The 61,628-nt window shown below is 44.0% G+C and overlaps 1 protein-coding gene and 1 pseudogene across 1 annotated transcript; one reads left to right on the top strand and one right to left on the bottom strand.

Annotated features, from left to right (window-relative positions):
• Positions 1-9,276: 9,276 nt before the first annotated feature.
• Positions 9,277-38,334, bottom strand: SLC1A4 (solute carrier family 1 member 4). The gene is made up of 8 exons (XM_036263464.1): positions 37,551-38,334; positions 24,925-24,967; positions 22,081-22,143; positions 20,523-20,689; positions 14,766-14,999; positions 12,959-13,153; positions 12,524-12,658; positions 9,277-10,168 (listed from the first exon to the last, which is right to left on the bottom strand). The coding sequence occupies exons 1-8, from the start codon at positions 38,066-38,068 to the stop codon at positions 9,931-9,933; spliced, it is 1,593 nt and encodes a 530-aa protein (XP_036119357.1). The 5' UTR covers positions 38,069-38,334; the 3' UTR covers positions 9,277-9,930.
• On the top strand, positions 30,994-31,343 carry LOC118631085 (annotated as a pseudogene).
• Positions 38,335-61,628: the final 23,294 nt, after the last annotated feature.

The following is a 61,628-nucleotide window of genomic DNA, read 5'->3' as shown; positions in this document are numbered from 1 at the left end:
TGAACAGTGGGGGAAGGGTGGTTGGCTATCACAATCGGTTTCACTCTGCCAGTGTCATCTAGACTCTGGAGCACAAGTTCATTCATCTTTTTTTTTTTTTTTTTTAATATGTTTTTGTTGATATTTTTAGAGAGAAAGGAAGAAAGAAAGAGATAGAAACATCGATGTGAGAGAGAAACATTGATCGGCTGCCTCCTGCACACGCCCTACTGGGGATTGAGCCTGCAACCCAGGCATGTGCCCTGACCCAGAATCAAACTGGGACCTCTCAGTGCATGAGATGATGCTCAATCTACTAAGCCACACTGGCCAGGCACAAGTCCAGTCATCTTGATACTGGACACTAAATAGGTCCGAGCCCATCTGTCACTACTTGGGCCAAACTAAGCAGAAACAGGGTTGAATCATATATGAGCTTTTATTCCAATAATGCCGGCAGTATGGGGAGAACAGCAGGTCATCCGGGAAATTCTGCCCTGACATCTACTGACCAGATGATTATATAGAGATAAGAAAGAAGGGCTACGTGCAAGGGGGTGGGGTGGCAGAAGAAGGGCTGCAGGGCCCATGGTTGACGTGTCTCCTAGGATTTTGAAGTCTGATAACAAAGTAGTTAATTTTCTATGATGTCATAAATGGCGTAGCCTGTTCCTGGGACTGGAGAATGCTTAGCATTTCTGAGGCAAACTCCCAGAGAGGGGTCAGGATCCAGCAACCAAATCAAAGCATGTCCTGTCCTCGGTCTGCTCTCAAAATCTATTTTCTTTTCTGAGGAATGGACCCATCTGGGCTCCAATGTGTCTTATCTTTTTACAGCCCTGTTTTTCTTCTTGCAACACATCCTCCAGTTCCCCAGGGTCTGTAAGAATTTATTTTTTATTAAAAAAATTTTTTTCTTTATTGGTTTTAGAGAGGAAGGGAGAGGGAGAGAGATAGAAACATCAATGAGAGAGAACATCAATTGGCTGCCTCCTGCATGTCCCACACTGGGGATTGAGCCCACAACCTGGGCCTGTGCCCTGACCAGAAATCAAACCAGTGACCTCTTGGTGCGTGGGTCGATGCTCAACTGCTGAGCCACACCAGCCGGGCTCTTATCTATATTTAATAAGGTGAATAATCATTAAACAACTGTGATTCTATTCCTATTACATTCCCTTCCCCTTCTCAAGCTCAGCTTGGGCCACTGGCCGGGGGGGAGCAATCTGCTGAGTTGCTGACTCCTGGACTGGGGTTTCACTCCCTGGTCCCCAGCAGTTGCCAATAGCAAAGCCCCCAACATGTCTGTGGTGACCAGCATGACCCCTGGGCCGGGACAAGATGTGCCCGCTAACCAGGGAGGCTGGTGCTGGAGTGGAGGGCAGAACAGGGGCCAGGGCTGCACATGGCTTTCGAGGGGCCCTGGTACTTTTATCTTCATGGGCCTTCTTTCACTAAAACATATTAAAGATTATATTTTATAACTGTTGCTCTATAGGCAAATAAATGCAGGCTGGATTATGTCCTTCTGATTTTAAAATATTTTTGTGGGCTCTTAAAAGTACTGGGGGCCTTAGGCCCTCTATGTGCTGTGCCCAGCGGGTAACTCGGCTCTGACACAGGTGGAGGGGCCACCCTGGCTTGGTCTCTGTGCCTCACAATGCTGTTCGTTTGGAGCTGTGCCTGAGGACATAAAAAACAAGCAGTGGGCTGGACTCGACCTGTGGACCATGGTTAGCTGACCACTGTTTTATTATTTTTTTGTTTTTTTTTATTCTCACCCAAGGACATTTTTCCATCTTTTGTTCAGATACAGTGGGAGGGAGAGAGAGAGAGAGAAACTTCGACGTGAAAGGGACACATCGAGTGGCTGCCACCCTTACAACCCAACCAGGGCCGGGGACAAACTGCAACCGAGGTACGTGCCCTTAGCGGGAACCGAACCCGGGTCTCTCTGGACCGCAGGATGACGCTCTAACCGCTGAGCCAAACCGGCCAGGGCCTGACCACTGCTTTAGATGATCAAAATAAAATTAGTTGAGAGACTTTTCAGGGGGGCCATAGGATACCTAAGAAAAGACATGGTCACCTAAAGTGACTGGTAACCACTACAGAGAGTTAGATCCCTGCCAGGTCCTGCCTCCCAGGCCCATTTTCTCCCCCAATGAAGTATTACTCACCTATGGAAAAGTACATAAAACATGTGTACAACTTGCCCTGGCCAGTTTGGCTCAGCGGTTAGAGCATCGGCCTGTGGTCCAGAGAGACCCGGGTTCGGTTCCCGCTAGGGGAGTGTACCTCGGTTGCAGTTTGTCCCTGGCCCTGGTTGGTCATGTGGGTGGCAGCCACTCGATGTGTCCCTTTCATGTCGATGTTTCTCTCTCTCTCTCTCCCCCTCTATCTGAACAAAAAACGAAAAAAATGTCCCCAGGTGAGGATAAAACAAACAAACAAACAAAAAAAACATGTGTACAACTTAATGGATTATCACAAAGCAAACACCATCCAGCTCAAGAAATAGAACTTGCCAGCACTTCTAGAGGTCCCGTTTGTCCCCCTCCCAACCACTGCCTCCTCTTTCCACCTGAAGAAGGCTACTAAACTGACATCTAACCGAGACCAGTTTAGTAGGTATAAATGCATAATAGTCCATACAGCATTGTACTCTGGTGTCTGGCCTCTTTCAGGAAATTATCTATCTATCTATCTATCTATCTATCTATCTATCTATCTATCTATACGTGTGTGTGTGCATGTATGTATATATATATATGTATGTGTGTGTGTATGTGTATGAGATGTCCAGAATAGGCAAATCCATAGAGACAGAGAGTAGATTAGTGGTTACCAGCAGTCCTGGGATTCTTTTTTGGGGTGATGAAACTCTTCAGAATTAGGCTATAGTTGCATAACTCTGAATATATGAAAAATCACTGAATTATACATTTTAAAAGAGTGAATTTTATGGTGTGTGGATTATATCTCAATAAAGTTATTATCTAAAAAAATAAGTGAAGGGATGCTGAATGTTTACTGACCTCAGGACACCCCTGAAACTATCTTCTCAAAGGAGGAACTTGCTGTGTTTTAGGCATGATTGTCTTTCTCCCTAAAGGCAGAGCCTGGGGACAGCTGTGCCCTAGGACCTGAGGCAAGTTCATCTGTTCCAAACCACCCTGACAATCCCAAAGCTATCACCTCTGTCTTGGGTCTTGCCCCAAATAATCCTAAATGTGCTAAAATACAGCCAACACTGATATATTGTTCCCACGACAAAACAAAACAAAAATCAGATTTGAGATCCTGCTTTGATAAATTTTAGGATACTCAGTTCCAATTCTCTGAAAAGACGCAAAACAAGTGAAGACGCAAGACTGTTTTTTGTGTATGTTGTTTTTTTTTAAGAGGGGGAAGTTTTCTTTCAAATGAGTAAGATTTTTTTCCTCTCACCGTGTACTCCCATTCAGTGAGAGCCCCAAGTAAAGGGGCCTGCAGGTGGAGGGCCCTGAGATTGGGAGGCCGACCAGAACCCCCATTCCCCAGGCTGCCTTTGCCTCCCCTGAGTGTGATAAACAGGGCTTGAACTTGGGCCAGGAGAACCGCTTCCTCTCCAGAAGGCAGGGTTTTGCTGAAAGCTGCCTGCTTCCTGAGTTGTAACTTGGGAGGCTGGGACTGAGACAGGAAGGCTTGAATGGAGGGCTTCTTTTGTGAATAGGGACATTCAAGTGCATCCTGACAATTGTTTATAAGGCCTGCTTCCTTTTAAGCAGTTGTCTAAATATTTTTAGAACAAATGTTCAAAATGGGCCCACTCTGATACTTCATAGGCACTGATCAGCAGAGGAGCCCAGGAGTGGAAATGCATCTTCTCTCTGTCTCTTCAAGGGGAAAAGGATCAAACATGAGCATGCCACTTGTTGGGCCCGAACACAGAGGGACACAGGCTGGTTGGGAAACGATCCTGCCGTTGTGTCTGATTTGCTGATAGGGTGTGTTCCTCGTGCCAGGTGCCTTTCTGAGCACTTTACACATATTAACTCCTCTACTCTTCACAATAGCCTATGCCATTGGTCCGATCGTTATCCTCAATTTATTTATTTATCTAAAAAATTTTTTAAATTTTTATTTATTTTATTTTATTTTAAACCTCACCCGAGGACATTTTTTCTATTTTTTTGTTCAGATAGAGTGGGAGGGAGAGAGAGAGAGAGAGAGAAACATCGACATGAAAGGGACACATCGAGTGGCTGCCCGACCCAACTAGGGCCGGGGACAAACTGCAACCGAGGTACGTGCCCTTAGTGGGAACCGAACCCGGGTCTCTCTGGACCGCAGGCCAATGCTCTAACCGCTGAGCCAAACTGACCAGGGCTATTTATTTATTTCAATCCTCACCCTAGGACATTTTTGTATTTATCTTCAGATAGAGTGGGAAGGAAGGAGAGAGAGGGAGAGAGAGAGAAACATCAATGTGAGAGAGGCACATCGACTGATTGCCTCCTGCTTGACCCTGACCAGGGCCGGGGATGACCCGCAACTGAGGTATGTGCCCTTGACCAGAACTGAAACGGCGACTCTTTGGTCCATGGTCTGATGCTCAAAATCGCTGAGCCAAACTGGCCAGGGCCCCATATTTTTTTCTTTATTGATTTTGGCTGCCTCCTGCACACCCCCCACTGGGGATCGAGCCCACAACCAGGCATTTGCCCTGACTGGGAATTGAACTGGGACCTCTCATTCCATGGGACAACACTCAGTCCACTGAGCCATACTGGCTGGGCAGGAAATTGCTCCTCTTGACATGTCTGTGTGAAAACTGAACCACTGAGCACTAACCTCAGCCTCCAAACACTCTCTGTGACAGAGAACCAGGGCAGCCACACTCTAGGGGGAACCTACAGTTCATCAGTAACTGGGCCTATCAGCCCCTTGACTTGGGCAAACTCCCACCTCATCCCTTTGGGCCTTGCTCAGAAGTTAAAACTGGTTTCTGTGTAACATGAAGACCTGGAAGTGTCCAGGTCAGAACACCGACTTGTTTCTTCAGAAGCTCAGGAAGTGGAAACTCCGCCTCCAGTGTGAGCTTATAGGAGAATCGAATTATAAGAGGCTTCTAAGATCCCTAATTGTGCTGGAATGCTGTTCACTGAAAAGGAGATTATAGGACATATGGGCTGGTGTGGTGGTGAGGATGGTAGGGGCATGGGCAGCTGCCCGCTGCACGGGCTCTCTGAGTAATTCTGTGGAGCTTGCTCAGTTAAGGCCTGCTGACCTCGAAGTCAAAACTGCTCACTTTTTGCAAGACTTCTGCTGGAGTTGAATGGGAGGTGCCCCGAAGCAGCTGGACAGCACCAGCTGGAGCCAAAGCAGTGACGGTCCTACAGCAGCTTCGCCCACCTGGGCAGGCCCACCCTGCCTGAGGGGTCCTGCTGGCTCCAAGCTAGAAAAAAACCAATTCAGTCACCCACAGGTTATTTTCCAGTAAGAGCTCCATCAGTATATGTCACTTCAAAACACAAGAAAGAAAGAAAGAAACATGGAGTTTCTAATAGAAATACTGTATTCATTTTTAAAGATTGCTATGTTTAAGGCAAATGTCACGCGTACAAAACAGTCAGACATGAACAGTACTTACAATGTGTTATACAAGAGAACAGTGGCGGAGACACCTTCGGACAATGAGAAAGTGGGATTTCCCCCAACGGGTCACTCCTGGTCTGATTCCTCTTGTGGCCTGAGAAACAGGGAGGAAAACAGCACCTTCTCCCTCCACGCGGAAGGGGAGTGATCACCATCAGGAAGAACACTTCTTTAGGCCACGACACTCTCTGTGATACCAGACACCAAACAGGCCTGAGGCTGCTTGTCACTACTTGAACCAAATTAACAGAGACAGGGCTGAGTAATACATGAGCATTTACTCCAATAATGCCGACAATACGGGGGAGCAGCAGGTCATCCTGGAGATTCTGCTCTAACATCCCGTTAGTCGGCTGCATACAGAGACAAGGAAGAAGGGCTATGTGCAAGGGGGAAGGGAGGGGGCAGGATAAGGGCTGTAGGGTATGTGGTTTGTGTGTCTCCTTCCAGGATCTTGAAGTCCAATAACAAAGTAGTTAATTTCCTATGAGATAAATAGCCCTGCCCATTCCCGGGACTGGAGAATGCTCGGCATTCCTGAGGCAAACTTCTAGAGGGGGTCAAGGTCCAGGCACAACAACTGAGTCAGTGTGTCCTAGCCTTGGTCTGATCTCAAAATGTATTTTCTTGCCTGGCCACTGTGGCTCAGTGGTTGAGCGTCGACCCATGCACCAAGAGGTCGCCAGTTCGATTCCTGGTCAGGGCACATGCCCAGGTTGTGGGCCCGATCCCCAGTGTGGGGCATGCAGGAGGTGGCCAATCAATGTTCTCCCTCTTCGATGTTTCTCTCGCTCTCTCTCTCTTTCTCCCTTTCCCTCTCTAAAATCAATAAAGAAAAAAATTTTTTTTTAAATTTTCTTTTGAGGAATGGACCCATCCGGGCTCCAAGGTGTCTTATCTTTTTACAGCCCTGTTTGTCTTCTTGCTGCACCCCCTCCAGTCCCCAGGGTCTGTAAGAAAACCTCGTATCTACAGCTAGTAAGGTGAATAATCATTAAACAACAGTGGTCCTATTTCTATTATGTGCCCTTCCCCTATCATCTGTACTACATTTCCTGGCCCAGCACAGACCATGTGCGGTCACTGGGTCTTACTGTCCAGCTCTAATTTCTATGCTTTGTGAAATCCATCATTACGAGCAGGAAAATCAGGATGCCAAAGCCACACAACTGGCAGTTAGTTCACCTCTCTCCAAACTCAAACTTGCTTGGATTGGGGCTAAAACTATACACGCACACGCGTGCACACACACACACGTATGTGTGCACATGTAGCCGTGTATATGTGGAAGAGGAAAAGATGACATATACTAAAGCCTGAGAAGCAGTGAATGTTCATTTGCGGTTTGGAATCCATGTGACTGTCTCCGCGGAAAGCGGAAGTGCACCAGCCAGCTCAGCCAGCTCTAGACAGTGCGTCAAGGTTTCTAGACACCTCTCGACTCAGCTCCTGGTCACACCGGGCTTCACAGGAGAGGGGAGTGGCTTAGCTGGTTTAAAGATTTGGAGGGCACCCGGCCAGTGTGGCTCAGTGGTTGAGCATCGACCCACGCACCAAGAGGTCGCTGGTTCGATTTCTGGTCAGGGCACACGCCCAGGTTGCGGACCAAATCCCCAGTGGATGTTCTCTCTCACTGATGTTTGTATGTCTCTCTCCCTCTCAAATGAATAAAGAAAAATATTTAAAAAATAACATAAATAAAGATTTGGTGGAGCTGGGTTAGCTCTGTGCCCCACGGCTCTTCCATACCCCACCCCTTCTGCTCAGGCACAGGCCTCTGATTTTATTTTTATTTTTTTTGGTTAATCTTCACCCAAGGATATTCTTCCAATGATTTTCAGGGACAGTGGAAGGAAGGGAGGAAGGGGGTGGTGAGAGAGACACTTCGACTAGTTGCCTCCCACACGACCCCAACCGGGGCAGTAGAGGATCGAACCTGCAACCCAGGTATGTGCCCTTGACCAGGAATCAAACCTGCAGCCCTTCAGTCTGTGGGCTGATGCTCTAATGGCTGAGCCAAACCAGGGCCAGGCCTTTGATTTTAAAATGGGAGAGCCTGACTGTCTCTGTGCCATCCACCCATACTGATCAACGGGACACACATCACAATGGTGTGTTCCCCTTCCACGGGGCCCGAGTGGCAGCAAAACCACAGCAGCAGGGAAAACAGAGAATGCACGAGGGTGAAAGACTGGGAGTTCTCATGGCCTGTTGAGGGGTGGCAGAAACTGCTCGGGTCTGGGAGTCACAGGGAAGTCGGGTACCCGGAAACGCAATGAAAGGCAAGGTGGTTAATTCATGAGCACCTGAAGGACATCAGCAAGAGGCTGCCTTCGATGCTGTCGAGGAGCCACAAAGAGAACGAGCAATAAAAGTGCCTACTGCACACGGGGAACAAAGCCCCGCTCACAACAGCTGCCTTCGCCAGGAGACCGAGGCTCTGTGGAGAGAGGTATCACTTGGGTGAGGAAATAAGAGCGCAGGGGCGTTCGTCAGCCTGGATAGCCAAGGGAAATGGCTGTCTTCAGAGTCCCTCAGTTTGCCCACCAAATCCCTCTGAGGTAGGTAAGAGGCAGGTGACATGGGCCCTGATATACAAATGGGGTAAAGTGAGGCCCAGCACCCGCAGCAAGTCACACGACAGACCCACACCAACAGTCACAGCGCCACGGCAGGCTGGTGCCTTTTAGGTCTTCCCTGTCGCTGACCACACGGGTCTCTATAAAGCCCCTCACCTCAATTCAAACTGAGCCAGCAGGTATCGGAGGAGCATGGACATCTGGCTTATAATTTTAAACTTTGATGTATTGGCAGGAAAGGAAATCAAGTCCATGGAAATCAGCCAAAGCCAAGGAAGGGTCTGGGGACCTGGGAACAGGGGCAGCTCACCCCAGTAAGTGAGTGGGTTTGCATTTTTTAACTTTTATTTATTTTTTATATATTTTTTTTTTGCTAGAATACAGTATTTTAGGGAGGTTCTAGTTGAATTAAAATAGTAGATTGGCTCTGAGCAGTGGTTAGAGCATCAGCCCACGGACAAGAGTCACGGGTTCGATCCCCAGCCCTGGTCAGGGTCATGCGGGAGGCAACCAATTGATGTCTCTCTCTCACACATTGATGTTTCTCTTTCTCTCTCTCCCTCCCACTCCATCTTAAAACCAATGGAAAAATATCCACTGAGGATTAAAAAAAAAGAAAGCAGACTGATGAACCAGAGGGTCCTGAATGTGATAACCACATCACACCTTCCCAGAAGAGGTCCCTCTCTGTCCTGTTGCCAAATCAGAGTGGATGGGGATAAAGCTACAGTGTTGTCAGGGGCCCAGGTCGCGGAAGCTGAAAACTTCCCCAGGGCTGGGATGAGCATGGGGAAAATTGGTGTGTGTGTGTGTGTGTGTGTGTGTGTGTGGTGTCCTGGTTAGGTTGCTTCTCTTCCTCCTGCAGGCTGCATTCCCCCTCCTTTCTTTTTCCTTTTTTTTTTAGAGAAGAAGGAGAGAGAGATAAAAACATCGATATGAGAGAGAAACATCGATAGGGGGTTTCCTACATGTCCCCCACTGGGGATCAAGCCCCAAACCTGGGCATGTGCCCTGACCGGGAATCGAACCAGGACCTCACAGCCCATGGGACAATGCTCAATCCACTGAGCCACACCAACCAGGCTCCCCCTCCTTTCTCTGACCTCAGGATTTAGTTTTCTTAGTGCTGCTGACCAGAGGAGCCAGCAGTGCTAACACCGTCTGGAGTATTTCTAACCTGACAATATGCAGTGCCACCAGCCCCCCAGCAACCCTCGAACCAGAAGCCAGCTGCACCTCGCTGTAGTGCAAACTCCAACACCCCGAGTCCCAGCTCAGCAAATTCCTACCAAGGCTAAGAATTTGGAAATTTTTCCAATTACTACGGCTCACAAGGCAATGTGACAGATGACTGCAAAACCCCTAGGTTTGCCCGGAAAGCACCTGATGCACTGAGACTGGGTGCAATGAAGGGGGCACATCTGCATTTTCCCAAGCTGTGACCACCAGGCTCCCAAAAACCTGTTATGCACGCTTCAGAGTGGGTTTCAAACAGAACCTGGTGTACCTAGACAGGGATCAAGCTGAAGGGCAGAATGTCCTAGTCCTCAGGAGCCAGTTCTGGCTGGGAAGCCCAATGCCTGTGCCGAGAAGTGATCTTCAAACTGGTGATTGGGCCAACGCACTGCCCAGGAGGCCAGAGTTGTGAGGGCAGTGGGCGTGCCCGGTGTCCGGTGGCTGGACTGACGGGGTGGGCACTGCTGCTGGCGGGCGAAGCCGAAGCCTAGCCTCCTCACAGAACCGACTCCTTGGATTCCAGTTCCGGGGCGCTGGCAGCAGGGCCGCCGGCAGCGTTCTGGTGCATCACCAGAGGTGACGTCTCCTCCTCTGACTTGCAGTTGGGGATGGCGTCCACTTTCACCTCGCTCAGTTCTTGCTCCTCTTTCTTTATTGCCTTCTGATTCAGGTGGTGGAGAATGCCGGCACCCAGGGCGTCCCCTTCCACATTCACCACGGTGGTGGTACGGTCCCTGGTGGGAAAAGAAAGGTAGGGCTACCGCCAGTGCCACCTGGAGCTACCTGGGGGGCAGCCCCGTCACAGGAGGCTGAGGCCACGGAGCAGCTGGGGCCCTGAGGGGCCCTGCTGTTTCCTGGAGAGCACGCTATTAAGGGAATAAAGCCTCACTTTAAATTGACTTTGTTTCAATATTTTTTTTTCTTATGAAAGTAGTAGATAAGCACTACAGAAAACTTGGGGGAGGGGGGAGAAGTATAAAGAAGAAAACAAGTCACCCACCCACACTTCACAGCTCAGAGTGAACCAGTGCTACCGTTTTGACTGCTTCCTTCCAGTCGCCTTCTGTCATGTACTTTAGGTAAGCCAGGCACCAGCATCCAAACGGCGATGTGGCTGGGACAGGTGCCAGTGGAGCTAAGGTTTCCTGTCCAGCTTTTCTTTTTCTCATTTCAGGGCCTCATCTTACTGACGGTCCATCTCCAGCTGCAGCCCGCGGCTGCTGGCAACACCCCTCACAGAAAACAGCGCTGTCCTTTCCAGAAGCTTTTCTTCCCACTGATCAGCCCAAAACCCATCCTCCCTCCCTGGAGCTCAGTATTGCAACCAGTTTTCAAGAGATGGAAAGAAATGTGAACTTGCCTGAGGGCACTGCCGCGGGATCAGAGGCCACAGGGAGGTGGAGGCTCCTGCGACTTCAGGTCTCCACTGGGCAGCTCCTCTGGTGCCCTATTTCCCTGTTCCTGGCTGAGCGCTTCCTAGATGCCTGCCTTCCCCATGCAGATGAGCCAGGAGATGGACCTCTGACCCCTGACCTTTGGCTCTGGTCCCGTCTAACTCACCAGCTCAGGGACTGAGTTCCCTCTGATGAGTCTTCCGGACAGTGCTGCGCAGTCCACCCTCATTGCTCTGAGGACCCATAGGGGTCCTGAGAAGCCCCTTCAAGTTTCCAGGGCTTAGGAGAAAAGGGCTGGAAGCCACCATTCCCAACCACAGTGGGCAGAGCCGAGCCCAGCGTCAGGCCCCAGCGTTTAGGTTTTTACATGCCGAGCTCTGACTAGCCTGGTCAGCAGCAGCCAATGCTCACTGAATGTTTTCCCATGTGCCTGGAACTCTTCTTCACGCTGAGCATCTGTGAACGCAGTCTCCACCACAACTCTGGCGTAGGGTCTATTATTATTCCAAGTCACAGGTGAGCAGGCAAAGAACAGAAGTGTCCTGTCACACGACTACTAAATGGCAAAGCTGGGATCTGAACCCAGGTCCCTGGGCTCTAGGGCTCTTTTTTTGTTTGTTTGTTAATCCTCACCCAAGGATATTTTTCCATTGGTTTTTAGAGAGAGTGAAAGGGAGGGAGGGGGAGAGAGAAATATCTGTGTGAGAAAGACACATCAATTGGTTGCCTCCTGCATGACTCTGACCGGGGCCAGGGATCAAACCTGCAACCCGGGTACATGCCCTTGACTGGGAATCAAACCCAAGACCCTTCAGTTCATGGGATGTTGCTCTAACTATTGAGCAACACCAGCCAGGGCTAGGGCTCATTTTTTTTTTCTTTATTGATTTTAGAGAGAGACGAAGGGAGAGGGAGAGAGAGAGAGAAACATCTATGAGAGAGAACATCAATTGGCTGCCTCCTGGGCATGTGTCCTGACCGGGAATCTAACTGGCGACCTCTTGGTGCATGGGGTGACACTCAACCACTGAGCCACACTGGCCAGGCAAGGGCTCATTTTTTTATCCTTATGCTCTACTGTCCAATACTAGTACCTCAGCTAACCTTCCCTATAAAATAGGTACTGTTCATACCTGAAAAAAGTATCATACAACGCAAGGAATCAACACTCAAAAACTATCTTGTGTTTTCACAGCAGCCCTGCCGACGGCAGTCTGAATCACACCTCCTTCCTAACACGCCGTCCCCTGAGCCTAAGCCAAGGCATTCCCATTAGCTGGGTTCATCTCTCTCCTCACAAAAGTCTCTCTTCAGGCACGTCAGGCCAAGCGCCATCATCTCAGAGCCTCACTGCGCCAGTGGCTATGACTCGTCTGCAGCAAACAACTTCCACATATTTCTGTGCCCTCTGGGCCTGCCCTGGAGGCCCGGCCCGGGTCTTGGCCCCTGCTTTCCCGGATGATCTAAGCAAGTTCTTGGTAACGTTTTATGGTCATTTGCGGGCCTCTGACTCTCACGTTGTGTTATTTTTCCTAGCTATAAATTTTGTCTTGGCTGCTCAGCTGTGGGCTCCTTCACAGGCAGGGAGCACGTCTGAAGTTCCTCTACGGGCCTCAGGTCCAGCCGAGTGCCAAGCTCCCAGGGAGCTCAGTGCAGACTTTCTTGTATTCGATGTCCTTAGGACTTGCTACTTACACAATCCAGTCCACAGCCAGGATCAGAGAGAGGTCACGAGTGGGCAGCCCAATGGCCTCCAGGATGATGGCGATGGTGAGGACCCCTCCGGCCGGCACGCCTGCCGCTCCGACACTGGATGCTGTGGCCGTCACTCTAGGGGATGGCAAAGCAGGGTCATCCACTAACACAGAGTGTGGAAGCGACAGATAAATGCAGAACATGGCAGCCATAGCTTGGAAACCGAAAACCACATAACCCTAGATTCTGCCAGGTAAGCCTGTGACAGACAATTCATTCTCTGTGAGTCACGGATTCACACTGTCCTCATTTCATGAGCGAGACACCTGAGTCCTGGTGAGATTGGTATTTATGAGTCTTTTCCAAAGGAAATCACAAGAAATACCTCAAGTTTTGACCCAGGCCTAACGAGTTAGGAAAGAAGAACAGACTCACAGGATCGTGAAGATCTGGCCTGCCTTCAGCTCTATGTTGTTGAGCTGGGCAATGAACACGGTGGCCACACACTGGAAGATGGCCGCCCCGTCCATGTTCACGGTGGCCCCGATGGGGAGGATGAACCTGCTGATCCTCTTGTCTACACCGTTGTTTTCTTCAGTACACTTCATCATGGAGGGAAGGGTTGCTGAGCTGCAGATGGAAAAACAACCAACCATGAGACCAGTCCTTCCAAGGGTAACATGTTACTTGGCTCAGACCCTGGAACAGAAACATTAGCACCATCCTAGTTTCTGACTTTTTCCCTGGAAATAAAAGGAAAACCAGAATTGTTTCAAAGTCTTAGGGTTTTTTCAACTCCCAAAGTATTCAACATTTGACTCCCTACAGTTATCTGTTATGTCATTTACCTACCGACGCCTGTTCCAAACCTCTCAAGAACCATACATTGCCTTATGGTACAAAATGTTCTCAAGAGAACCAAGAACTACTGACTCCATATACGCATCTCTTCTCTTGAATGTTTTCTCCCCCAAAAAGTGCAAGGCAAACTATGATTTTTTTTTTTTCTTTTAGGCCAAGAAGCAGAAATGGCTCTGAGAATTTGGGAACAGTTACTGGGTTAACCAGACGGCCGGATAAACCAGACCTGTTCTCTCCAGTGGCCTCTGCAGGTTGCGCAGAGCAAGGCTGGCGCAGCCGAGAAGCAGGTTTGCTCTAAGCTGGAGAAACTGAGCTCCCTCAGCCTTTCACCGCCGCTACCTGATCACCGAACAGCCCTTCGGATGGGAGGGAAATGCAGTGGAAAGGCGAAGCTAGACGTGCTGAAACAATGTGCTGCCATCCTTCGCAAGTTTTCCTACATGTATTTGGAAAGCCCATTTTGGGGGGGAAAGATGTCCAATAATGACAAGGTACATCTTTTGTGTTAAATTAGATAATCCTGGAGACCTGAACACGCATCCCTCACCATGATGCCTTGGTCTTATCTTCTTTTTAAAAAAAAAATTTTTTCTTTATTACCTTTTAGAGAGAGAGGAAGAGAGGAGGAGAGAGAGAAACATTGATGAGGAAGAACATCAATTGGCCGCCTCCTGCATGTCCCCTGACTGGGAATCAAACCGGTGACCTCTTGGTGCGTGGGATGATGCTCAACCACTGAGCTACACCAGCCGGGCTGGTCTTATTTTCTAGAAACTTCCCTGCAATGCAGTTTGAATTAAGAGGCTGCCTTCTTTTCAAGCAAAGGTTTTACTAATTAGGGTGAGGACACACAGTTCCTATGGGCTAAATAATGATGAGGTTGACCACCAAGGAGCCAGGAGGAGAAGAAATGAGGCACTTCCTCACTCAGGCAATCCTAGAAATCCGTTTCTGTAGGAGCTATGGGGCTGATAATACAAAAAAATAAGATAAGCCCTGGCCGGTTTGGCTCAGCGGTTAGAGCATCGGCCTGTGGTCCCGAGAGACCCGGGTTCGGTTCCCGCTAAGGGCATGTACCTCGGTTGCAGTTTGTCCCCGGCCCTGGTTGGTCGTGCGGGTGGCAGCCACTCGATGTGGCCCTTTCACATCGATGTTTCTCTCTCTCTCTTCCTCTCTCCCCCTCCCACTCTACCAGAACAAAAAATAGAAAAATGTCCTCAGGTGAGGATAAAAAAATAAAATAAAAAATAAGATAAGACCAATTTAGAGTTTTCAAAGAATTAACACATGTTAAGATGCCAGTGGTACATTTACCACTGGGCTCACCTGGTTTCATATTAACATGGCTCAGAGCCATCAAGGGCACCCAAAATCCACTCACCTGGAGCAGGTGGCAAATGCTGTCGCAAATGGTGTCAGGAGACCCAGAAGGAACTTGAATGGGTTTTTTCGTGTGAAAATAAAATAAATAAGTGGCAGAACAATTCCTCCATGAATAATATGGCCCAATATAGATGTAAAGATATATTTCCCAAGGCTGGTCACCAGCACGATGATGTCCTTCATTTCCACAATCTTGCTTCCAACCAGGAACATGATGCCCACAGGTACATACCTAGGGCATGAGCACAGGGTACTTTTCAGGAAGAGAGATGTGATGAAGGGGCTGGGAGATGCAGGCAATTCCTGACACAACACAGGGATGGAAAATGAAAGGGATGGGCCCATTTTACAGGTTGAGAAACTGAGTAAATTTAACATGATACATCACCATGAATGATGATGTATCCATGGATAATGGAGTCAGGACCAGACCCCAGACTTCTCTCCCCTTGGATATATTATGTTCTTAACAGATAGGTGCCACCAAGTGCAAGGGCAAGGAACCGTTCCAGATCACAGCCTCTGGGAATGCAGTCTTTCGGCTTTGCTCAGGCTTGTTCTGAGAACTTAAAAACACAAAAGACTGACGTCTATTTTGCAGAATTGAGACAAAGCTGTGAATTTTGTGAGGTTTTAAATTCTTTGTGATTTGGAAAACATGATTCCCTGGGAAAAAGTCATTAACAATGACCCCCTGGGAACACTCCTGGAGCGTAAAGATTTTTTTAACGGCAGAGTGAGAAGGAGGAAGGGAAGCTACAAAGAACAAAAGTCAGTTGTTTAGAATTTAATGTAAATGGAGAAAGAATTTTACAACCAATGATTTTTTGGGTAAATTTTAATTATGTAGATAATAAGGTCACATCGTTCAAATCGCAAAGGGAACACAGGGTGAGCCGTGTGAAGTCTCCCTTCCACCGCTGTCCCCAAGCACCGGCTCCTTCCCTGGAGCAAGCCAGCACCACTGGTTTCTTGAGTTTTCTTTCCAGAGATATTCTAAGCAGTATTATTAATTTTAAATTCCATAGTAACACATGAATGTATTCTCCTTTCCAAAAATGGAAACATTACAGACTGGGCCGAAATCCTCTTTAGCCACCACCCTGAAGCCAGACCCCTCCTCAGATAACCGCTCCTACTTCCTACGTATTTAGATACACAGGCATGTATTTAAATCTGTATGTCTGTTTTTAACCCCACATTATATCTTTTGAGATCTTTTCATACAAATACATAGACATCTACATCAGTATTTTTTTTATTGTGGTAGAATATGTATAACATAAAATTTACCATTTTGATCGTTTTAAGTGTACAATTTAGTGGCATTAAGTGCATTCTTATTGCTGTGCTACCATCTATCTCCAGAACTTTTTCATCATCCCAAACTGAAACTTTGTACTCATTAAACAATAACCTCCTCCCCCTGTCCTGGTAACCACTGTTCTACTTTCTGTCTCTATGAATTTGACCGTTGTAGGAACTTCTTATAAATGGAATGGTACAGTATTTATGCTTTTGCGTCTGGCTTATTTCACTTAGCATGTCTTTAAGTTTCATCCATGTTGTAGCATGTGCCAATCTCAGTCCTTCTTATAGCTGAATAATATTCCATTGTATGTCTATATCTCATTTTGTTTATCCATTCATCAGTGGACATTTGGCTGTTTCTCCCTTTACCTCATTATTTTACAATATCATCCTCAGAACCCAGACACTATAGATTAGTTTGCTGTTGCCCTGTTAATGGACAATTAAATTGCTCCCAGATTTTCATCATGAAAAACAATGCAGCGGACAGGCCTCTTTGTGCCCTACGGGCCTGGGTGCTCTAGGCAGAGACACCAAAAGGTAGAAGTGCTGAGTTATGAGGTGTGCATATTTTAAATTTTAGCAGATCCCAACAGATGGTTATCTAAAGTGGCTGTTCCAATTCCTATTCCCACTAGCTCTCCAGGAGAATAATCCTTTCCCTGCATGACTGGTTCCCATCAGGGCACAATTTTGCCCTCAGGGGATGTGTGGCAATGTCTGGAGACAATTTTGGTTGTCACAACTTTGGGGAGGGAGTGCTGCTGGCATCTGGTGAACTGGAGGCCAGAAATACTGCTAATATTCTACAGTGCACAAGACAGCCCTCCCCCACAACAAAGAATGATCCAGCCCAAAAGGTCAATAGTGCTGCTGTTGAGAAACTCTATCCTCATCCTTATCAATGTTTGATAAAACCAAACTGTTCATGCCCCTGATTTCTAATGTTTATTGGTCATTCAGGTTTCCTCTTCTATTTAAAAAATATATATTTGTATTGGTTTTTAGAGAAAGAGGAAGGGAGAGAGACAGAGAGATAGAATCATCAATCAACTGCCTCCTGCACCCTCAACCCAGGCATGTGTCCTGACCAGGAATTGAACCAGTGACCTCTTGGTGCATGGGACAGCACTCAACTAACTGAGCCACACCAGCTGGGAAGATTTCCTCTTCTATAAATTGCCTGCTCACATATTTTTTCTATTTGCTAACAGTTCATTCAGTCTGTTCTTTGTCAGTAATCAGAACTCTGTATCAGTGTTTCTCAAAGCTATCTTTAGTGAAAGACTGGTTAATTTCTATCCGGTCATGGACCAATATTCTTATATAAGACAATAAAAATAAAATATTAGAAAAATGACCCTGACCAGTTTGACTCAGTGGTTAGAGCGTTTGCCTGCGGACCAGAGAGTCCCGGGTTCGGTTTCCGCTAAGGGCATGTACCTCGGTGGTGGTTTGTCCCTGGCCCTGGATGGGGTTGTGCGGGTGGCAGCCAGTCGATGTGTCTCTCTCACAGTGATATTTCTCTCTCTTTACCCCTCTCTCCCTCCTGCTCTGTCTGAAGATAAATGCAAAAGAAAAATGGTCATGTGCTTGGGTGTTGCAGCAATATAAAATTGCTATAGAAGTTCTAAATTGAGAATACTTTAAATTTTAGCAGATCCTAACAAATGGTTATCCAAAGTGGCTGTTCCAATTCCCATTCCCACTAGCTCTCCAGGAAAATAATCCTTATTCTCAAGTTCCCTATAAATCTCACTGCAGATAGAAAAACAGTTTGTGAACTGGTACTAGTCCTTTGGATACTAATGCTTTGAGATTTTGTCTTTGAGTATATATACTATAGTATATGCAAATACTTATCAACTTTTCCCAAGTGTCTTGTCTTTTAACTATGTTCAAGGTATCTTTTGCATGCAAATATTTTATATTTTGATGTAGTCAAATTTAGCAGTGTTCTATGCCTTTCACATTTTGCATTTTGTTTAGGAAGACTTTCCCTACCCCTATATTTTCTTCTAATTCTTTTAGAGGATTCCTTTCTTCTTTCTCCTCCCTCCCTGGAGAATTTATTTTATTTATTTATTTATTTATTTATTTATTTATTTATTTATTTTTATCCTCACCCGAGGACACTTTTTCATTCTTTGTTCAGATAGAGCAGGAGGGAGAGAGAGAAACATCGATGTGAAAGGGACACATCGAGTGGCTGCCACCCGCACGACCAACCAGGGCCGGGGACAAACTGCAACCGAAGTACATGCCCTTAGCGGGAACCAAACCCGGGTCTCTCCGGACCGCAGGCCGTCACTCTAACCGCTGAGCCAAACCGGCCAGGGCCTCCCTGGAGAGTTTAATGTATGGATTGGCACTATGAGTTTTTTTAATATATTTTTTTTTATTGATTTTTTTTTTTTTTTTTATCCTCACCCGAGGACATTTTTCCATTTTTTGTTCAGATAGAGCGGGAGGGAGAGAGAGGAAGAGAGAGAGAGAGAGAAACATCGATGTGAAGGGACACATCGAGTGGCTGCCACCCGCACGACCAACCAGGGCCAGGGACAAACTGCAACCGAGGTACATGCCCTTAGCGGGAACTGAACCCAGGTCTCTCTGTACCGCAGGCCGACGCTCTAACCGCTGAGCCAAACCGGCCAGGGCTTTTATTGATTTTTTTAGAGAGAGAGGAAGGAACAGAGAAGGGAGAGAGAAGGGAGAGAGAGACAGAAACATCATTGTGAAAGAGAAACATCGATCAGCCGCCTCCTGCACACCCCCCACTGGGGATCGAGCTGGAAACCCAGGCATGTGCCCTGACCGGGAATTGAACTGGGACCTCTCAGTCCGTGAAACAAGGCTCAATCCACTGAGCCACACCAACTGGGCGGCACTATGACTTTCATTAGAACATAGTCACTCTTACTCAATTACAAGTTGTCTGTGGTTGCTTCTGTGCAATAGTGGCAGAATTGGGTAGTTGAGAGAGAGACCATACGGCCTGCAGAGTTTGCTGATCCTGTATTTAATCCCGAGGAGTTGTTTCTGTGAATGTGCTGGTGAGGCAAGTGCTTTGACATTGGAGTAGATAATTAGTGAAGGAAAGAAAGCTGGAAGAGCTACTGCTGAAGATCCCTCCCATACCTGGTTGAGATCCTTTGACTAGTTAAGGCATTTTAAACCCTAATTCTGTGTGAGATGCATTTTCCGGGCAATAGATCCCCCACTGCAGTTAGACACTCAGCAGGGGCTGCCTTACCAAATACCTGCTTATGTAACTAGTGCATCAACTTGAAGGAATGATTGTAAATTGGTTTCCAAAGTGAAAACAAATGTCTTCACACAGGAACATCACTTTCTTGCACAGTTTCTTTTAATCTTTTAGGATTATAGACTAAAAACAAAGGAGGCCAGGAAAAGAACCTGATGTGTGATGAAAACACCATTTCCTTTCTGTAACTATTTCTCTCCCCAGAACAACAGTCATATGAATGAGGTTTCGTGTTTGCAATGAGAGTCAGACTCTGGAATGTTGGCTGAGCAAGAAAATTTCATTGAGCAAAATAAACACCACTAGTCAGGGCTTTGGACTTGGCTTCCCACTCCATTCCAAACTTTCCTACCAAATTCCAGGCTTCTCTCCTAAAATCAGTCCCGGTGAACCTCGACAGCAAGAAGTTCTGGGATATTTAAGGGTTGACCATTAGGAGAACGCTGTGTGCATAAAAGGATAAGCTGCTTTCTTGACAATGAATGGGAGTCTGGCTGGAGTACAGAGCAGGGTGAAGCCAGGGAGGGGGTGCCGCTGGAATTGGTATGATTTCTGAGAAGTTACTTTGAGGGATCAGGTCAAAGTTTTACCTTTTAGCCCAAAATCAATCTAATAATTTTTCATTAAACAATCACACTGTCATTGATTCTACATACAGAAACATTTAGGTGAAAAACAAAACAAAAACAGACCATTACCAGTGATATGCACAGGGTGAAGGAAAATCTGTCCTCCATGGTGTGAAATACAATAGTAAGGGGACCCTTCAAAGATCATTTTAAGATAAATAAGCCTTATTTTACACAGCAGATAGCAAACTTATGAAAGTCATTGCTCCATAAGATGATATGGGCATTGCATATAATATGGGATGACGGTGGGAACCTATGCATAGACCGCTGATGATAGGACCATAAGGGGTGACTGTGGGTGCTGAGGAAGTAACTGGTAACGATGGTACAACCTGGTTCTCCGAGGTCCTGGACAAGAGGAGAAACTGCCTCCACCTCCGTCACACCCTGTACTAGGACTCACTGGTGGTACATCAACCATATACAGAGCCCTGGGCCAGGTGGGGACCCACCAGTGACTGAGAACAGCAGAGTCGGGTTCTTTTCTGGATGGCAGGAGAAATAAGAGGGAGAGTAGGTGGTGGGGGGCAGGGACAATACTCACCACATAATCCACGACACCAGCACCATCGTCGCCTCGTTGAAGGCATTGAAGAAACGGATGAGCTCTTCTCCTTCAGAGCCTAGCTTCCTTAGGGCCACTCCTAACACCAGGGCAAAAAGGACCAATCCTAAAATGTTCATCCCTTCGACCTCGGTGCCAACGGGGATCTGCAGGATCAGAGTGGACACAGGGTCCAAGTTCACAACATATGATTGAGAACTGAGGATGCTTTTGCTTCATTTCTCCACCAGATTGAAACACTATGCTCAGATGAGAAAAGGTTCATATTTTCTTTAACCTTCAGCGATTTCACAAATCAAGGGGTAGAAAAGTCAAGGGAGATGGCGTCTAAGGATACAGAAAGTCAACAAAAATTTTACCTAGTTGTTAACTCTAAAAGCTGTCCAAAACTGGCATAGGTTAAAGCAGAAAGCAGTGAGCTCCCTGTTACTGGATATAGTCAGGGAGAGGTTAGACAGTCACTTCAAAGGGTTGATTTTAAAAGAAGAGCTGGTTGCTGAAAAGTTCCTTCAGATTAAAAGTCAACGATTGTAACTTCAGTTCCTCAATGTCAACAATTCTTTGTTGCTAGGCTGCTATGATGGCTTCCCAGCTGACAAATTTCCCCAAAAGATTTTTCAGGATTGACATGGATACTTTCAGGATATTCGTTCCTAAATCATGGACTTTAAATGTATAGATAAAATGTATTCTTTATTTTTTCTAGCAATGCTGAATCTTACCACTGCAAAGCATATATTAGACAGGTATTTTATTCTATCAAAACACATGAAATTCTGAACAGTAAACATGTCAGCCTGGTAAAAACGCAGACAGCATTTTTACCAGAGTCCCTCCCGGTCTGAGTTCTAGTCCCTGCTCTGATACTAGATAACTTCTCTGAGCTTCAGGTTCTTCATCTGCAAGATGAAATGAATTGGACTAATTTCTTTTGCAATGAGTTTTCAACTTTTTTAAAAAAATGGAATTTTCCCTTCAGTCAAAGAAAAGCTGGTAGCATTTGGAGCCCCTAGACCCTGGGTGGGGGTGGGAGGAGATATGTGTGGGTGGGAAAAGGGCAAGGTACCCCCTTCTTCCCACGACAGTTCTGTGTCTGAACTGAATAATCCTTGAGGTCCCTTGCCCCTTCCTGCTCATGACCTAGCCCAGTGTCTGGCAAACAACAGGTACTGAAAACATATGTGTGGATTAATAATGGCTAGAATAAATTAAGCCCCTAAGAGAAGTCTTATGTGTAGGGGTAGGTTAAACCACCTATTAATTATATTTCAGAATAGCAAAAGGGTTATAAAATATTTCTGAAGAAAGGGGATGTTAGTTACAATTGGGTGAAATAGATCCACTAAAGATTTCAAAGCTACAGACACTGGCCTTTGGCCATGTTGGGAAATAACCAAGGAAGCAAACCCAACCCGTGTGGGTCGAACAGTCCACCCAAACCCCAAAGCTTTCAGCCCTGTTGAGAAAAAGATGCATCGTATGTATGCTCCTTCAATTAAGAAGTATGCGTCGCAAGTTACCTTACAAAGAGCTTTACCTTTTCAAGGGTTATGTTTCCAGTGCTCGTGTTGTGGGTCACCTCTGTGTAATTAGTTGCATACTGTTGAGTAAGAGAAAGAAAAATCCACTGTCAGTTTACAGGGGAAGATGGGACAAGAGAGCTGGGCCTCTTGCTCATCTGTCATTATTCACTTCAAGTGTCGGGGCATTGCTCAATTGGTTGGCCTGACAACGGACTCCGAGAACTGTACAAAAGAAGTCCTTTCAGATCAAGGCAGCATGTACTCCAAGAGGCCTCTGGGTAGGGACCAAGGACACAGGGAGAATTTTCTTATGTCCCTTTGTAGGTTGTAGGTCTGCCCAACTTCATGCTGATAGTTTGATATTTCTTTTTTTTTTTTTTTTCCATTTATCTTCAGATAGAGCAGGGGGTAGAGAGGAGGAAAGAGAGAGAGAAACATTGATGTGAGAGACACACATCAACTGGTTGCCACCCACATCACCCCAACTGGGGCCGGGGACAAACTGCAACCGAGGTACGTGCCGGGAACCGAACCCGGGTCTCTCTGGTCCGCAGGCCCTCCCTGAGCCAAACCGGCCAGGGCATGATAGTTTGATATTTCAAACAGCTGATAGTTCATAAGATGTAGAGAACCTTGGTCTTAATTCCATAGTGCCTAAGTTCACTTTTCAATGTGTCAATTTATTTTTATTCATTTATGTATGCTCCACTTTGTTCCAGAACTTGTTTGAGTGTGATTACTTTTCAGAATCTGTTTCTAATTGGCCTGAGCCTCTACTCTCCAAAGAAAAGGGAATCAGGCAGGATGGAGTTTCCTGGCAGAGTCTTCTGGGAGACCCACTTCTTAGAAGTGAAACCTCTCTCCAGCTTTGGCCCAGCAGTGGACTTCACACATCGCTGCACAGTGCACACAGGTGTCCCCTGTGGCAGCTGCACTGTCGGCTAGAATCTGTTATGAAACACCCTTCCTGACCTGGTTTCTGAACTGTTGAGAGCACCCCATTAGGAGGTACAGACCTGGAGGCCTTCTTTACCAGCCTTAGAGCAGCTCTGGTCTCTCTCAGCTTTGATTTATCAAACTTTCAGACAGGCAGACGTGTTTAGTGGTCCTGTGATCTAGGGTGGCAGAAAAAACAAAACCCACCCCATATGTAATAGGCACTGAAACCTCATATACCTTTTCTTTTTCTCCTACCTCATGTTATATATAGAAGTCACAGCTGTGCTTATATGCAGATTTGTGGGTTTTTTAAAATTTATTATTATTATTTTTTAATCCCAAAGATATTTTTCCATTGATTTTCAGATAGAATGGGAGGAAGGAGGGAGAGAGAAGGAGAGGGAGGGAGAGGGAGAGAGGGGGTGAGAGAGAGAGAGAGAGAGAGAGAGAGAGAAACATCAACATGAGAGAGACACATTGATTGGTTGCCTCCTGCATGACCCTGACCAGGGCTGGGGATCAAACCAAAACCGAGCTTTGTGCCCTTGACCAGAATTAAACCCGAGACTCTTTGGTCCGTGGGCTGACACTCTAACTGCTAAGCCAAATCAGCCAGGGCTGGGTTTTTTTGTTTTTTTTTTTAAAGAGAAAGGCTCTAAGTAGAAACAGAAAAGTCTTTGCTTAAAAGGGCAATCAGATAAGTCCATCTAATCTAGACCTTGATATTTCTTCTCTGTGTAAAGCATGGCCACAGGGATATGACTTGCAGTATTACTAAAATCAGGATAAAACCAGAAACAACCTGAATATCCATCAATAAGAGGCCAATGGAGTAAAACTATGGTACACTCATACAGTGGAATACAGCCAATAACATCCTAGGGTGGCAGAAAAAACAAAACCCACCCCATATGTGATAGGTACTGAAACCTAATATATCTTTTCTTTTTCTCCTACCTCATGTTATATATAGAAGTCACAGCTGTGCTTATATGCAGATTTGTGGGTTTTTAAAAAATTTATTATTATTATTTTTTAATCCTCACCCAAAGATATTTTTCCATTGATTTTCAGATAGAATGGGAGGAAGGAGGGAGAGAGAAGGAGAGGGAGAGAGAGGGAGGGAGGGAGATATTTACTGACATGAGAAAAATCTTCACAATGTACTGCTTTAAGAAAGAGTTTAGAGCTCTGAGAGCCCTGGCCAGGTAGCTCAGTTGGTTAGAGCATCGTTCTGATATACCAAGGTTGTGGGTTCGATCCCTGGTCAGGGCACACACAAGAATCAACCACTGAAGGCATAAATAAGTGGAACAACAAATCAATGTTTCTCTTTTTCTCTCTCTTCCTGTGAAAAAAATAAATTAAAAGAAAAATCTTAGAAATAAAATAAAATTATAATAAAAAAAAAAGTTTACAAACAATGTGTGGTATGGTTATTTTTAAAACATGTGGGCATGCACAGAAAAAACAGATCTGTAGGGTGTATACCAAAATGTTCAGGGGAAGCTCTAGGTGGTGAATTTGGGTGACTTTTATTTTATTTTCTTCCACGTTTTTGTACTTGATTTTTAATATATTTTTTGCAATGAGCATATATTACCTTTATAAAAAAAAACAAAGATAAAATTATACTTTAAAAAATTCTTCAATATTTAAAAGAGCCCCAAAATATGATTTGAGGGTGATGTGAAAAGATGTCAGAACCAGTGGAATCTTTGAGAAAAATGTTGATTTGTTTTGTTTTGTTTTGTTTTGTTTTATTCCAGGGGCCTACCTATAAAACTTAGCCTGATGTTACCAAGTTTTGTCAACAACACTCTCTCTCCCTGTTCCACCTCACTTAATTCTATAGCAGTAATTTATACATCCCCTACCCCACCAAAGATGCATATTTTTAGCAAAGTATCGAGTCTTACCGTTTGAAAAGCTGCAACCACAAGATTTGAGGGAAACAGGTTTCTGTTGGAAAAGGAAGCATTTCATCAATATTTTTAAAATTCAGCATTCAAAGGATCCGTTTTCAGACGCCCGCTCCTGACTCCTCACGTGTAGTATGCTCCTCTCTCCACTTCCAGCGATTATTGTGACCTTCTGCTTGTCCAAACACCCACCTATGCCTCGGCTGCCTGGCCACAGGAGATACGCGAGTACACCTGTTTTTATCTCCTCTCCCTCCGGTACCCCTTGATATTCAGGCTTAACTGCATTCAACCAACCAGAGTAGCTGCTTCACCTTCCTTTCCCCGAGGTTAAGCCTTTTGCAGTGGTTTTCAATAGGGAGCGGTGCTGCCCCTTTTAAATCCATGGGAGTGTTTTTGTTGTGGCAATAACTGGAGGGCATTCCTGGAATTGGGGGAGTGTGTGTAGGGGAAAACGCCAGGTCCCAGCCATTCATTCTGCGAAGTGTGGTCAAGTCCTGTACAATAAATGGTCTCAAGGCCCTCATGCTTTCCAATATCCTATATGATATACCTGTAGATGAAACCTTATAATTACCTGAGCCTAAACTAACCCCCAAACAAGGCAGTTTTTGCATAATTTGAACATATACTGAATTTTCTAGGAATGCAACTATTGTGCAAAATGTGAGATAATTATTCTCTTGTTTTGTTCAGAATGTTTCCAAGAATTGTTCATCTTTCTGGAAAAATCACATCACCCATGGCAAATGGTAAGATCTGAGTCCTTAACCCACACATGATATCACGTATCAGTCTGTATTTATAGCTGTGTCATTAATAGTGAATCTGAATTCAGAAGCAGGCACCTAACCACTTCACTTTTAGAGCATTTCAGATTAAAACACATTATTTTATTATAAATTACTCTTTTGACTTTTATATTATAGTTAAGTCATATTAATGTTTGAATTATGTGTGTAGGTAAAGTGTTTATAAATTTCATCTCAAGATGAAGGATATAAAATATTTGTTACAAAAGCAGGGCAATGCAGCTGATCAAGTTAAGCTGTATTTTGAAACCAAAGTCTATTCATGCAAACAGTTTTTACTGAGGGCCTCCTTTGAGTCAGGCTCTGTGCAAGATTCTGGTCTTGATATGTGAGAAAATCCTACGGACAGTGTATTTGTTCTATCCATTTCCTATTAGAATAAGCCTAGAAGAGTCAACAATTCTGGACTATCCTTTACAATTTGTGCCAAATTTATGCACTAATTCTTACTTCTGTGGTTGAGTTGTTTACCTAACACTAGAATCTCCAGGCAACTATTTGCTGTACATTTGGTTTCAGAGGGAGGCAGGTCTGACCGCAGCCCACCCCCACAAGCAGAGTGTGAGATGACCTCCTGGAAGCCACACCTTTGTGTAATATCTTCCCCATGAGTGTGGCTGGGGCCTATGACTTGCTTTTAGCCAAAAGAATAGAGCAAAGGTAATGGGATGGCACTTTTGTGATTTGGTTATATTACATTGTGACTTCCATCTTGCCAGAATACTCTCTTTACTGCCTTCTGGGCTTGCATGTTTGATGAAACGAGCTGCCATGCTGGACAGGCTCATATGGCAAGAAACTGAGGGTGACCTCTGGCCAACAGCCAACTAGGAACTGAGGTTCCCAGTCTAAACTTCAAGCCCAAATTCTGCCCACAACCACATGACCTCAGAAGCGAATCCTTCCCTAGGGGAGCCTTTGGAGGAGACCCTGGCTGTAGCCAACACGAGGACTCAGCTCTGTGAGAGGCTAATGCAGAAGTCTCAGCTAAGCGGTGGCAGGATTCCTACCCTACAGATACTGTGAGATAATGAATGTGCATGATTTTAAGTTGCTGAATTGTTGGTAACTTATTAAATTTGTACATTAGATAACTCATGTACTAGCCAACAGGGTTAATGAGATAAAAAACTTTATTACAGCCCTGGCTGGTTTGGCTCAGCGGTTAGAGCATCGGCCTGCGGTCCAGAGAGACCTGGGTTTGGCTCCTGCTAAGGGCATGTACCTCAGTTGCAGTTTGTCCCCGGCCCTGTTTGGGTCGTGCGGCTGGCAACCACTTGATGTGTCCCTTTTATGTCGATGTTTCTCTCTCTCTCCCTCTCTCTCTCTCTCCCCCCCCCTCCCTCCCACTCTATCTGAACAAAATATGGAAAATGTCCTCGAGTGAGGACAAAAAAAACCCCACTTTATTACATTCAGGGTGCTTCCATAAGACAGTCAGCTTGTAGAGACTGCAATACAGCATTTTCCAAACCTACTTGTCTGTGAAATCAGAATTGCTTTTAACATATTTAGAGAATACCAGCTCATATGTGCCTGCATTTACGCAGACAAAATGTGATCTTCAGTTGAATTAACTGTTACAAAATGGTGATCAGAAATTTGAGTCCCATCACAAGCATATTTACTTAAAAAAAAAAGGTAGAAAAAGACTGCAATGTGTATTGACTATTCCTCAGTGTATATGTAAATAGCAACTTATATTTGCCTATTCTTTCAATTACAAAGCACCTTTGTGACATATTTCCCAATTGTGGGGTAGGTTTGGTATCTCATCTCCATCTGCTATAATAATTAGAAGCAGAAATAGGTCTGAGCCAAGGTTTCCCTATTCTACATGTACCACACAACTCAATAGTTCCAGGACTGAGCTGGCCACTAGGTTCTCTCCCTAAAAGGGGGGGGGGGGGAGTTAAGGAATGAGCTGGGCTAGAGGCCTTTCGTCAGTCTCTATGGGAAACGACTTCCCCTGGACGTAGCTTGCATCCTCAGGGATTAGCAGTTTTCTCAGTTGCTGCAAGCACAGCTTTTCCCACAGCCTCGCAACACACTGTCTTCCAAAGAGCACACACTGTTTGTTTAAACCCCGCTCGCTGGCCTGCCTGGTCTCTTCAGCATGAGCAATAACTCAATCCTGTCTCCCCCACATGGACCCTGACCCTAACCCAGAACTTCTAGACCACACAGCCATTGACAAACCAACCTGTTTTCAGACAGTCTACAGTATCTAGTCTACAAAAATTCTGTGGGAACTGAGAGGTCCCAACAATACTAGAGGCAAACCAACAACTCCTGCCAAAAATATTCAACTTCTTAAGAAAAAAATGGTGTGTTCTGGCAGTTTCATATAAAGTTCAACATGCACTTATCATATGACCCAGCAATTCCATTCCTGGATATTTACCCAAGAGAAATGAAAATGTATGTCTGCAAATAAGGCCTGTACAGTTAACAGTTTTATTCATAATAGCCCAAAACTCAAATGTCCCTCAACAGATGATTGGACAGACTATGATAAATTCACACAATGAAATCCTACCTGGCAATAAAAAGAAATCAACTACTTGATACATGTATCCTGGATAATCTCAACAACATTGTGCTGAGCAAAAGAAGCCAAAGAAAAGTACATGCTGAGTGATTCCATTAACATGAGACTCTAGTAAAAGCAAAACTAATCTATAGCGATAGAAGGCAAAACTTTCTATCCATAACTTCCTGGGACCAGGGGTGGAGAGTGGGGATTGCTGAGAAGGGTCATGGGTGATAGAAATGTTCAGTGTCTGGATTGTGGTGATGGTTAAATGAGTTCTTTATTTGTCAACACTCACTGAACTGTACACTAAAAATGGGTGCATTTCATTATATGTAAACCATGTCAAAATGCCTTAAAAGTTAAAAAAAAAAAAAAAAAATACAGTGCTGACTGGCCAGTGTGGTTCAGTGACTAAGTATCGACTGATGCACCAAGAGGTTGTGGGCCAAATCCCATTAAGGGGCATGCAGGAGGTGGCCAATCGATGTTCTCTCTCATTGATATTTCTATCTCTTTCTCCCTAAAATCAATAAAGGGAAAAAAAAAAACACGGCGCCAACTGCAAAGGAGATTTTCCAACCAAAATAATAATAATAATAATAATAATAATGAAGTACATTCAGTGGGATGACTGAACTTTCTTTAGGTAATATAGCTTAGCTCTCAGATATTAATTCCTGGGAAGGGATTGCCAGGGGACAGTGAACTGAAGCTCATGCACCCACAAAATCATATTCCTTTCCCTTGGTCCCTCTGGTTGTCACAGACCAGGAATAGAAGCAGTCCCCTCCTGCCCATACAAGGGACAAGGAGCTGAGGCTGTGGGAGTAAAGCAAAACATCTGACAAATTGTGTCTTAGGTATGGTACCTAAAAAGTCGTCATACCCAAAGTCAGCTAGGTTTTCTCCAAAGCTATCTTCTAGTAGTTTTATAGTTTTGCATTTTACATTTAGGTCTGTGATCCATTCTGAGTTAATTTTTATGAAGAATGCTAGGTCTGTGTCCAGATTCATTTTTTTGCTGTTCCGGCCCCATTTGTTGAAAAGATTATCTTTGTGCCATTGTATCGCCTCGACTCCTTCGTCAAAGATCAGTTGACTATATTTATGAGAGTGTTTTTCTGCCTCTCTATTCTGTTCCATTGATCTATTTGCCTCTTCTTTCACCAATATCACACTGTCTTGATTACGGTAGCTTTACCATAAGTCTTGTACTCAGGTAGCATCAGTCCTACAACTTTGTTCTATCTGTATTCTTCTTACCCCTCTCTGCTTTTCAACACATACACTGCTGTGAGCTCTGGATTTTTTTCTTTTTTTTTTATCCTCACCTGAGGACATTTTTGCATTTATCTTCAGATAGAGTGGGAGGGAGAGAGGGAGGAAGAGAGAAAGAGAAACATCGATGTGAGAGAGACACATCGAGTAGTTGCCACCCACACAACCCCAACGAGGGCCGGGGACAAACTGCAACCAAGGTACGTGCCCTTAGTGGGAACCCAACCCGGAACTCTCTGGTCCGCAGGCCAATGCTCTAACCGCTGAGCCAAACTGGCCAGGGCAAGCACTGGATTTTTCTTCCTCCTGCGCTGTCCTGTATCCAGGATCAGCTGCTCATCATGCAAGCAATTTTGCTCCCCAGAGCTCTGTCTTCAGGCATTTTTCCCCAACTCCTCACATTCACACAATAACATTATGTGCTTTTAAAATAAGGAACATCTGAGCCAGGAGAAATTTTAGCAGTGACCAAGTTCAGCCCTCTTTTGGCACAGAGTGACTACCAGGCCCAGAGGTAGTAAGTTGATACACCTGCCATTCATGCTCCATTTAGACCAACACTGTCCAATAGCACTTTCTATATTTGTGCTGTGTAATGCGGTAGTCATGTGGCTATTGAGCACTTGCAATATGGCTAGTGCTACTAAGGACCTGATTTTTAAATTTTGTTTACATTGAAAATTTTAATTACACATTTAAATTTGAAATGGCCACCTGTGGCTAGTGTCTATCGTATTAGTGCAGATCTGGAGTCCTGAGATCCCGAGTCTGGACATCAGAAGGCCCAGCACTCAGTGTCATGGGCTGTTCGGGTGCGTCCAACCACTGAGATCTTCATCTTGTTCAAATTCTCAAATATTTCCCTTTTCTCTCACTTGATCCTGAAAAATTTACTTGAATTACATAATACCAGATATGTATTAGACCAAAGTTTCTCAAACATTAGTAGTCCGTGAAATAAAATGTATGGCCTCTAACCAGCGTTTTATAAAATACATTAGACAGAATGAAAAATATCAGCATGTATCACATGTTGTTTGGTGAAACTGGTGTTGCAGGGTGTGTATGTGGGGTCGGGGTGCATATGTGTGGATGCTGTAAATTCTCTTTTTTTTATCCTCACCCGAGGACATTTTTGCATTTATCTTCAAATAGAGTGGGAGGGAGAGAGGAGGAAAGAGAGAAACATCAATATGAGAGAGACACATCGAGTGGCTGCCACCTGCACCACCCAACCGGGGCCGGGGACAAACTGCAATTGAGGTACGTGCCCTTAGCGGGAACCGAGCCCAGGAATCTCTGGTCTGCGGGCCGACGGGCTAACCGCTGAGCCAAACTGGCCAGGGCGTGTAATTTTTAAACACATTTCTTCTTTCTTGCTCCCTGGCCATCTTGGTGGCTGCTCTTGGTTGGGGACTGTCCCCCACCTAAGGCAGAAAGATGGTGGTCACAAAGATGATGAAAAAGTCACTGGAGTCGATCAACTCTGGATTCCAACTTGTTATGAAAAGTGGAAAGTGCATGATGGATTACAGAGTCTGAAGCCGATCAGACAAGGTAAAGTGAAACTGGTCGTCTTTGCCAAAAACTCTCCAGCCTTGAGGACATTTGAAATAGAGCATGAGGCCATGTTGGCCAAGACTGGTGTCCATCCCTACAGTGGCCATAATGGTGAATTGGGCACAGTGTGTTGAAAATACCACAGAGTAGGCACACCAACTATCATTGATCCAGGTGATTCTGATATCATTAGAAGCATGCGGAACAGACTGAAGAGAAGTAAATCATAAAAATTTTTCTTTAATGAAACCAACCAGAGCTTGCTTTAAAAAATGTATTTGTGGGTCAAAATAAAAAACGTTTGCAAAAATGCCAAGACCACACTATTAAATCCAGAGATGCAAATCAGATCAAATTGGGAGAGACTAAATGGACACGCCTTTCCAGAGCTATAGGAATCTCTAGATACATTACTTAAACAGAAAAACTAGTATGAGCCGAGGCAAAACTGGTGACAGAACTTGAGTTAGCGGTGCTGTCCAGACTCACAGTGTTCCTGCTTTAAACATCTGTTACTCTTTATTCTTCTGATTCTATTGTCAAGAGTAGTATTCATTTCCCTGTTCTGTATGAAAAGAATGTAAAACAATTTACTTTTCCTTAGGTGTATTTTTTTGTTACTGAGCATTTCCTTCAAGTTCCAAAATTCTTTACCGAATTCATGAAAATTTCAAAGACTCTTCAGAACAGGATGTGGCTCACGCTATATACATCTGATATTTATTATCCCTGGTGTTTCTTGTTAGAGCCAGTTAACAGGGATGTACTCCTTCTGATCTTGGTACGCCTGACAAGGCTGGGAGCAGAGCAAGGGTTGGGGTGATGGGCTCTATTGTGACAGTGGGGTTGGGGAGGAATCTACCCTCTTTTTAAGACCCACATTCCAACTGGAAAGGTTAATGCGGGGCCCCTGGGTGGGAAACGTTTGAGGAAATAAGGCTAAGAACAGTCCTCACTCTCTGTATCAAGTAGCCTGAGAGGCTGGGCACATTAGAACATTAGCAAGATACTCAAATATTAACTCATTTATCCTCATAACAAGTCCAGGAAGTAGATACTATTATTAGATTAACTTTATAGATAAGGAAACTGAGGTACTGAGAGGCTAAATGACCTGTCCACACAACTAGTAAGTAGTAGAGCTGGATTCAAACCCAGATAACTGACTTCAGTGTCTGCTCTTAATCTCTACCCATGCTGCCTCTCTAGGTGCATGTTCTTTTCAGTACCTGAACTATTCAGGCAGTCTCCAGGGCAGAAGAAATGGTGTCGAGTTAAAACAATTTTTTAAAAAATTACAAGGTACCATTTTAGTGAGTAGTTTGGCTGAGAAACCTCCATTAATTTTGATCCTTGTTAGATTTGCTAAGGATCGTCATCTTGCCTATAGAAGAGAGATACACAGGCATAGATCAAACAACCTTCCATGGCCAACATTTAAGAGATATTATTCACGCCCTGGCCGGTTTGGCTCAGCAGTTAGAGCGTTGGCCTGCAGTCTGGAGAGACCCCGGTTTGGTTCCTGCTAAGGGCACGTACCTCGGTTGCAGTTTGTCCCCGGCCCTGGTTGGGTCGTGTGGGTGGCAACCACTCGATGTGTCCCTTTCACGTCGATATTTCTCTCTCTCTCTCTCTCTCTCTCTCTCTCGCTCCCACTCTATCTGAACAAAATATCAAAAAATGTCCTCGGGTGAGGATTAAAAAAAATAAATAAATAAATAAAATAAAAGATATTATTCACTATTCACGCTTTTGACTGTGCTCTAGGGGATAATATTAGGTAGGGGATAATATCAGATTTCAGTCTCCAACAGGTTTCTTTGCACCTCTTGAGAAATATGTTCTTTGCAGCTTGAGAGGCCTCACAATCATACCAGTCCTTGGGGAGGAAAGTAAGCCCCTCAAGCCTCCCTTGGTGAAGGGAAAGGCTCAGAGCCCAGCCCACTGTCGATAAAATGAGTACAAGGGAAAACATAACTCCCAGAGAAAAGGGCAACAGGCAAAATAGCGCCCTGCTCTACTTCTGTCAAGACAAGGCCCAGGGCCGTTCTTCGGGCTGCCAGAGCAGACCGAGCCGTGGCCGGGAGCTGTCCCCACCTGCCTCCTTTGCGGGTAAGTCTTTGGTTTTCCATTTTAAAACTACAAAGTTTGGCCCTGGCCGGTTTGGCTCAGCGGTTAGAGCGTCTGCAGACTGGAGAGTCCTGGGTTCGGCCTTGGTTGCAGTTTGTCCCCAGCCTGGGGCTGTGTGTGTGGCAGCCTGTTGATGTTTCTCTCTCTTCCTCCCTCTCTCCCTCCCACTCTATCTGAAGATGAATACAAAAATGTCCTCGGGTGAGGATAAAAAAACCAAACAAAACAAAATCTACAAAGTTTAGCATCCAGCTGAATGTTTCGAAGCCCGGTGCCTCAGTCCTTTCCGTTTACAACTGAGTTCAGTTTCGGAGACCATAACAGCGAATGCAGGGAGAACAGAAACTGGAATGTCATGGAGCACATGTGAGGATTTCTGCCCCATTTCGGAATGGAAGGCTCTTCTGTGTTTGGTTTTGACTTTTCTCCATTTTCCAAATCTCCCATAGTGTTGATTCTACTAGTCCAAAACAGTCAGTCACTGTTCACTTCCTTTCTCCAGGCTCCACATGGTTCCCAATATACCCAAAGACTATGTTAGCTGCAAGTCATCTTGAGCTCCCCCCAATGCCCTCCCCCCCGTGTACTCTCATTTATTTCAAACTATAAAAAGAGAGCCATCCCCATGAGTTGTGAACAGGGGAAACCCCAATCATTCTATAACACTGCTCCATTTATAAAAAGAGCAAGCATATACTGGGCCAGTCCACCCTGTTTAAGAACTGTACAGACATTAAAAAAAAAAAAAAGCCCTGGCCAGTTTGGCTCAGCGGTTGGAGCGTCGGCCTGCGGTCCAGAGAGACCCAGGTTCGGGTCCCACTAAGGGTTGCAGTTTGTCCCCGGCCCTGGTTGGTTGTGTGGGTGGCAACCACTCGATGTGTCCCTTTCACGTCGATGTTTCTCTCTCTCTCTCTCTCTCTCTCTCTCTCTCTCTCTCTCTCTTCCTCTCTCTCCCTCCCTATCTGAACAAAAAATGGAAAAATGTCCTGGGTGAGGATTAAAAAAACCCAAAAAACTGTACAGATATAACTCATTTAACCCTCAAAACAATCCTGTGAGGTGGGTACTGTCATGATCCCTACCATGAAAATGAGGAAGCCAGGGCACAGGAAGTTATGGACATGCCCTAAGACTCATAATCAACAAGCACTGTTAGGGACTAAACTTCCACATTCCCTGGGCTCCTGATAAGCTGTTTCTGTCTCTTTGATGCCAAAACCATTTCATTTTGGATGAAAAGTCAAGGCTCAATCACTTGGGTAACACTCAGTTTTGAGAGTCCTGTATTGTTCTGGGACCTCAGGCATAAAAGCTCCAGTCTGCTCAGGATTCTGCTACCTGACAGTTGCTATCCACTGGCACATCTCAGCTCTCAAAGGGTCTGCTCCTAGTGATAGCAACCCATCCACTCCCCAGTCTACTTTATTTCTAATCCATTGTGTGGTAGGAGATCAAAGCACTTGGTAATGGCATTCTGAACTTTCTAAAAGGCATAATAAAAATCTATTGGCTTCATATCTTTCTGACTTGTAGTTATATCTTTTTTTGTTGTTGTTAATCCTGACCCAAGGGGATATTTTCCATTGATTGTTTAGGTAGAGTGGAAGGGAGGGAGGGAGAGAGAAAGAGAAAGAAACATTGATGTGAGAGACACACATCGATTGGTTGCCTCCCGTGCAACCCCAACCAGGGCAGGGATTGAACCTGCAACCAAACTACATGTCCTACATGCCCTTGACCGGGAATCCAACCCAAGACTCTTCTGTCCGAGGGCTGACGCTCTAACTGCTGAGCCAAATCGGCCAGGCTGTAGTTATATCTTGAAAAATCAAATTAGAAATTGTGGCAGAGACCCCATGGGATTTGGGGGCACTCCACAACCAGGAGAGGTCATAGACTTGAGCAAAGCCTGCACTATAAGTCATCAGAGTTGTTTCCTACTCCTAGGTGTTTAAGTTGTGGGCAGTTACCAGGTGAGGGCCTGCTGGATAACTGAAGTGTTTACTGGCAGATTCTCATTTCATTCACATGCCCACAGGCAGAAAGGACTACACCCTGCCTCTGCCAAGAAACATGCCCAGGGTCACTTAAAATCGACATCTGTGAGCTTTCTGTGAAAATGTTTACCCAGATCCAGGAAGTATTTCCACGTGGCTCAGGACTGTTCCTCTCACAAGCTGCTCAGTGTGAAAGCCAAGCCTGAGCAGCTGCACACACACCTTCCGTCACCAAAGGGACTTATCTCCTCTTTTTAGAGGAAGTGGGCATCTGCCTTGACCCAGTAAAACCCTTACCTGGTTCCTCCTTTAGCTCAGAGCAAAATTTCTGAGACTGTGCGACTAGACTAGCCGCATGATGTCTTTATTATGGAATGTTGACTTGGGGGAGGGCACAGAGACCCATGGTTCTTCTAATCCCTTTTGATAAACTACGTGGTGACCTTGAACAAATCACTTAATCTCTCTGTGGCTCGATTTCCTCAGTTGTAAAATAGGATCACACACACCACCTACACTACCTTTATCCGTGAGCTGCTGGATTAAATGAGGTTGGCTGTTGGAAGCATTATGAAACACTACCTATGCCCAACAAGCCACAACAAAGGTTCTTTTAGTTCTTCCCTGTATCTGCAGCCCAAGTCACTGAAAATTCTGCACCTACACTGACTGCTACATCATAATGCTGGGCCACCATTCACTTCAGAAGCAGGAGCTAAAGGGGCTTGGATCTAAAATTCGCAAGCTCCAATTAGGAAATAAGAGATCCCTTTTGGGGTTGGTGGTAATAAGGTAACCACTCTATCAACCCCACCCCCATTTTGGCATGGCCCCTCTCTTGAAGATGAGAATGCTACTGTGCCTCCCCTGGGGCTACAACCAGCAGGTCAAAACTGTACATCCACACTCTTTCCTGGGCCACTAATCCCTGCAAAAAAGGACCCTTTAACCAGCTTTCTCTCCAGGACAGCTAACAGATATACCGAAGAGCCAAAGGTACTCTCAGCCTCATTAGACTGTTTTCAACACCCAGCTAAAAGTGAGTCACCAAACTTTAAGGTTCTCTAAAGACTCCAAATATCAAGCTGCCAGATACTAAACAAAGTCTATGATGTCATCAAAGTCCTAATAAGCAACCTCCACCTGCCTTTTTGGGAAGAAGTTTTGTTACACTTTCTGGTCTGCCTCATCAGAGATTTTGATTTTTCAATGTAATGCCTTGGACTTTTTTGTTGTTGCTGCTGTAGTTTCAAACGAACACATTTACTCTTATGTGGTAGAAAGTCTTCACATTTTCCAGAGGGAGAAATGGAAACAGCAGGAAGTCCAGTCACTTTGCCCAGGTTTTGCTGTTTTTCACAGCCTTAGCAAGGAGGAGCTTTGCGTCAGTGACTCAAGACAAAACACGGCTCTCCAAGGCTCCCAATTGGAAACCTGGAGCGGGAGCCAGCTGGGCTACTCACTCAACTGCATTTGGCCAGGTCAGTAAATGTCTCCAGGCTGCAATTTTCCCATCAGTGAATTCTGGGCTAATGGAGAAAGGAGAGGCTGATTGGGATAAACTGCAGTAACTACACTATGTCTCAAGGGATGAAAGACAACTTGTAAGGGTCACGGGAAGCAGGCAAAGCTACAAGTGAAGATGCTTCTCTTTCCCTCTCTTTCAGAAGTCACACCTTTCTACAAATAAAGCCCCTTGAAACACAATACTCTATAGTGGTCCTGAGTATGGGGTGGAGGGCAACCTGTCCCAAGCCCCCAGGGGAGGCCTGTCTGGGCAATGGGCCCCACACAACTGATACCAGCATTGTTATCCTTCGGTCCTCTGACAACTTTCCAAAAAATTGCCAACTTCCTCCCAGCCAAAGGGCTGAAAGAGAAGGCCATAGATTACAGGCCAGGATGGCCCAACAGGCAAAATTTAACCAATGCTCCCAGAAGCTTCCGGCACTGTATGGGAGACAATGGGGTGAAGATACCCAGGAGTGGGTTAGAATGAAGCCAGAGTATAAGGAGTCAAGTACAGGTGGGGCCGCTGCCTCTACCCTAATGCATATACACCTAACGGTAGGACTGGCTCTTGCTAAAAGATGTGGCCCTGCTCCTTCAGATTGTCCCGCGCATGTTTGAAAAGGTGTGGTCAGCATGCAAACACTCCAGACAATACTTTGATATTTTAGAAAAATAGCAGCAGCCCATTAAGAAATAACTCTTAGGAGTATGTGAAGGTGTGTGTTTATGAAGGAATGAACTGGAGTGTATTGGAGAGCTGGCATCTCCATTGAGGAAGTGGGGAGAGGGGATCGTTACCTGGCCAGGTCGAGGAAAGAATCCACTGTCTCTTTGGGGATCGGAGGGGGACCCGACCCCTCCAGCCCAAGGTCGCTGGACTTGAGGGTCTGCGCGCCAGACCCAGGCTTGATGATGAATGCCAAAGCGACCGCGAGTGCCGAGGCGCCTAGCGTGGTGAGGCCAAAGTAGGCGATGGCGACGCCGCCCAGGCGCCCGAGAGCGCTGGCGTCCAGAGAGGCGGCTCCCGACACCAGGCTGCAGACCACCAGCGGCAGGATGATCATGCGCAGCATGCGGAGCAGCATCTCACCGGGGAAGGCCAGATAGATGACCTGCGTGCGGTTCAGCCCGAGCCCGCGCAGCGCTGCGCCCAGGCCGGCGCCCGCCACCACCCCGGACACGGTAAGCAGCACCAGCGCGTTTTGCTTCAGAAAGCCGGCGCAGCGTCCTGCGGCGGTCCTGGGCGCTCCAGGCCCCGCTGCAGGCCCAGCCTTGGCGCTGTCCAGGTAGCCGTTGGTCTCGCTGCTCTTCTCCATGGTGTTGCCCGCAGCTCCGAGCTTAAGGATGTGAGGGACTTGGGCTCCAGTAAAACACTGGGCTCTCAATGAATGGCTCAGTGGAGTTAGCGTGATCAACTAGTTGTGCCGGGCGGGTTCTGGGAGCCAGCCCTCGGGAGATTCCCGGTCTGGGCGCAGGAGCACATGCAGAGAGGGCCAGGAGAGGAGCTGGAAGCGGGCTGGAGGCCCTGGTTAAGCGGATCGCACCACGCCCAGCCTTCGCAGAGCAGTGGCAGGGTGAAGATGATGCAACGCAGGAGCCGCTTGGGAGAAGCCGATGGGAAGGAGGGATCGGCCTGGGCCCGCCCCTCCACACTCACCGCCGGCTCCCCGCAGCTCTGGCCAATCAGCGCCCGGAAGCCGCGATCTGCGCGCCAGCCGCACTCCTCCACTCCTAGTGGCCGGCTCGGTGGGCGGGGCGGCCGGGTGGGGGCTACTGCTGGAGACCTTGAGACGCAAGTGGAGCCGGCCAGTCCGCGCGCCCCCAGCCGCCTCTGGACCCCGCTGATGGAGGCGGGCTCCAGGCTCCTCGGGGGAGGTGCCATCTGAGGGACGTCCCGGGGTCAGAGAGCCCGGGAGAATGTTGGCCGCAGCTGCGTTCCTTGTCCTGATTGGGGGAGGGGTTTCCTCCAAGGTTGGTGCTTTCACCCTGCACCTCCCACAGTCGACCTGAGGACTTGCTGGTCTCTTTTGCCTAGGGGCCACGCGTGGTGAGGGGCCCCAGGGTCGTCTTCCTTTTGCGTCCTGCGTAAAATCCTATCCTCCCATGAAGTCCTATGGGGTTGCAGGCGGTAAAGCCCAGCGCAGGCCCTGGCCCTGAGACCGCAAACGGATAGATGGATGGAAGGGTGGATGGATGGATGGATGGATGGATGGATGGATGGATGGATGGATGGATGAGAAAAGCTTTATCTACAAGCCCATTAAGGACTCACACAACTAAGTGAAGCCCTGGTCCGCTGCGCCACCAAACCCAGCGCCCCGCCTTGCCACTGCGTGGCTTGGGTTCTCTTGCAGCTGTCTGCAGTAAAGATGCAAATCTCTTCTAAAAGAAACAGAGTTCTCAAGCCACTACTTCCAGTTGTCTTTCTACCACGTAACCTCAGCTGAAACACACAGGCCACGGGTTTAACCTCTTCCATCCCTCAGCCATCCTGCAAAAACAGTGCAGATGGCTGGTTAGACTGCCTGTGAAGATGGTTCCTTACTGTTCACATTCGGTTCATTTCCTTTTTTTAAACAATTATTTTTTTATTTTATTATTATTATTTTCAGATAGAGTGGGAGGGAGAGAGAGGAAGAGAGAGAGAAAGAGAGAAACATCGACGTGAAAGGGACACATGGAGTGGCTGCCACCTGCACAACCCAACCAGGGCCAGGGACAAACTGCAACCGAGGTACGAGCACTTAGTGGGAACTGAACCCGGGTCTCTCCAGACCGAAGGCCATCGGTCCAACCACTGAGCCAAACCGGCCAGGGCTAAACAATTATTTTTATTAACTTATTTTTGTTACAGATGTTTCTCCTTTCCCCCCCCCATTGACACCCTCCTCCCAATTGATTCATTTCCTTTTTATTTCAACTTTTATTTAACATTTGCTCTGTTCACAGCAGATATAGGAGAAAACTCTAAAATTGTTTTATTCTGTCACGTTTTAGATTTTTATATTTTCTCATTCTGCTTTTGAAAAGAATTGTTCTTTCAAGACTTCTGTGAAAGAGAAGTCGTCTTACACGTGGTTAACCTAAATTAAGGAGGAAGACAATTTACTATAGATTTCTTGCTGAAAAGGAGTCATCTTAAAACATGTCATGACAGATATTTGTGCAAATCAAAAAGCCTTCCTAAGGAACTTTAAGGAGCTGTCCAAATTTTGAGACAGTGAGGATTTCCATTACTTGAAACCAGCCAGCCAGCCAGTCAGTCATAGGCTGGAGCTTGTAGACTTTTTTTTTTAGGGAGAGAGTGGGGGTACATGTGCAGTAGAGAGCTGCACATATTTTTATCTGATTTTGCATTATGAAGTTTATTTCTTTGTGCAAGAAGAAAGAGGAAATTCCAGAGACACACTGTCGGTTTGCCAACCAGTAACTCCCTTTGTTTTGACTATATTTTTATGCAAGGACTCAAATCATGCTCCAGAAATGAATTTCCATTTGCCCACTTTACATGTCTGCCTGGACATTCCAACTCAGCATGTCAAAAACTACCTCATAGCTGCCTTCCTCAAGGCTGTACTTGAAATCTTAGTGACCTTTGAGTCTTTCTTCTCTAATGTCTCTCGTCTTACCAGTTGTCAAATCCCATTGACACTTTTTTCACAATATTTATCACATCCACCCCTCCTATCCATTTCCACTGCTACCTCACTTGGCTCACTTTTTATTTCCTCACTTCTTTTTTTTAAAATCCTCACTTAAGGATATTTTTCCATTTATCTGGTAGAGTGGGAGGGAGGGAGAGAGAAAAACATTGATGTGAGAGGGACACATCAACTGATTGTCTCCCACACAAGCCCGACCAGGGTGGGGGATGGACTGAAACCGAGGTATGTGCCCTTGACTGGAATTGAACCTGTGACTCCTTGGTCCTCCAGCCAATGCTCTAACCGCTGAGCAAAATTGGCCAGGGCATATTTCCTCACTTCTTATCTTGACTATGGAATTGTTCTCCCAATTAGTCTTCCCACCTTCAAAACTCCTCTTGTTCCAACCATCTTATATTATGCCTTGCCTCAGACCAATCTTCCTAATAAATAATTTATATGTTAGGATTAGGTTCAGCTTCTATCCTAGTTTAGACATTACTTCTCTACAAAAGCCTTTCTTAATCCCCCTTGCTCCAACTCTGCTTGCTGTGCACAGCTTTTTGTGCTGTTCTGTGCAGCCTAGACCTGTGTTAATAGTTAACCCTCAAGTGTGAGTGGGTACTCTCTGCATTATTGGCACCTCCTTAAGGATGAGCTGGTCTCTTGGGGCTTCCTTTAGGATCTGGCTGCCCTGTAGCAGCTCTGCCTACATGTGAAACAAATCAAGGAACAGGTGTCTGCCCCTGGCCTCCCTAAATTTGGTACAGGGTTTCATTTTCTGCTTTCTTTTTAAAATTCCTCTCCTTTTGCTTTTATATTGCATTTATTTTGTATTTTCATAATTTTACATGCCTCCTGCTTGTAGGAACTTAGTACAAAAAATGATTGATTCCAGTATTTAGACACAACACTTACATGTGTTCTCATTGGCTTCTATATGTATACGTACCAACTTATAGAAATACCTTAAAAGTGGTCCAATTTGCCCTGGCCAGTTTGGCTCAGCGGTTAGAGCGTCGGCCTGCAGTCCGGAGAGACCCGGGTTCGGTTCCCGCTAAGGGCACGTACTTCGGTTGCAGTTTGTCCCCGGCCCTGGTTGGTCGTGCGGGTGGCAGCCACTCGATGTGTCCCTTCACGTCGATGTTTCTCTCTCTCTCTTCCTTCCTCTCTCTCCCTCCCACTCTATCTGTACAAAAAATGGAAAAATATCCTCGGGTGAGGATAAAAAAAAAAAAAAAAAGTGGTCCAATTTGACACTATTCATTATCACCACCACCGTTATTCCATGCATGAAGCTGTCAATAGGTTGCGGTATTGTTCAGCAGGTCTTTCTTCTCTTCCTCTTCTCCCTTGGGTGGAAGTGTACTCATCCTTTTGACTTTGAGCTTGACCATGTGGACTACTTGGCCATGGAATAAGTGGTTATAAAACGAGCAGAAGTATCAAAATGTTTTTAGAGAGTTACACTTGGATTCCTGCATATATGTGACCCAGCATGCCCCAAGTAGATGCTCCCCCTTCAGCCTGGCACCACAACAAAGACAGGATCCACCCTGTAGCCTTAAGCAAGCCCGGTGCCCTCACAGCCTAAAGAAGAGCACCACAAGCAATTTATAGACCTGTGAGTGAGAAAAATAAATGCTGTTGAAACTCATCAAATTTTGGAGTCAAGTATTATGCTGCATAATTGTGGCAATAGCTAAGTGATAAAAATCCACTCTTCAACACCTGTTCCAATGATCTATTACTGCATAACAAACCACTCTGAAACACAGTGGCATAAAACAACAACCATTTTCTTATGCTTACGATTTTGTAGGCTAGAAATGCAGAGAGGACACAGCAAGGGCTCTCCTCTCTGTTTCATGATGACTTCAGCTGGAGTTTAATAGTTTTAATGGCTGGAAATGGCTGGGATAGCTGAACTGGGGCCATATGCTGGTGGCCTCAGTTCTGGCTATCCTCTGGGATCCTTGGTTCATTTTTTTTTTAATCCTCACCCGAGGACATTTTTGCATGTGTCTTCAGATAGAGTGGGAAGGAGAGGGGGAGAAGAGAGAGAAACATCAATGTGAGAGAGACACTTCGAGTGGTTGCCACCCACACGACCCCATCCGGGGCTGGGGACAAACCACAACCAAGGTATGTGCCCTTAGTGGGAATGGATCCCAGGACTCTCCGGTCCACAGGCTGATGCTGTAACCACTGAGCCAAACTGGCCAGGGCAGATCCTTGGTTCTTTTACAAATTGCATCTATTGAGGCTGCAATGTCCAACATGACTCTTGCATGCACAGAACTGGCACCTGGTCTAGTGTGACTGGAACATCTGGGGCTGGCTAGGCATCTCTCTCTCTCTCTCTCTCTCTCTCTCTCTCACACACACACACACACACACACACACACACACAGTCTCTCTCTCAAAATTTGGCTATCTTGGGTTCATCCCAGAATGGTGATCTCAGTGTAGTCAGGTGTCTTACCTAGTAGTTGACTTCTTTAAGAGTGAGTGTTCTGAAAAATCCAGGTAGAAGATAGAAGATTTCGGACCTGGCCTCAGAAGTTCCAGATCATCACTTCTTTCACACTCTGTTAGTCAAGCAAGTCACTAAAGCCAGCCCAAATTCAAAACAGGAGATTCAGACTCCACCTCCCATAGGAGGGAGTAGCAAGAATGTGCAGCCATCTTTGATCCACAATAACATCCTTAAAGCTTAAACGTACACACCTTCTGGACCAGAGCGGCACACATACATCTCTGTTTCCTCAAGTGCCCTAGCTCTGGTTGTCTCTTTGGATGACTGTTAGAAAGTTCCTTTGGCATCATTTAGTCATGTTCTTAAAACAATGACTGCACCATCCATCATTAAGAACATTCAGTTTTCCTCATTAGAGCAGTGCTATGGATATTTTTTTACTAATGAAGTGATAAGAAGGGTGTCTTTCTTCCTTCGTCAAAGTGACTGTTTATCACTTCCAATATGCTTATGTATTGGTGGACAGTCTTGATCATACACACACACTGGCTTCTGCTAGTAAGAGGTTATCTCAGTTCTAACTTCACATCTGGTGACAGTGTGATATTTTCTACATTATTTTGCTAGACTTGCTAGTGGCATCACTAGAATCATACAACAGGAATTACTTTCTGCCATGAATGGACTAAAAAAGAAAACTGTATCCTTCATCACACACAAATTTGGATTCTAGAGTACTTTTTTATCTTCACTGAGAGACACCACATTGAGTAACTAATAATTATATTGAAAAAGTTAAACTTCAGTTTAATTCTTTCCATGTCAGCAAAGCACAACTTTGTAGAAAATGCAATGTAATTTTTAAAATTTTGCTTTTCATATAGATCAGATTACTTAGCAAACAGAGCAAGTAAAGTGAAAATTCAAAGTAATAACTTCTTGAGGATTCCAAAATGGCAGCAGCGTGAATGTAAGCTACACAGACCAGCTCACAGGACCAAACTGGAATTACAACTAAAATAAAAACACATCAATGGGAAAAAGCAACAGAAAAGTAGCTTGCGAGAATCATATAATCAGGGACACTGACTTGATCCTGGTAGGATTGCAGAGGCACAAGAGGGGGGCCGGGAGCCCACAGACAGCAGACCTTAGCTGTGAGCAGCTCCCTCGAGTTAAACTCCGAAGTAGCTCCACAGCACAAAGCCAAGACAGATGCTAAAATAGCCACAGGCACTCACCTTGGGCTCCAACAAAGGGAGCATGGACGGGACTGGAACTGTGTGGGGACACTTGGGATTCGGAGGGGGCTCAGAGCTTTTGCTGAGTTGCAGCCACGCAGGATTGTGGCCATCTTACTCCTTCCCAGGGCTCTGGGGAGAGGCGGCAGCCCCTCCCTCGGAGATTCAACACCACCCAGGTGGGCCATTGAAATGCAAATTGAGGATCACTAACAACCAGCATCTGGCCCACCCTCAGGAAATCCCCTTACGCTGAGCACCTGAGGGAGTTTTTTATTCAACTGAGAACCCAAGGCTCTTCAAGTAACTGCTACTGATAGCCTACAGGCAAAAAGCTAGAGGATAACAGTACCATTCCTGGGCTAGCAACTCTAACCAGGAAAGTAAGACTTGACAGTGGTGTTTAATGTGGGTTCTCCCTCGCTCATCCAAACCCTGGAGAGGGAGCCACAACACCAACACCCACAGGGAAAATTTGGCAGGCTCTAAAGCCCACTGTGATGCCCAAAATGGTGAAACAAAGAAACAAAAGCCAAGAAACAAATGAAAGAACAAGAGACCTCTACCAAAGATGAGATAAATGTGGAACAGTTAAGCAAATTAACAGAGCTAGAATTCAGAGCCATGATCTTGAGGAAGCTCAACAGCATGAGTAAGGAGATAGAAATGTTAAAAATCAACCAAATGGAAATTAAAAACCACCAAGAAGAAATCAAGAATGACATATCAGAAATAAAGAACACATTGGAAGGTCTAAATAGCAGAGCAGAGGAAGCTGAGGACCAGATCAGTGAATTAGAAGACAGGGTAGAAAAAATCAACCAATCAGAAAACCAAAAGGAAAAAACAATTAAAAAACAAGAAGACAGCTTAAGAGAACTGTGGGACAACTGTAAATGTAATAATATTCGCATCATAGGAGTCCCCGAAGAAGAAGAAAATGAGCAAGGGTTAGAGAATATATTTGAAGAAATAGTGACAGAAAACTTCCCTAATTTGGTGAAGGAAGAAGGCATTCAAGTTCAAGAATCACAGAGAGACCCAAGTAAAAAGAACCTAAACAGGCCCATGCCAAGACACGTAGTAATTAAAATGCCAAAAATTAAAGACAAAGAGAGAATCCTAAAAGCAGCAAGAGATAAGCAATAAGTTACCTACAAAGGAAACCCCATTAGGTTCTCAGCTGACTTCTCAAATGAAACACTACAGGCCAGAAGGGAATGGCATGAAGTAATCAAGGTCATGAGAAATAAGGATCTGAATCCAAGACTACTCTACCCAGCAAGGCTATCATTCAGAATAGAAGGTCAAATAGAGCTTTCCAGACAAAAAAAAGGCTAAGGGAATACATTAGCACCAAACCAGCACTGCAAGAAATGTTAAAAGGACTGCTGTAATTAGCAGGAGAAATAGGAAGAAAAATAGAACCAAACTAAACAAAAATGGCAATAAATAAGTACATATCAATAATCACTGTAAATGTAAATGGACTGAATGCTCTGATAAAAAGACACAGAGTAGCTGATTGGATAAGAAAGTGTGACTCATCTATATGTTGTTTACAAGAGACTCACCTCGCAACAAAAGACTCACATAGGTTGAAAGTGAAGGGATGGAACAAAATCCTCCAAGCAAACAGAAACAAAAAAAAGCTGGGGTAGCAATACTCATATCTGATAAAATAGATTTCAAAATGAAGGCCATAACTAGAGACAAAGAAGGCCACTACATAATATTGAAAGGATCTATCCAACAGAAATATATAACCTTGATAAACATATATACACCGATATAGGAGCACTAAAATATATTAAAAATCTTCTGGAGGACTTCAAAGGAAAAATTGACAGCAATACAATCATAGCAGGGGACGTCAACACCCTGCTGACATCACTGGATAGATTCTCTAGACAAAAAATTAGCAAGGAAACAGAGACTCTAAATTAAGCACTAGACCAAATGGATATAATAGATATCTACAGAGAACTACACCCCAAAACTACAGAATTCACATTCTTTTCAAATGCACATGGGACATTCTCAAAGATAGACCACATGATAGGACACAAACTAAATCTCTACAAGTTCAAGAAGATTGAAATCATATCAAGCATCTTCTCAGATCACAATGGCATAAGACTAGAAATCAATTGCAACAAAAACATGCAAAGACACTTGAACACATGGAGGCTAAATAGCATGTTATTAAACAATGAATGGGTTACTGAGAAGATCAAGGAAGAAATTAAAAACTTCCTGGAAACTAACAAAATGAACACACAACCACACAAAATCTATGGGATGCAGCGAAAGCAGTTCTGAGAGGGAAGTTCATAGCACTACAGGCCTACCTCAAAAAACAAAAATATTTCTAATAGAATATCTAACCTCACAACTTAAAGAATTAGAAAGCAAACAAAAAGAAAACCCCAGAGCAAGTAGAAGGAAGGAAATAGTAAAGATCAGAGCAGAAATAAATGACATAGAGACCAAAAAAACAATTCAAAGGATCAATGAAACAAAGAGCTGTTTTTTTGATAAGATAAACAAGATTGATGGACCCTTAGCTAGACTCACCAAGAAACAAAGAGAGCGCCCAAATACACAAAATCAGAAGTGAAAGAGGAGAAGTAACAACTGACACCACAGAAATACAAAAGATCATTAACAACTACTATGAACAATTATATGGCAACAAATTAGACAATCTAAGCAAAATGGACAAATTTCTAGAAACACATAGTCTCCCAACACTAGACCGGGAAGAGATAGAAAGCTTGAAGAGACCAATAACAACTAAGGAAATTGAAGAGGTAATCAAGACTCTCCCAGCAAACAAAAGCCCGGGCCCAGATGGCTTCACGGGGGAGTTTTACCAAACACTCAAAAAAGAACTAACACCCAGTCTCCTCAAACTATTTCAAAAAATTCAAGAAGAAGGAAGACTTCCAAACTCATTTAATGAGGCCAGCATAATTCTAATTCCAAAACCAGAAAAAGACACTACAAAGAAAAAAAACTACAGGCCAATATCCCTGATGAACATAGACGCCAAAATCCTGAACAAAATACTAGCAAATCGGATCCAGCAATACATCAAAAAAATTATTCACCATGGCCAAGCGGGATTCATCCCAGGGATGCAAAGCTGGTACAATATTTGCAAATCAATAAATGTGATACACCACATAAATAAAATAAAGAATAAACACCACATGATCATATCAATAGATGCTGAAAAAGCATTGGACAAAATCCAGCATCCATTTCTGATAAAAATGCTCAACAATGTGGGAATAGAGGGATTATATCTTGAAATACTAAAGGCCATATATGAAAGACCTACAGCCAACATCATACTCAATGGGCAGAAACTAAAAACATTTCCCTTAAGAACAGGAACAAGACAGGGATGCCCACTTTCACCACTCTTATTTAACATAGTACTGGAAGTCTTTGCCACATCAATCAGACATGAAGAAAAAATAAAAGGGATTCAAATTGAAAAGGAGGAAGTGAAACTGTCATTATTTGCAGATGACATATTATTATACATAAAAACCCTAAAGACTCCATCAAAAATTTACTAGACTTAATACATGAATTTGGCAAAGTAGCAGGATACAAAATTAACATCAAGAAATCGACGGCATTCTTATACACCAAAGATGAACTCACAGATAGAGAAACTGAAAAAACAATCCCATTTACCATTGTGGCAAAAAAATTAAGATACCTAGGAATAAACTTAACCAAAGAAGTAAAGGTCCTATTTGCAGAAAGCTACAGGACATTGAAAAAAGAAATAGAGGAAGATATAAAATAGTGGAAGCACATACCTTGTCCATGGATTGGATGAATTTACATCATTAAAATGTCCATATTACCCAATGCAATCCATAGATTCAATGCAATCCCTCTCAAAATACTAATGACATATTTCACAGAATTAGAACAAATATGTCAAAAGTTCATATGGTACCAAAAAAGACCCCGAATAGCCACAGCAATCTTGAAAAAGAAGGGCAAAGTATGTGGGATCACAATACCAGATATCAGGTTATACTACAAAGTTACTGTAATCAAAACAGCGTGGTACTGGCATAAGAACAGACACATAGACCAGTGGAACAGAATAGAGAACCCAGAAATGGACCCAAGACATTATGCTCAATTAATAGTTGACAAAGGAGGCAAGAGCATACAATGGAGTAAAGACAGCCTCTTTAATAAATGGTGTTGAGAAAATTGGACAGCTACATGCCAAAAAAAAAAATGAAACTAGACCATCAACTTACACCATACACAAAAATAAACTCAAAATGAATAGAGACTTAAATGTGACCTATGAATCCATAACAATTCTAGAAGAAAATGTAGGCAACAAAATTTCGGACATCATACGCAGCAGAATGTTCACTGATACATCACCTAAGGCAACAGAAACAAAGGAAAAAATGAACACATGGGACTACATCAAACTCAAAAGCTTCTGCGCAGCAAAAGAAACAACCATCAAAATGGAAAGCCAACCACCTGTATGGGAGAGCATCATTGCCAATGATACATCAAATAAGGGGTTAATTTCCAAACTATATAGAGTACTCATACAACTCAACAAAAGGAAGACAAAGAACCCAATTCAAAAATGGGCAGAGCACCTAAATAGACACCTCTCCAAACAGGACATACAAATAACCAAGAGACATATGAAGAAATGCTCAACATTACTAATCAAATTAAAACACACAAATTAAAAGATGCAAATTAAAACAACAATGAGGTATCACCTCACACCTGTCAGAATGGCTGCCATCAACAAATCATCAAACAACAAGTGTTGGCGTGGTGTGGAGAAAAGGGGACTCTAGTACACTGCTGGTGGGAATGCAGACTGGTGCAGCCACTGTGGAAAACAATATGGTGTTACCTTAAAAAAATTAAAAATTGAGCTGCCATTTGACCCAGTGATTCCACTTTTAGGAATATACCCTAAGAAGCCTGAAACACCAATCAGAAAGAATATATGTACCCCCATGTTTATAGCAGCACTATTTACAATAGCTAAGATATGGAAACAGCCCAGGTGTCCATCAGTAGACAAATGGATCAAAAAGCTGTGGTACATATACACAATGGAGTACTATGCAGCTGTAAGAAAGAAAGATCTCTTATCCTTTGAGATGGCATGGAGGGACCTGGAAAGTATTATCCTAAGTGAAATAAGCCAAGCAGAAAAAGACAAATACCACATATTTGTAGTATATAATGAACTTACTTGTAGAATATAATGAACATAACAGTCTGAGGAATAGGGTAGACCCAGAGACATGGAAGTAGGGTACAGACTGACAACCCTCAGAAGAGACGGTTGGTGGGGGGAGGGAAGAGATAAACCACAGAACTTATATGTATGTACGCATAACCAATGGACATGGACAACAAAGCCGGGGACAGGTTGGGGGGGATGGGGAGGAGGGTGTCAATGGGGTAAAAAAGGAGAAACATCTGTAACAAAAATAATATTAAAAATATATTTTTTAACAAAAGTAATAACTTCTTTTTCTGCCCTGGTGGACAACTTCGTATGCAGTGGCATACGGGAAGCAAAGTATTGGTGACTTTGTAATCTGTACTTCTCCCTCTCGGCTCCCCTCAGTATCTCTACCCACCAAAAAGATAAAAAGGGGGGCCATGAAGATGTCCTTAGTACAAATATTCAGGTGTACACTTAGAAAAACAATTTGAATCAATACTAAAAGGGAATTTGGTCAGAGTGGGAGTAAAAGGCAGGATGGAACCAAAACAAGATGTCTGTCTCTATCATTTTTGAGAAGAGCTAAAGCTCTGTTAACTGACATTTTCTTCTAAGAGAGGACTGGTGACATAGGGGCATTGAAAGACAAGAGTTAAAGGATGAGACTAGCCTTGGCTAGTTTGGCCCAGCAGTTAGCACATTGGCCCGCGGTCTAGAGAGACCCGGGTTCGGTTCCCACTAAGGGCACGTGCCTCGATTGCAGTTTGCTCCTGGCCCTGGTTGGTCGTGTGGGTGGCAGCCACTCGATGTGTCCCTTTCACGTCGATGGTTCTCTCTCTCTCTCTCTTCCTCTCTCTCCCTCCCACTCTATCTGAATAAAAAATGGAAAAATGTCCTCGGGTGAGGATAAAAAAGAAAAGAAAAGAAAAGAAAAAAGATGAGACTATACGTTAGTTTGGTGTCTGTGTTTTGTGGACTAGGGTTCTAAGAGTAGGGATTGAATTCAATGACACAATCAGATGTTTACTGAGTTGCCTTGTAAGAGTAAGTCACTTTGCAAGGAGCATACAGTAAAATATAGAAAAGGGGAGTATGGATTACCTAGGGAGCTGATTAAAATGCATATTCTGAGCCTGGAGAGAGCCTAAGAACTTGCATTTCCACAAGCCAATCCTCTCCTCCTGTCTCCTCCCCAACCCAGATTACTCAAAAAGTGTTTACAGCCTAGCTGTTTTGGCTCAGCGGTTAGAGTGTCGGCCTGCGGACTGAAGAGTCTCAGGTTTGATTCCCAGTCAAGGGCACGTACCTCAGTTGCAGGTTTGATCCCCGGCCCAGTCGGCCTCGTCCAGGAGGCAACCAATCAATGTGTCTCTCTCACATTGATGTCTCTTTTTTTTTCTCCCACTTCCCCCCTCTCACTCTATCTAAAAATTCAATGGAAAAATATCCTCTGGTGTGGATTTAAATAAAGTATTTACAAGGGCATTGAATGAATAGAGTTTAGAATTAAGGAGACGTCCAAGATAAGGTCTGAAGCTAGGCCTTCAAAGCCTGTCAATCAAATCCTTCTTACTGAATACAATGCTAAGAGGTGAGAATTAGCTGGGATTAGAGAAGAAGGGGATTGGATAGTGTAGAGAAGAAATAGATATTAATTATAATGAGTTATAGTTCTCCCCCAAATTTATTATGCCTGGCACCAAAAATCCACTATTTGGGAAATGGCCAGGGTCTCCTGAAAAGATAATTAACCTTATAAGAACTCAGAGGGATTTTCTTAGTTTCCTGTTCTGATAATTCATCATTGGTGTATAATAATGCAACTAATATCTGGATATTTATTTTGTATCCTGCTACTTTACTGAATTAATATATCAGTTCTAGTAGTTTTTTTGGTGGAATTTTTAGGGTTCTCTATATACAGTATCATGTCATTTGCAAATAATGATAGTTTTAGTTCTTTTCCAGTTTGGATGCTTTTTATTTCTTCTTCTTGTCTGATTGCTGTGGCTAGGACTTCCAGTACTATGTTGAATAAGAGTGAAAAAAGCAGACATCCCTGTCTTGTTCCCTATCTTAAGGGAAATGCTTGTAGTTTTTGTCCATTGAGTATGATGTTGACTGTAGGTTTGTCATATATGGCCTTTATTATGTGGAGGTATGATCCTTCTATTCCCACTTTTTAAAATTTTATTTATTTATTTATTTTGTTAATTCTTACTTGAGGATATTTTTTCATTGATTTTTAGATAGATTGGGAAAAAGGGAGGGAGAGAGAGAGAAACATCCATGTGAGTGAGACACATTGATTGGTTACCTCCCATACCACCCCAACTGGGACCAGGGATCAAACCTGTAACCCAAATGTGTGTGTGCCCTTGACTGGGAATCAAACCTGAGACCCTTTTGGTCCACAGGCTGAAGCTCTAACCGCTGAACCAAACCAGCCAGGACTATATGGCCTTAATTACATTGAGGTATGTTCCTTCTATTCCCACTTTGCTGAGAGTTTTTATCATAAATGGGTGCTGGATTTTATCAAATGCTTTTTCTGCATCAATTGATAAGATCAAGTTATTTTTATCTTTCATTTTGTTTATGTGGTATATCAAGTTTATTAATTTTGTGGGTATTGTACAACCTTGCATCCCCAGAATAAATCTCAGTTGGTCATAGCGTATGATCTTTTTAATGTATTGCTGCATCTGGTTTGCTAATATTTTGTTGAGAATTTTAGCATCCATGTTTATCAGGGATATTGGTCTGTAATTTTCTTTCTGTGTAGTGTCTTTATCTGGCTTTTGAATTAGAATAATACTGGCCTTATAAAGTGAGCTTGGGAGTCTTCCCTTCTCCTAAATTTTTTAGAATAGTTTGAGAAGCATAAATGTTAGTTTTTCTTTGAATATTTGGTAAAATGTATCTGTGAAGCCATCCAGTCCAGGACTTTTGTTTGTCATTTTTATGGTATTATATTGGTTTTAATTTTTTTTTAGAGAGAGAGGAAGGGAGAGGGAGAGATAGATAGAAACATCAATGAAAGAGAAACATTGATCAGCTGCCTTCTGCACTCCCCTTACCGGGCATGGTGCCCTCAACCCAGGCATGTGCCCTGGTGGGGAATCAAATTAGCAACCTCTTGGTGCATGGATTGATGCTCAACCACTGAGCTGCACCAGCTAGGCTGTTGGGTTTTTTTAAATTACTGCTTCAATTTCACTAGTTGTAATCTGTCTTTCCATAGTCTCTGATTCTTCCTGATTCAGTTTTGGAAGATTATATGTTTCTAGGAATTTATCCATTTTTTCCAGATTGTCCAGTTTGTTGGCATATAGTTATTCATAATATTTTCCTATTTTTATAAAGAATAGTTTATTGATTTTTCTAGAGAAGCAGAAAGGGAGAAGAGAGAAACATTGATGTGAGAGCATTACATCAACTGACTGCCTCCTGTAGGCCCCCTACTGAAGATCAAGCCTGCAACCCTGACCAGGAATTGAACCAGAAACCTCTTGGTACATGGGATGTTGTTCAACCAACTGAGCCACACTGGCCAGGGCGTAGACAATAGCCACAGCAAAAGTCCCAACTTGGAAATGTACCTGATGTGGTCACGGATTAGAAGGAGGCCAGTGTGGTTGGGGTGAAGTGAATAAAGGGGAGAGTGATAGGAGCTGTGGTGAGAGAGGTGCCGAGAGGACCACATAGTGCAGAACCTTGTAGGTCATTGTAAAGACGTTGACTTCTATTGTGAGTGAAATAGAGAACGGCTGCAGGGTTTGGGGTATGATCTGGCTGGTTTAAAATGATCTGTAGGTTAAGAAGAAGCCTGTAAAGGGGATACTAGAATTGAAGCAGCCAGGTTTATTGGGAGGCTATTGTAATTATCCAAGTCAGAGGGGATGGCGACTTAGGTCAGGGTGGTAGCACAGGAAAGGGTGAAGGGTTCAATTATAAATATATTTCGAAAATAGGGCCAAAAGTATTTGCTAATTGACTGGATACAGGGTGTGAGAGAAGGAGAAGAGACGAGGAGGAAGCTGAGGTTTCTGGCCTTCCCAACTAGAAGGATGGAACCAACGTCCAAATGAGGTGGGGAAGGTTGAGTGCAAGAGGATTTTTAGGGGGAAGATAAGAAATTCAGCTGTGTGCCTGTTACATTTGAAAGGTCTATCTAGATATGCCAGTGAACTTTTGAGTTAGTATCTGGGACCTGTGTTTTGAGTTCAGCAGAGAGATGTAGGCTGGTAAATATTAGTCAAGATAGACAAGACTGCAGTAACAAACAATTGAAAAAAATCTCACTGGAATAACACAACAAAAGTTGAATTCTTACACATAAGTTGAATTCTTACACGTAGGTCTCTGTTGCATGTCATTTTCTCTCTGGAATTCAGACTCATGGAGGCTCCACTATATGACTTTTGCTGTGAAGAGGAATAAAAAGAGCCAGAGAGTCTCACCGCCTTAAAAAAATGCTTCCACCTTGAAGTGGCCCATGACTTCCACTCACATTTCCTTGGCCAAGGTCAATCTTGACCACTGTCAATCTCAGGAGGTGAGGAAGTACAATTCTTCTGTGTTCCTGGAAAGAGAAGGACCAGAAATATAGGCGAGCAGCGTTAATGCCTACTAGACACGGAGACATACAATGGAAAACCACAGGCACATAGATGGCATTTAAAGCCATAGGACTGAGTGAGACAACCAGGATGTGAGTACAGATAGAGAAAAATGAGAAGTCCAAGGGCAGAGGCCTGGGGAGCCTCCAATATCCAGAGTCCATGACCTCAGGTGACATAATAAACTGGAGATGGCAAGTCTGTTCCCCTCGTTACATGTGTAATTTGTAACTCCAGGATGAAGTGGAGTCAACAGCATTGATATTTTAGTGTAAATTGTGCTTACGTAAATATAATAGGAAGTTTTTACATTTTTGTGCTGTTTGGGTGTGGTTTGTTCTTTGGAATGCCTCAAGCGACGATTCTAATCTCATTTATTTATTAAAGCTGTAAATCTGCTTTGATATATGAGAGTCACTTGAATGATTAGGAAGATTTTACTTTTCAGATTTATAGGTCTGCAGTTTAGTGTTTGACATTCTTGGGAGAATCTTATGTTATATTTATGACTGTGGTTTGAAATCTCTAAAGGAATTTAATTAATCAATGTGTTCAATGTTTAGGGGGATATTAATCTATCAAATGTATAGGCTTAATGAGAATAAATCAATGAGAAAGTAAAGGTGTTTTAATTTTAACACAAAAATTACTAGACTTATAAGTAAGTAAAATCTATATGTTAAACTTAGAGGCTTTAGAAAATATAGGTTTATAGGTTTATAATCTAATACAATACTAATAAAAACACAAGTAATGCCTAGCGTTTTTTTTTTTGCTTTTTCTCCCACATACGATAACACCCATGAATGCTGAAAACCCAGCCACCTGTCTTCCTCCTCCTGGTGCTCCTCAAGATGGCATGGAGGGGCGCCTAGGATCCTGTGGTGGTCAGGGGCCTTCGGGCACTTGCTGCTCTACCTCCCAGGGCTGTCCTCAGGGCTAATGTCTAGCCCCTCCCAGTTGTTCATAGCTGCCACTGTTCTCATTGGCCTGTGTCTTTTCTGATGGATTGGGACTGAACTAATCATTCAACATTGTGAATATTGTTAGTTATTTTGGATCGTGGTCATGTTCTATGCCATTTCTTTTGGTCTCAAAGTCACCAAATGCTGAAGTTCTTTATCCTGACTTGAGGTCTCCATTAGATAGGCAACTCTCTCAGTACCCCTGAGTCTGCTCCTGGGCATGTGGGAACTTCTGGGAATAAGTGGACCAACAGGGAGCTCCTCTTGGCCAGGACCCTGCTTTATTCATCCACCTATTCCCTGCACCTTGCAAAATGCTGGGATCGTTGCAGACACCAGTGTATGGTATAGGGACTTGTTCAACAGTGCAGGAGCAGCTTGGGGTGGTGGGCTATTGCCCTGTGTAACAGTATGGAGTTGTGGTTTGCTGAATGGTACAGAATATGGAGTGAGGAGTCAGACTGTCTTTATATCCTTCCTGGCTACTTATTAGCTATGTGATCTTGGGCAAGTTGCTTAACCTTTCTGTGTCTCATTTAATCTTCTAGAAAATGGGGCTCACAATCTTATCATATTACTGAGAATTAAATGTGCTATGTACATAAAATAATTAGCACGGTTCCTGTTCCACTGTAGAATGTTTAATAATATTAACTAAAATACAATTATGTAACATACTTTTATTATTATTTTGTGTGGTCTAGTTCAGTTACTTGAATGACTGCGTGTGTCAGAATAAAGGTGGATGGAAGGGGAACAACACTCCAAATCCTAATTCCATCCCAGGAAAATGAATTTAAATTCTTGTTTGAATATTGCAAAGAAGAATCCAACGAAACCTTGCAGTGGAACAGAGAGGCAGGTTAAACATTTTCTGATGAACTTGTCAGATCTCATCCTTCTTTTCTTTTTTCTTCCCCTCGTATTCTGGTCTGGCTTCCCGAACTCTTACTGCCTCTGACAGTGCTGGAGGGTGAGTCACCACCCAGAGAAAGGCACTTTCAGAAGACAGGGTGTTGGAAAATCCATGCTGTGCTATTAAAGATCATCACCAGTGAATAGGAAGAAAACTGGGGAGTTGGCCTGCTTGGCGGCTGACCTTGGCCCATGGCAAACCTTCTCTGCCAGTTTGGCATGTTGCAGGAGTGGGCAAGTCATCCTGACTCCTCTCTACCCTGCATCCTCCTCCCACGCCCAGGGCCAGTGTGAAGGTCATACCTCTTTTGAATCTTCTTCATGTTTAGCTGCCCAAATCCAAGTTAACTGGGGCAGGACTGTTATGAACTGGAACCAGATCCCTTGACATGAAAGGCAGAGGGGAAGAATGGTTAAATCGACAGAGGAGCCAATGTCAATATCAACAGTGGTAAGTTATATTAATATGTTTTGTGTCTTTTATATATTTGTGTTTTAAATATTTTGTCTTTTAAAATCACCTGTTTCTCTATTGGAAAGCCTTGTTGTGGCTGAAAGGCATCTCAGACACAGTCTTCAGTCCGTGATTTCCATGCAGGGTGCTGTGAAGGTCCCACCGTGCCCAGATACATGAGAACAAAGGGGCAGAGGATGGGAGCTCTATGCTATGTGATATTTGTGTCCTCTTAAATGAGGCTACTCCAAATATTGCTCATGGTTTCATCCTGGGCAATACACGTCCAGATTTTTTTTTTCTTTTAGAAAGTTTACTTAAGCCTGGCTGGTGTGGCTCAGTGGTCGAGCATCAACCCATGCACCAAGAGGTTGCCAATTCGATTCCCGGTCAGGGTTACATGCCTAGGTTGTGGGCGAAGTCCCCACTGGGGGACATGCAGGAGACGGCCAATCGATGTTTCTTTCTCACTCCCTCTCCCTTCCTCTCACTCTAAAATCAATAAGAAAAAAAAAAAGTTTATTTAAGTATGCTAAATTTGTATTTGGTTCCGATACCATTGAGAACCTCAAGCCCTTCTTTTCATTTAAAGCTTTCTTATTTTGGCCTCAGATAAAAGTTAAACATGTTAGTGTTGTATTATTTTTTTAATATTGAGTAAACATTGCTTAATATCATGCATATATGCTGAAATTACATCACAAGGTATATAACATTTATGGTAATCAATAGACAAGGTACATGGTTATGTAATAGAATTGCATTTAGCTGCTTGTAATAAGAATCTGACAATAATGGCTTAACTAATAGGTTTTATTTCCCCAAAGCAAGGAATTTGGGTTGAGCAGACCAGGGCTGAGGTGGGGACACTATGATGTCATCAAGGACCCCAACTCTGTCTGGCTTCTTGGGTCACCATCCTTAGCATGTGACTTTTGTTCTCATGGTCACAAGCTGGCTGCTGCAGCTCCAGATGTTAAATACATGTCTCAGGCAAGAGAAAGACAATAGCAAAAGGCAAAATGTGCAAAGTAGCTGTAGCTGAGTCTTTCCTTTTCACCAGGAAAACATCTCCCTGAAAGCCCATTTACTGCACACTTCTTACGTCTCACTAACCCGGACACTGCTACATGCCACTACCAGCGGCAAAGGAGCTGAGAAAAAGCAAGTCTCGTAGCTGGGCCTGGGCATCCTGAACAAAAGCAGGGTCCTAGTGGTAAGGAAGACAGGGAGAGTGGGTGTTGTGTAGGGGATTTCAGGGTTTGCCACCATGGCCTTAACAGTCAGCTGGTAAATGCTGCCCCTGATTCAAAGCACAGAGCCAATGTCCTCCAGAGATTGCTCCAGCGGTTCTAGATTATTATATAATTAATAAGTACATAATATTACATAATTACATAATAATTATGTAATTGTATAATTCTATTTTAATTGTATAATTCTATTATAATTGATATGTTCTATTTTAATTATATAAATATATAACAAAATCAATTAATACAATTAATGTAATATAGTCATATTAATTATATAATAAAATTAGGTGGATTATTATATAATTATATAATTAGAGAGAGAGGAAGGGAGTGGGAGAGAGAGAGAGAAACATCGATGAGAAACATCGATCAGCTGCCTCCTGCACACTCCCTACTGGGGAACAAGCCTTCAACCTGGGCATGTGCCCTGACTGGAAATTGAACCAACGACCTTTTGATGCATAAGATGATGCTCAGCCAACTGAACCACAATGACCAGGGCAAATTATTATATATTTAAAATAATAATATTTATTTTGTTGATTTTCTTATATAAATGTTTTTCTACAATAAATTTTGGTAGAAAAATAGCATCACCATCAATTATTTTCATGGAATACATATGAAATTTCTACAGAGCACAGTTTAGGAAACTCTAGCCTAAGTTGCAGAAATAACTTATTCCGAATAACATATTTTACATTAAAATAAAAACAAAATATACCTCAAGATTTCTTTAAATCATACCCTCTCTTAAACATTTTAATCTAATTAAAAATTTAAGAACCTATTTATATACACTTAAGATTGCAAATTTTTATTTCAAAATTTCAAATGGATAAATAGTAACACATCGAACACTTCCTGGGTACTCTTCTGAAAGCAAGAACATGCACTGGTTAAGCGGAATCTTTAGTATCTGCTTCATTGTTTTGGCATTTTCCCTGCCACAGCCAGTCTTCTTCTACTCTTTCCACCGACACTGGTCCACATCCTGAGTGAAATTAATCCTTCTCCTTCATTCACTTCTGAATGACTTCATTTTTTCTTTTATCCTCACTCGAACACTTTTTTTTTTGCATTTATCTCTAGAAAAAGCGGGGCGGGAGAGAGGGAGGAAGAAAGAGAGAGAAACATAGATGTGAAAGAGACACATCGAGTGGTTGCCACCCACACGACCCCAACCGGGCTGGGGACAAACCACAACCGAGGTACGTGCCCTAACCGCTGAGCCAAACCGGCCAGAGCTGAATGACTTCATTTTTAATGCAAAGATAACACCTGTTACAAAAATAATACAAGCTCATTGTAAAAAATAAAAATCACATTTATATCTTAGCTAGCACAACTTCCCTCTCATAACTATTAACATTATTTATATTCTTACAGAGTTTTTCAATACATATATATTTTTAATATGTGAAAATGTACAGATAAAAGATGTGACTGACTGTCTACACAACACCCACTCTTGTTCTCTTAACAGCCCCATTTTGTTGAGGAAAATCAAGTTATTATTTAAGCCTTTCATTCAAGAAAGGGCACATCATGGAATTCTGGCCAATAAGACAGGAGAAGTCAGCGGGGGTTTCTGGGAAAGACTCCTCACATCAGCAGGCAGAGGCAGCCTCTCTTGCTCTGCTGGATGTTGCTTTATCCGAATTGGACGCCCAGAAGCACTGCCACCGTCGTGTCCATGAGAGAGTGAGCCAAAGGACCAAGGTCACATGTCAAACATGGACCACTTACAAGGGCATGATGGCGGATGTTCTCCTTGTATAAGTTACGTCAGCCAGGTTTTTCAGCAGTTTGCAGCTGAATGCATCGTAACGGATAGACTGCATGTTTTTGTTGTTATTATAGAAATGAAATCTCATTATCTCGGTTGATCATCTTATCGTCATTTGTGGCTTTCCAGCCTTAAAACTCAAAGTCCTGAATCCCAGGGACCCCTTCAGTCCCTGAAAAACCTGGAATGTTGGTCAGCCTACATTACAGATACTTCTGCAATGTTTTTTTCACTTAATATACCTTACATATCTTTCCATATTGATATATAAACACTTATATTATTAATTTTGGGGCTTTTCAGAATTTGTTTGGATGGGTCATTTGACTAACTTGTTGGGAGGCCAGAACCATCGCACGACAGTGCTTAGAACAGCTCCTGGCGCTGCGTGAGCAGGGTGTAAATATTTGCTATTCTGATTTTTGATAAAATTCCAGAATAAACTATCTGATTTCCTAAGTTGCACCAAATCAGATAAAAATAGTAAATAAGAAAGTGTATAATGGCTTACAGGTACCTTGTTATTTTAAATTCATTCTAAAATGTGCCTGCCCTGGCCAGTTTGGCTCAGCGGTTGAGCGTCGGCCTGAGGACCAGGGAGTCCCGGGTTCTGCTCCTGCTAGGGGCACGTACCACAAAAATAAATAAATAAACAAATAAATAAATAAATAAAATGTGCCTGATGCAAATCCAAACTACTTCATAGCTGCCTCAAAGAATGGGAGCATCTGAGGTCCAGTATGGGATGCATTATCGTTCCCTTCCACTTTGCTTTTACTGTATTTTCTAGAGTTTTTGTGTTTTTTTAAATAAGAAATTCACTTTAAGATGCTTAACATAGAAAATTGGACTTGGTATGCTGAATAATGACTCCCAAAAATGCCTGAATTCAAATCCCCAGAACCCGTGACTACATTACCTTCCACAACAGAGGGTAATCGCAGCGGATAGAATTAGGTTGCTAATCAGCTCACCTTAAATAGGAAGGTTTTTGTGGAGTATACAGGTGGGTCAAATGTGATCACAAGAGTCCTTTTACATGAAAGAGGGAGAGAGAAGACTCCATGTACAAATTACATCTCACATCACATCCCTTCTTCAAACAAGAGGCAAAGGTAGCATGATGGTGTTGGGGTTGGGTTTGTGATTCAGCTTATCAGTGGGTTTAGTCTAGTTTGGGGCTCAAGGCTTAATGAAGTCCTTGCTTCAGCCCCAGTGCTCTGTGACCTGTGGGCCTTTCAGACACTTGTGTGGCTGCCTGGCCCGGGCAAATGTAAGCCTGACCAATGCTGGGAGCTTGTGTAGAAATGGACAGAAACCGTTCTATTTGGTTCCTTTTATATACGGTGTTATTAATAATAATATCAGACTTCTCTGATGATGGGGATATAACTCTAAGTGGAGTGTTATGTTGACCAGGCATTATATTTCTTTACTTAGCAGTTGTAAAATACTGATGGCATTTTTAGCCAATACATTTTTGCTTTTCATTGCTGATGTGTTGGTTATTAGCCCCTCTGAGGATCTCTACCAAACTATTAATTTTTTAAAACTATTATCTAGTTATTATTCATTATAATTTAAGAAGATTTGGATTAAGATCCATCTTAACCTATTTTTTAATAATTCCATGTGGCATGGAGTCCTCCAAATCAGCAAACCTTTAGCCATTTTTATATGACCCATGTATCAAAGTCCTTGACAGTAATTGCTACCTTTCACTAGGGCCTTACAATGTAAATGACATCCAGTTTTACATGACTTAGTTTTCCCAGCAATCTTATGTGATAGACACCTTTTAGATCATCATTTCATTGGTGAGGAAACAGTCTTGGAGAGATAAATTAACTTGTCCAAATCGCACAGCTAATAGATGATGAAGCCAGGATTCAACTCTTGTCCATCTGATTCCAGATCTAAACTCTTGACCACCTCTGCTAACCGTACAGAATTTACCTGGCAGCTCATGAACGCCAGCAAATGACAGCCCGTGGGCCAAATCCAGCCCTCCACCCATGGGGACTGCTCGAGCCGGCTGGCACTTCATCCCCCCTGCCCCTGATCTGCATGCTGCTCCCAGTCTGCTCCCTGGCTGGTGCCCACACCTTGCTGCTGCCCGGAGTCCACTGGTCAGAACCTACACACTGGGGACTGTACTGTTGATAATTGCTGGGCAATGAGCAGTAGAATCTCAGTCTGGGAGCTGATGAGTTAGCTAATTGCCTTGCTTCCAATGAGGTGTTGCAGGTGACAG

Source organism: Molossus molossus, unplaced genomic scaffold (assembly GCF_014108415.1).
Source record: "Molossus molossus isolate mMolMol1 unplaced genomic scaffold, mMolMol1.p scaffold_m16_p_15, whole genome shotgun sequence".
Classification (NCBI taxonomy): Eukaryota; Metazoa; Chordata; class Mammalia; order Chiroptera; family Molossidae; genus Molossus; species Molossus molossus.
This window is presented reverse-complemented; position numbering and strand designations above follow the sequence as displayed.

Bases quoted from the DNA above. Each gene is read 5' to 3' on its own strand.
- SLC1A4 (XM_036263464.1), bottom strand. From the start codon at position 38,068: ATGGAGAAGAGCAGCGAGACCAACGGCTACCTGGACAGCGCCAAGGCT. The intron at 20,690-22,080 runs GTAAAGCTCTTT...CTGATCCTGCAG, and splicing joins GAAACATAACCCTTGAAAAG to ATCCCCGTTGGCACCGAGGT. The intron at 13,154-14,765 runs GTGAGTGGATTT...TTCCATCTGCAG, and splicing joins GCATTTGCCACCTGCTCCAG to CTCAGCAACCCTTCCCTCCA.